Source organism: Dryobates pubescens, chromosome Z (genome assembly GCF_014839835.1).
Source record: "Dryobates pubescens isolate bDryPub1 chromosome Z, bDryPub1.pri, whole genome shotgun sequence".
Classification (NCBI taxonomy): Eukaryota; Metazoa; Chordata; class Aves; order Piciformes; family Picidae; genus Dryobates; species Dryobates pubescens.
The window spans coordinates 11,619,872-11,681,138 of NC_071657.1; the positions used below are offsets into that span (position 1 = coordinate 11,619,872).

Sequence of the window (61,267 nt, forward strand, 5' to 3'; positions counted from 1 at the left end):
GTGTCTTTTATACGATACCAGAAGTAGTGAATTCACCCTTTTGCCTTATCGCACATCATTTGGTTCACATCATGATCTCATTTTCTACTGTGTTTCATCCACCAATAGCAATCTAAAACAAAGGCCACTTTGTGTTAGGTCTTCCCAGCAGAAGGGGAACACAGGTTTCCCACAAAATGTGTACATCAGGACCAATCAGTCTTTGGTCAGAGAGTGAGGTGACACTCTGATGTAAGAATCTGTTTGTTTAGCAACCTCTGTCTTGTGCTGCTGCAGTTCTAGAGCAAACATTTGCAGAAAGTGTGCAAGATATTTAAAAATAATTGGAAAGGGCTTAAAACTAACTAATAATGCAGTTTCCAAGAACTAAAAATCTACCTATAGTGATGATATTAGCCTGCTAAGGAGAGCTTTCTTCACCTGTCAAGGATCTTCAACTACTTAAGCATTTGGTTTCTTTAGGTCTGTTCCAAGCACAACGTGTTAATTACCATTTGAAGTTGGAAATGCTTGGGTGGTGCTTGGATTCCTGCATATTGAAACCACTGTCATTGCCTTCTTTTTTAGTCAGGGGACAATATTCATTTTTCAGCAATCTAAATATGCAGTTTTCAGGTGAAAAAAAATGAACTTACTATACTTAAGACAGCAGTATCTATGAAGCCTCCCTACCTCAAAAACTAGTGAAGGCACCTAAACTTTGGTTCACTTTCGTTCATGTCCTCCACCTGCCCCACTATAAAACCTTGAAGATAAATCCCTGTGAAACTTTTCACTCTTTCGTGAAATAAATCAGTTTCTAACTGCTAGGATTGGCTTTGAAAACAGCAAACAGTTTTGTATAGAGCAAATAAATCCTGTGCAATTTGAATGGTGTCCTTTCAGCACAACACTTAACAGTACCGAGCCTGGTAGTTCTGTTCCAGTCAATGCTGTAAGCAGTTGACCTCTCATTTGAAAAACAGCAATAGAAGTTAACAGTATGTAATGACAAGTAGTAGGCCTAAATCCCTCATAAAAAAAAAAAGAAAGAATCACTTTTCTACTGCCCTGAGTAGGAGGAGAGCAAGACATTCCATCACATAAACCACACTGGCAGTATTATCAACAAAGGTGTATACTGTGCTTGGCATGCAAAACCAGGTTTGCAATCTGTAGCCAGGAGGTCTCATAGAAAGGCAAGTCTCCTCCTCAGATACGTGGAATATTTTAGGCATAAAAGGAACAACTGACAGGATCAGCGGAAAAGGCAAGACGTGCAAAGACATCTGAGTAGTTCAAGGAAGCAGAAGTTTTAACATTGCATGACAAACCGCAGGTCATTTGAAAAGGCACTGATCTGCTCCTGGATTGTTAAAGCCCTTGCTAAACATTGATCTAAATATGCAGCCACCAAAATTCAGAGTACTACTTAATGGGGAAAAACACAACCACCACCATTTTTTGAAGTATTAAGAATTTCGAAAAAGACCAAGGAAAGAATTTTCACAAAGCCTGCAATACCTTTTCCAAGATAGTCCAGATAAAACTGTTCAGCTGTGTTACAATAGGCACACAGTAAGGCACATACCAAGCAAACATACAATTCTTTATTAGATATTACAGTGGTAGAGAACACTCTTGAGGTTTCATTTTTGGGGCCCCAAAGATGCCCTTGAGAAAAAAAAAAACATTTTTTTAAAACATTTTTTTTTTCTTTAAAGAAATGCTAAACATTCTTTGAAATTAGGTCTATTTTCTGGTACTGCTTTCTCTGAAATGCTATTCTAGTCACTTCACATAAAAAATAAGACATCAATCTTCCATTCCAGGGTTAAGTCGAATGAAGTCACTGATGCCGCATCTTGTAGAATCTCATGAAGTATCTTTCACTCCAGAAAGAAGGCACTGATTTTTCTCTCTTTATTTTTAATCCATATGAATAGACCAGACTTTATGTTCTTAAGAAAAGTTATTTTTAAGGTTTTTCCAAATTATGAATAGACACATCCTGGTAACAAATACCATTCAGAGAACACTCACAGTAAATGCTTGCTTTTCTTCAAGAAACTCAAATAGTATTTCACATTAAAGTTAGTGTTTAATCTGTGTAGAGTAAGCCTACCATATTTTAAGAAATACTCTGGTATATTGTGAAATCACTCTGAAATATTTTGTAAGGCTGAATTCACATAAAAGTGAAAAGGATGGTATCAAAATACAATTTTAAGTAGGAATTTTGGTGACAGATATTGTTGCTAAAGTAATTTCACAGAAGGATCTTTCTGTGTATGAATATGCAACTTTGATCACATATTGGCAACTAAAACCAGAAAGGATCACTACTTTGTATATGAATGAGCTTTTTCTTGAAAGAGACAGAGGTGGTCAGAGACATTTCAGCCTCTGAGGATTTTACTAAAACCATGCTGCAGTTTTGAAAGGAAAGTTGACAGAAATGTTAGATTTTCATTTTCGAGAAGGAAATCCGTAGATGACAATCATCTCCGAAGTCATGACCGTGAAGCTCAATGAGACTTTGAATTGCTTCTTCCATAGAGCCCAGCCGGATAAGAGCCATTTTGCAATCTCTCCTAAGTAGAATAAAAACCATTATTAATCCTAACCACATTTTCATTGTGCTAGCCAGCACAGAAATGTTATTCTTGCAAGTATTTAGCAGCTGCATCACACACAGCGGACCTGTGTATGGAATTAGAATTATTTATGCACTGCTAAAATGAGGAAATAGGAAAACTATACAGATTTTGCAGGTGGATAGCAAACAGTCATGCCATTCTGCCACTGCAATGCACTTCAAGCCTTACTTCAACCCTGTTTTTTGAAGACCTCTAAGAAAGACTCATGTTGTCTATATGCATGGGATTATTCTAGCAGGTATGGTCATGCTAATATGACATTGCCAAGCAATCCTAATGAATGTTAAGGCAGATTCATCGTAATCTTTTGGATGCTATTTTACTTACATACAGCTTGCATTTCTTCTTAAATCGGCAGATACATACTGTCCTTAAACTTTGAACACATGGACTTTGTCATTTAATTATGCTAACATACTATCCCATTTGAAATTTTAATATTTGAGTGATCATAAAAAACCTTCATAGCTATACAGCTTTTGCCTACAGATGTACACACATGCCTGTAGTTATGGCATTTCCCAAAAAGGCAGTTAGCTACCTTTCAGGATGAAATCTTGCATGGTACCTTATCAGGAAAACTTTCCGGGACTTTAAGAATCTGAAGGCTTTCACAGTATATCCTCTTGTTGAAAAAAGTTTCTTCAGCTCACCTTCAGTAGCGCAATACCTACATATTAAACAAGCAAAACAGAGAAACAAACCAAACAAAACCAAAACAAAACTCCTGAAAAAATCACAGTATCAAAATCTCAATTCTGGCTTCTAAACTAAATTTGAACAGCAAAAGTTATCTCTACCACCACAAGCCATGTCAATGGTTCAGGCCAAAGATCTGGGGCTTGACATTAAAACTTACCACTACAGTGTGCCACAAAAATATTTCGGACACATTCTACTGCTGTTAATCCTAACTCCTCCCTCAGGTAAATTCAGATTGCATAAAAGCCACTTAAGATCTTAACCATTATGTTCAGAAATACCTCTCATACTGAAGTTATTTTAAGTATGCTTCACACTGACATTGAAAATGTTCTGGTTTACTCACAAAACAGCCCAAAACCTTCTGTTTGGGTGTCACTACACAGATTAATGACAACATTCTAGATAGGAAACATGGTCATTTCAAAGAGTATGCATCTTCACACTTTTTTTTTTGTTTTAATCTTTCCCTCTATGTGAGAGGGCCGAATTCTGTAGAAATATTTAATTTTTTTTAGGTGTTAGAAAGATTAGAACTTCATCTATAGTCAATAACAATGCCAGTGATGACTTTGATGTAATGTAACCCCAGTACATTATCTCAAAAATCACGTCTTTAATCTTTGCAGAAGTTTATCACACAGGACTTAATACATGAGAAACAAAAGCATATTCTCAATTAAATAGAAACTGTATTAAAACTCATCAAGAAGAGCTTTCTGTCAGTTATCCTCTTTGGTAACAGCAAGAAAAGTGACAGTTAAAGGATTCACTTATTGCTAATTCCATGGTAGAATGACCTACATTCTCAGGAAACTGTAAAAGGCCAAGGAAACTTAAAGGCTATGTCAGACTGTAACTTAAGAACAAAACTTGAGAAACATCTTCCCAAGAAGATCACAGACGTAGATACTCACGGAATGCCGCAGAGATGCAGGGTGTCAGATGGAGCAGAGAGATTCTGGGAGTTCTTAGAGCCAGGCCTCTTAAAGCGATGTAAAGGGCTATTGTAATAGTCCACAAACTCCTCTTGGTCCTCTTGTCCCCATTGAGGGTAATGAATTGTCTGACATTCTGAAAGACGAACCTGGAGGACCCGTCCATAAATCTGCTGCCCATTTAAGTGGATGATAGCTAATGAGTGGAAATAAAATTTGAACAAGAACAGTGAAAGAGGAAGTAAAAAGGATTCTTTAAATACTAATTTTGCATTCTATTTACTGTCAGAATCTACATCTGTTGTATTTAGGCTGCAACTTCCATGTCTACCAGGTGGGCTATGTCATAGTGTTGTATTTAAAACAAGTATAAGGATGTAATATGACCTCCAGGCTAAAAGCAAGCAAAAATGGAAAGCAGTAGTTCAGTAACAAGCAGCTGATTATCCTTATTTAGTTAGATATAGGATAAACTACATGAAAATCGTATGATGTTTTAATTCTAACATTTACTAGACTGCAATTCAAAGGATTAATTTTTTTTAAACCACTATAGAAAAAATAATTTGCTTACATGGAAGCAAACAGATTATTACCAACATATACAAGGAAAGCTTTGTACGTAGTAAAGTATCACAATGATGGATTTGGAACATCTCCCTTATGAGGAAAGGGTGAGGGAGCTGGGAGGAGACTGAGGAGCGACCTTATTAATGTTTATAAATATGTGAAGGGCAAGGGTCAGGAGGACAGAGCCAGGCTCTTCTCAGTGATGTCAAATGACAGGACAAAGGCAATTGGGTAAAAGCTGGAGCACAGGAGGGCCTACACAAATACAAGGGAAAACTTGTGGGGGTCACAGAGCACAGGAACAGGCTGCCCAGAGAGATTGTGCAGTCTCCTTTTCTGGAGACATTCAAAACCCATTTGGATGCATTCCTCTGTGAGCTACTCTAGGTGATTCTGCTCTGGCAGGGGAGGTTGGACTAGATGATCTTTCAAGGTCCTTTTCAACCCCTAGACTTCTCCGATTCTGTGTCATTTGTTCATGCTTGTCATTGACACATGGCAAATTACTCATCTGTATGACACTAATGCCAGTTTGAAGCACAACTGTGCCTTAAAAATCAGTACCTAGGTGAGCCTGGGCTTCATCCATCATCTGAATCAAAGCAGTTTCCCTCTTCTTCATGACCTTCACACAAAGCACATTACCATACACACCTAGGGAAATCCAGAAAGGAAATGTGTCCAGTGCATTGCTATGAACAGCATAAGGGCAAGTCTGCTTCTTTTGACCAACATTCATGTTACAAAGAATAATCATCTCACTAAACAGATTGGTTAGAATATTAGTGCAAAGGAGAGCTTTTAAGTTCATTTATTATGTTCTGAGGGTAAACAGCAAAGGATCCTGTCATAATTCTGTGTGCTTATGCTCAGCTTCTAAACAGTGCAACAGATCCATAAAATCCTCTTTACACAGGCTTATTAAAATACCACTTGATAACACTGTCCTCTGCAACTGATGTACATGCTGATTCTCTACTCCATTTCCTCTGATGAAAACTTTGGGTTTTCTTCTTACTTTGCTTTCTCATACTTTTGTGGTATATTTCAGGACACTAAAATTCTTCTGACACTGTAACCGTTTTGTCTTTTTGGTACCTGTGGCCTACAGCTACTGACTCAAATTACTGTTGTTTTTAAAACAGCATGTTCTTTTGTGCATTTTCTGGACAAAGACAGAACAATGGAACTTGCATTAACCAGCATGTGTCAGATCAATAGTTTCTGAAAATATATTTAGTGTATCTTACCAAATAGGATGAAAAGTCCATGTACTCTGAGGACCTGTTTAAATGATAAAATGAATATATTACTTTTAACTTCATGGAAATAAAGAAATATATTCCATAAGCACACTGATACTGAAATCTGTCCCTCCAAAAGCCATTCCCTGCAATAATTACAGCGTCTTGCATTCTTGTCAATATGTATTTGCTATGCACATGTAAAATATGTTTTAAAACTAGCACTTCAGCTCATGCATTTTCAGCACTCAAGACTCAAACTGTCAGGCTGAATAAGTTCCTATATATTAAGTGGCTTAATTATTTTAATTTATTCTTTCCAAGATAGCAGTTCATTCCCTGGAAAATAAAAGATATATACTAGAAATGGATAAGAACATTCAGGAGCTCCTATGTATTTTCCCAAACAGCAGACACCACCTTCAAAACTAAAAACATTTGCTTCAAAATGTGCTTGCCTGTGTCCCCAACCATATATGTGACCATGACATGCTGAAGTAATACACATACCATTTAATTGTTTATATATGAAACATTCTATACAGAAAGCGGCATTTATTTGTGCTAAATTAGAACCTGTGAACAGAAAGCTAAACATTGAAAGAAATAATCTTCTTTTAATTTTTAACTAAATCTTTGTGTACCAATCGTCTAAAGCACCAAAGGAGGTAATTCACACCCCAGTACCACCAAATTTTATTCAGCTGAGGCAAAAGTTTTGAGAGCAATGAGTATTAAAAATATCTGGGTGTCAGAAACACTACTCTCGCCCTCTAGACCTATTGCTTCTCAACTCACTGGCCCATGGCCTTTTATTATCAGCATTCAGTAACATGGAACATTTCCTATAAAGGTACCATTTGAATGCTTCTACAGTTTATTCTTCTGGCCCTAATATTTAACTTCAGCACAGAGTTTATTTAAAGACATTTCCTAACCAAGTGAGACTGCAATATTTCTACTGAAAAGCAGTTTTTGGAAGACAAACCCAGCTAATTTAAAAGTCACGAGGAAATGTTCAAATGTACACTGAAACCCTGCAACAGAGGAGACAAATTTAAATACATTCAGCCAGATTTTTCTGTACACCAAAAGAAAAAGTGACAATGCTCAGATAACCACCACTGAAGAACAAGTGTTGTCCAGCGGCCAAGAAATGTATTTACAACAATTCACATTTCCAACAATTAATGTTGCTGTACATTCTTATTTGTTACCCTATAAAAAACTGATCATTATTTAATACATTTACCTGCTGTATTGCACACTGCAGCACAAAGCTCTGCATGACAGATATTAGAATTAAGGAGCTATGCCCTAAATATAGCTTTGACCTATGCTTCACATATACTTACTTCTGAAAAAAACACACTCTTCTAAGTCTCAGAGAATCACCTTTAATAAGCAGCTGCAGAAAGCACATCCACAGCAATCATCAGAAATTAACTGATAAGATATATTGGCAAATCGGGGGGGGGGGGGTGTGGGAAATTACTTGTTTTGCAAGTCCTAATCTGCAGCTGTGGAATTCAGCTATTAGTACAAAAGTGGAAACAGAGCAGTTACTTAGAGATGAAAGGAACTGGTCAACAGAGTTTTAAATTTCTAATGTCCATCTAGCCAAAAACTCCTAATTTTGTAACTTTTACAGTTAAGAGAATCTAGCAAGTGTGTAAACCACACAAATAATAGAACTGCTTACCAGACCAACCAGTAGAATTGTGTTTTAAATTACAGTCTTGGTAAAGCATGATTTATTTATTTTTAAGAGATGTACATTGCTTGTAATGAAGCATGGATCAATGTGCAATATTTGAGTAACAGGAGTATGCTTATAAAACAGTTGATGTCATTTCCACTATAAAATTAGCTACTCAAGTTGTACTTGGCAATTTTACTTCCAACCTATGAAAAAAGATCTGTGTGATGCTATGAAAAGTGAACATATGCATTTATTAGCATTTTAAAATGGATTTGCAACAATGTCAGTAGTGATGTGCACCTCCGTTCTTTTCCAACCTGGGAGATGCTGCAAAGCTAGGAGAATTAGTGCTTTGATTTCACATGCTTTTACCTCCTTTCCTCTTCCCTCCTGTTTTTCTAACTCCTCATGTTTTGCAACAAATGAAAGGGTCTTTGGTTTCTCTGAAGTCACACACAGAGGAGTGATACTTACAGAGATATGTGAAAGTTTAGTTCCAACATGTGTTGTTTACCTTTTCCAATGTTGTGTGTCTGACCCTAGGCTTGCCCCTAATAGCATTGTCCTGGTATTTATATTACCAGCACAGAGATTTCCTCTCTTATTCCTTCATCTAAAGTTAATTTCCAAGACGGATTGTGGTAATCGGTACAAGTGCATACTTACACCAGTTCCACCACTCAAACTTACTTCAAAGTTGAAGTTTCTCACTTGTAGAACAGAACCTTCTAAAATACCAGGAACATTCTGAACAGCCCTCAGCCCAGGTACTGCTGCTGGGGTGACCGGGACAGAATGGATTACTCCAGGAACCACCGGAAATGGAAGACCTGGAAGGGTATTAATAGCATCACTTGACATCTCAAAGTGGAAAAGACATCTCAGAAGACAAAGGCAAGCTATGTTTGGCAGAAACATCAATACTCAATGAAAAATGCTTTTCAGGAATTTAATTACTCCTAGTATCTGATCAATAAAGGAGGAAGCCCTTTCCTCTCAGAGATGAAAAAATATCACTATACTTACAGACCCAAATAAAAGGGGATATAAATTGCAGCCCAAGAATGAAGAAAAGTGATTTAGCACTGAAGTGTATCCTGTACTAGAAAGCAAAAGATCACTGAGCCTAGATGTTGATTTATTTCTCATTTGACAGCCAGAAAAGGGGACACATCCTCCTTTAACTTTGAATACCACTGAAGTCTTTCAATTCTTAGGAAAAAAGATACTTAATTTCTGCTCTCCCTGGGAAACTTTATCATGGCATTCAATTTCTTCACTTATTAGCTGATAAACTACATCTATACATGTTTTTTTGTTACAGAAAGTAATTTCACTGACTAATATGAGAAAGAGAATCAGAATGACTCAAATGAACACTGTTTTCAGACTACTATATCTCAAAACAGTTTGCATTGAACACAAGATAGACCACTAGCCCCCAAAATAGGAACTTACCAGGACCCTGAGTAAAGCCCATACGTTGGAAAAACCCAGCAGCCCCCATGTGTGGTGGAAGGATGGCATTCGGAGGGACTGAAGAGAGGAGACATCTCATTGAAACAAATTTTTAATCTCTTAGCAAAAAACAGAGACTTCAGCAATGAGAATCAGCTTCCAGTGTGCTATTTCTGACTTTGGTCCGTGATTAAAAAAAATCTCATTGAGATCCAAGCCTCTATGTCTTACAAAGACAGTGTTCAGCCTCATTTAGAGGCAAATGCAAATATCCCAGTCAGCCTCAATGTGCTTCTCTAAAGTGAAGTCAGAGCAAAACATAATTCAGACAAACTTGAATAGGAAAGCACAGCATAGGTAAAATTAAGATGCCTGTGGTGCAGTGTTCCACACTTGTTATTCACACAACAGAAGCACATTATAGAAATTTTCTGGAAGTAAACACACTCAAAGACATTTTGCAATGGTGAGCTACAGCTCTTTCCTAGATATTTCTAACAGCATCATGGGCTAAACAGCACAAACTACAATGAACCTGAGATTCCGAATTTTACTAGCTATTGAGGTACGTAAATCCTACAAATTTGAGGTTTTATGGAGATGCACTTTCCCAGCTTGTATTACTTCATAAACAACCAGCATTGTTTATGGCTCTTCAGGCAATCACAAGCATTAAACATAAATGCAATATCAACATATGGAGAGTCCCAGAATCAAAGCTAGCTAAGTGATCTTCCCATTAGTAGGTGGAGTTCAGTGCAACCCAGGGTGTCATACAAAACCGTATTCTAAGAGGCAGTTAGACTCAAGCTTGAGTTGTGGATATTTTTTGTGTGCTAAGACACAAGACTTTTCAAAATGGGGCAAGTATAATTGTCAAATATGTCCTGCAAGCCTGGCAATATGTCTGTTTAATTACTCTAACCTCCACCATTGACTGAAATAGCTACATTCACTAACTGAAATAGCTACATTCACTAACAGATGGTTATTGACAGGGTTGGGACAATACTAAAAAGCATCTGCTTGAATTACAAAATCAACAAATGAAACAGACACCACAGACCAAGTGAGTGAGTGTTTTACAGATAAACTACAAGCACAGTGACAAAGGAGATCCCAAAGCATACCCAGAAGCCTCCCAGCACTCCCCTCTCCCTAGCTGAGGGTATAGCCAAAACCCCCAGGGCTCTTTCTTCTCCCCCCTCCACTGTTACGCTAATCTCAGCTGGCCAGATCTGAGATTGCCCTTCCCCCTTCTCCTCTTGGCATTAGGCCTAGCCAGGCCTAAGAGGCCTTGAGATAACTCCCCTTCCAATACCAGATAGGGAGCATCTCCCACGGTAGCAGCGAGGGAAGAAAGAAGAAGTGTGAGACCTTGCAGAATGGATTTACAGGGAGCAGGAACATGATGGTTAAGAAACACACTATTTCCTGTGTCCACCCACAGGGCTGAACACCCAGGGCACCAGAGGTGCACCCTGTATGGCAGCAGCAGGAGTCACTCAGCCGAAACTGCCACAGTCACACACAAAATTTACCTTTCTATGAACCTGTTACGATGCCAAAGCTACGTGCATAATGATCTTATTGTGTGTTTATCCCTAGAAGTGAAGGTATCTTACCAAAGCCAGAGGGTAGCAGTGGTGACTCCAAGTATTCCTGGATATTACCAGGAGGAAGGTCAAGGCGGGTGAAATCTCTGCTTTTCTCATTGTTGTACTTTATCGTAAGCTTAGGTAACCTGGAGAATTCAATATGCAGCACGGAGCATGTATTGAAGAGATTTTGGCCATTCAGAAACTAAAGAAAAATAATTACATTTTCAGAGACAAAACAACAGTAGCTCCCAGTACTTTAGTTTATTTCTGCCCTACTCTTGTATCCAAAGAGAAATTAGAGAATCACAGAACATTAGGGGTTAGAAAGGACTTCAGAAAATCAAGTCCAACCTCCCTGTAAGAACAGGATCACCTAGAGCAGGTCACACAGGAACATGTCCAGGCAGGTTTTGAATATCTGCAGTGAAGGAGACTCCACAACCTCTCTGGGCAGCCCATTCCAGTGTTTTGACACCCCTACAGTGAGAAAGCTTTTTTCTTGTATAGGATGGACATGGAATGTCCTATGCTCCAGCTTGCACCCACTGCCCCTTGTACTTTCCTGGCTCTGTCCTCCTGACATTCACCCTTCACATCTTTATAAACATTAATGGGGTCACCTCTCAGTCTTCTTTTCTCCAAGCTAAAGAGCCCCAGCTCCTTCAGCCTTTCCTCATAAGGGAGATGTTCCACTCCCTTAATCGCATTTGTGGCTCAGTGCTGGATTCTTTCAAGCAGTTCCCTGTACTTCTTGCACTGAGGGGTCCAGAACTGGACACAATATGCCAAATATGGCCTCATGAGGGCACAGTAGAGGGGGAGAAGAACCTCTCTTGACCAACTAGCCACACCCCTTCTAATACACCCCATGGTCACCCTATTTTCCACCAGGTCTTTCTCTTCAGAGCTGCTCTCCAACAGGTCAGTCCCCAACCTATACTGATACACTGGGTAGTTCTTACCCAGGTGCAAGACTCCACACTTATTGTATATCAGTAAATTTCTCCCTGCCCAACTCTCCAGCTTACCTAGGTCTCACTGAAATGCAGTGCAGACTTCAAGTGTGTCAGCAACTCCTCCCAGTTTTGTGTCACCAGCAAACTGGCTAACAGGGCACTGTTCCCTCATCCAGGACACCAATGGATCTATTTCATAGTACTAGCCCCAGTACTGACCCCTGAGGGACTCCACTAGACACAGGCCTCAAACTAGACTCTGTCCCATCGACCACAACTCTTGACTTCTTTCCTTCAACCAGTTCACAATCCACCTCATTAGCCGATCATCCAGACCACACTTCTTCAGTTTAGCTGCAAGAATGCTGTGGAAAACAGTGTCAAATACTTTCCTGAGATTAAAATAAACCACATCCACTGCACTGCTCTCATCTATCCACCTGGTTATGTCCTCAGAAAAGGTTATCAGATTGGTTAAACATGACTTCCCCTTGGTAAAAACATGTTGATTGCTTGTGGTGGTAGGGCAAAACATGCCCAACACAATCCCAGAACAAGTCCTGGGCATGTCCAAGCATGATCCCTCTCTCCCCTTCCCTCCTGCAGGCATCTGGGAAATGAAGGAAAAAGACAAAGAACCCAGGCATCAGAGAATCTGGTAAATAAGGGATATATCCTCCCTTTGTGGTAAACAGGCATGTGCACTGCCTAGACTAGGTTTATGCCTTTGCCTAATATGGTCACAACCTGGTGAAATCCCTTTCTATTGGTTGCCAATTGGCCAAATGATCCTTGGACAAATGATAAAAGCAAAGCCAAACTGTAAACAAGGTGCCTTGCCTTACCTTGCTTAAGATCTGGGAAAAGAAGCCATAAGCCTTGCAACTCAGAATTATTGCCATGCCTCAGTTTACCTGGAAGGGTGCAAACCCCTTTGCATAAGCTGCACTGAAAACACTGTCAGCCTCTTTGCATCGTAAGTGCCCAGGAGCAGACAGAAGTGTCTTGCTGGCCAGAAGGGACAAAGCCCAGGTGAGCCAAGACCCCGGGAACCGTCTCCTTGCAGCAGTAAGTCACTTCCATCTTAAGCGCCCACTTCTTGAACCCAGACCTCGCAGCAAAGTGCCGAGAGAAACAGGATGTTCTCAAGAGCCTGAAACCCTGGGACAGCCTGTGAACCCTGGGAAGCATCGAGAGCCGCCTGCCACCTTGCCTCAGTCAGCCCGGTCATTGGGACAGTGAGACAACCAACCCTGCCGGCAGCTAGCGCCCAAGAGCACCCCAAAAGCCGTTAGTGGCTAATGTACAGCAGCAGCACCTCTACATGTGGTAGAACTCCCATTGCTTTCTGTAACCTGGAGTATACTGCAGCCCCGGAGAGTATAACAGAGAAATAATAGTGTGAGTAATTGGTTATCTCCATAAAGCCTCTTTGTAAAAGGTTCCTATGAAGTCTACCCCTAGTGGACAAGCGGCATAATGCCACAGCACATTCTCTTTCCCAATGTTACTTCCCCCCCCCCCCCCACCCCCCCCCCCCCCCCGTTTGCTTAACACTGTTTAAATTGTTAATATTGCCTGTACACTGTACATATCCATTGCAAATATACTACAGCTGTACACTGAACTTATTAGTAAGTTCTTATCATTTTTTCTTATTAATAAATACTAATTAATGTTTCCAGTAATATAATATTTGTCTAATAAATCATAATTCATATTCATAACTCTGCTCGCAAGTCAGCTTCTGATTTTAAGGGGTTTCTTTCAAACACCAAGTAGATAATTATACTGCCATTATCCTTACCTAAGCATCCTCTGTAGAGCACCAGTGTAGTTCATTAATTAGTAGTATTATGTCATCTTGTGTCAATGGACAAAGCATAGTTTTAGCCTGACTTATATTTCTATCTGTGCTTCTAATCTTGTCTCCCACTCAACACACGGTATCAGAGTAGTGGTATTAATTTGGAGATTTTTATTGCAATGAAACTTTCCCTAACATAAACTGGGGCAGGGCCTAGAGGATAAGTATTATGAGGACTAGCTGAAGGAACTGGAGATGTTTAGTCTGGAGGAAAAGAGGCTAAGGTATATTTTATAATAGTCTGCAACTACCTGAAAGGAGGATTTAGCAAGGTGTTAATCTCTTTTTTCCAAGTAACAACTGATAGAACAAGAGGAAACAGCCCCAAGCTGTGCCAGGGGAGGTTTAGTTTTAATATTAGGAAGATTTTGTTACTGAGAGGGTTGTCAAGCCCTGGAACTGGCTGCCCAGGGAAGTGGTGGAGTCACAATCTCGGGAAGTATTTGAAAGATGTGTAGACAGGGCATTTAGGGACATGGTTTAGTGGTGGACTTGAGCGTGCTGGGTTAATGGCTGGAGACAGTGATCTGAAAGGTTTTTTCCAATCTAAATGATTTTATAATAATTTATCATCTCTCTTTAAAAGCAGCTATGCTCAGAAAGATCACTGAAGGAAACATGAAAAATACGAGTTGAATACACTGCACTTACCCTTTTGGCATAAGATGCACTGACTGGACTAGAATACTCAAGCAAAACCTGGAATCTATTGTGCCTCGTGAAGATGAGTATCCTCAAGATGTATCCATACTTAGAAAAAAACTAGAAAAGGAAAAATATGGACTTTCAGAAACAACAATTCATGCATATTAAAACCTATCATTTAGAACTCCATATAAATTTCTGAAAAGTATTCCTTTTGTAAGAGATTAATGGAAATTGAGTGAACTGGGAATTTTGTTTCAGATAAGCAAGTAATTACTTGAGAGAGGCTACAAAATATGGGGGAAAAGACAAATTCTGTTTAAAGATTCAGCAAAGACTGTTCAACTAAGACCAGGAAAGGCCAGGCCAGACAGACATTTGTCCAGTGTCATTTGTGAGTAATTAAAGCTGAGATTTGAGACATGCATTCTGAATATCAAACCTGTTCTGCAAATTTGATGATCAAAATAGTTGATGTTCCTATGAATTAATCATGCAGACCCAGTGCCCAAACTAGAAGACACAAAAAAAAAGAAAGCAGCAAAACAAAGACCAAAAGTAGGATCTATCCCTCTGATTTACAACTGAATGGTATTTGATTTATTGCAAATGCAAGGTTGAAATGAAATCTATACATACACCCAAAAATAAGAGTGTGCTCTACATGAAGCTGTCTACACAAAAGCAAAGCCAAAAAGAGTGAGGACAAAATCACAGCTAGGACAATCTTGGAAGTGCAGAAAAAGTACATCCAAAATAGCAGTGAAAGAGGAAAGGTTTGATTTGGGGAAATACTAGCAAACAGCACTACTAGAATCAGTGCAAAGTCAGGAAAGCAGAATCCCCCAGACAAGTACTAAGCCTGGGGTAGAAAGAAAGGCCAGACATAAGGGTAAGCATCTCTTATCAGCCTGTTAGGTACAGTCACAGATACAAGACACACTGTCCTAACACTTAGTGCCTAGCTTTTCATTCTCTTAAAACCAAAGTTTATATGTTGCAGTCATCTTTTGGTGGTAGGAGACAAAACAGAAACCTTTTTTCACAGCATTTTAAAATTAGTCACTGAGTTCCTGTTCATAAAGCACTTCCCCTTAACAAAGGCCTGAATACAGCTTCTGAACAAATACTACTTTATGTTCAGTAAGAAGACTAAATAGGATCTTTTTATGAGAATGAAGTAGTAGTATTCCAATTTGGTTTTAAACCTAAACCCCACTGTATGTATATACATCGATTTTGTTTCTGCAAAGATAACCTTGAGTATTCTGTTTCTTATAATAAATATTTTAAAGTGAATTGGGGGGCTGGAGGGGGGAAGTAAAGAAAAAAGTTAGTTTAAGAAGAAAGGGACTGTTTAGAAAGACGTGCAGTGATAGGAGGAGGGGCAATGGTTTTAAATTAGAGAAGAGTAGATTTTGTTTGGACACTAGGGTGGTGTAACACTGGACCAGGGTGCCCAGAGAGGTAGTTGAGGCTCCATCCTTGGAGATATTCAAGGTCAGTCTCAGCAGGGCTCTGGGCAGCCTGATCTTGTGGAGAATGTCCCTGCTCACGGCAGGGAAGTTGGACTAGATGACCTTTGGAGGTCTCTTCCAGCCCAAACCATTCTAGGATTCTATGAAGTTTTGGACAACAGCCTGTGTACTAGCTTTCCCTGCAATGCTACACTTAACAGTGAAAGTCTCAATTTCTGTTACCCTTACCACACTTATAAAGTGAAGTTATTTTGTAGCTATCAGGCACAAAGTGCTGCTCTGATTAGAGACAACTGTCCTCTTATAAGAAATCCAAATAAGTTCCCTTTTCAAATATTGCTTCATTTTATAGACCTATTGCACAAGTAGTCGAGTGAGAGTCATTGGGCAATTCAAAGACTGCAAGCAGAATTCTGCTACACTGAAGTAAAAATTTACATTAATTGGGTTAATGAACACAAATGTCTTCTTCCACTGCCTGCTTACCAGAAAAAAAAAAAAGGGGGGGGTGGGGGTGGGAAGGGGAGAGGCAAAACCACACAAAAGCTCAGGGAAAAAACCCGAACAAAACCCCCACAGGAACTGATCCAGGAATTGCTGTTGCACTGTCAGACTATTAGAGCTCTCACTGCCACAGAAGGTTTGTTCTCAGATTATTCTAAGTATACTAACAATCTTAAACAGTTGACCTAGTACATTGTATGAGCTCAAAGACTGAACAGAACTCAGGGATACAACCAAAATTTTAGATGAGGCAAATTGTTACATCAATGGCAGACAGTATACTAGTCAATCAGTATCGTGGTGGAGGGAAATACAGAGAAAGAGGAAACACTGTAAGTAAAGAGGCAAAATACAGTATTAGTAACAATCAACTATTGTTTGAGATGCCAGTAGAGAGCAAAAATCTTCCAGGACTGCAGACTCTTGTGAAAACATTCCAATTATTTTCTATCAGATGAGTTCAAGAAAATTCTATTTGGAGAATGGCTTTCATTGCACAAATTCACTACTAATTACAAAAGTTTCAAGTGCAAAACCTTTTGCAATATCTGAAAACAAAGAAACAAACCAACCAACAGATCCTTCAGGCACACAGAGATTTGTAAATTTGCTGGATTTAGAAGTTATCATCACAGCATAACTCTTAGCAGGAGCTATGGTCATGTCTTTCATAGCTACAGCCCATCACTGTTCCATGCCTTCAGAGACAGTTAAAAGTAAATGGCATTGTAAGAGTAGTTGAACAACCAAAAACATTTGTCCAAGCAACCCCACTGCTTGCATCAAATTACAGAAGCGAATATAAAACCCCAAAATACACTTCAAACTACAAAAGTTACTTGGTACAATGAGTTCTAAAATATTGGTCCACGAATTCATTAACAATCAATATTTCACTTGTTCATTGTGTGGACATAAATTAGAAATAACACCTCAGGCTGCCACAGACACCCAGGAACTAAACCAAATTAAAGACAGCATGAAAAGCTCAGTACAGCAGCCCTGTTTACTCAGATTTTTTTTTTTTTTTTATATTATTATTTTCTTTTTTAACTGATTTAAGCCTAGATCCTTAAATTGCATCAAATAATTGTAAAGTGACAGTCATTGATTAAATTTCAACAGGTACTTTTTTCACATGGCAACATTTGAACAGATTTTAACTATTCCTGATTATTTTATATTATTTTGTTAGCAATCCTCATTACCTGGTACAGCATTTCCAAAGTAATTGGGTAGAAAGCGTTTTCCACAATGATTCGAATGACAGGAGTTCGAGTTGGATTGCGCCCACCTCCAGCAGCACCAGCGCCTGCAGCAGCCCAGTTTCTAGACCTCGCAGCTCTCGAGCCATATCTGGCTTTCTAAAACCACAATGCAGCAGAGACCACAATTAACCTACATACACACACACTACTCTTATCTAAGCAGAGTTCTCTCACAAACAAAAGGATATAAAATGCATTTAAAATGCAACTTTGAAAATATATATATTCCTTTTATCTGATTATTAATGCAAATGTCATGTTACCTAATAGGTAAATTGTATCTTTCTCTTCCCTTTGCCCTCCCCTGAAAGATGGCAGATCATCACAGTATCACTAAGGTTGGAAGAGACCTCAAAGATCATCGAGTCCAACCTGTCACGACAGACCTCATGACTAGACCATGGCACCAAGTGCCACGTCCAATCCTCTCTTGAACACCTCCAGGGATGGTGACTCCACCACCTCCCTGGGCAGCCCATTCCAATGGTGAATGACTCTCTCAGTGAAGAACTTTCTCCTCACCTCCAGCCTAAACTTCCCCTGGTGCAGCTTGAGACTGTGTCCCCTTGTTCTGGTGCTGGTTGCCTGGGAGAAGAGACCAACCCCTTCTTGGCTACAACCACCTTTCAGGTAGTTGTAGAGAGCAATGAGGTCACCCCTGAGCCTCCTCTTCTCCAGGCTAAACAACCCCAGCTCCCTCAGCCTCTCCTCATAGGGCTTGTGCTCAAGGCTCCTCACCAGCCTCATTGCCCTTCTCTGGACACGTTCTATCCTTTCACAGAAATGTGACTTTCTTCTTTAATTAAACTGTTACCACTTTGTAATGCCTCATAGACCAAATTTTTCACAATTCACTGAGTTTTTGTCATTCTAGTGATTTTTCAGCAAGTCAATATGATGACAACTAGTCTGTGCATGAAAAGGTATTTTCTCTGCTTTATTAGAATTTTGTTCTCTTCCAGAACTATGTTTTGCTGGGGATAACCTTAAAGATTCACACCTTGCTCTTTTTTTCTAAGCTAACCTAGCACCCACAAAAAAACACCTCTAAATCTCAGTCCTCTAACTGCCTCACTGGGACTTTGGAAGACTATACACGTCTTTGGATGGGCTTTCTTCATAAAGGTTCAGGCTGCCTCTGAGAGCGCTATGGAGAATTGACCCCTTCCAAACGTAGTGGTGCAACTGGAAGTCATCTGGCAGTAACCTTGTTTCCTTGAAAGATGGACTAAACATGACACACAGTAAGATGTTACTCTGTTTCAGAAACAGATACCCCTGCACAATAATCTGTAGTTCAGGCCTGAGCCTAGACTCCAGCTCTGAGAATGCAGTGTTTAGCTGCTCTGCTAAGGTCTCTAAAATTCAGATAAGTGAAAATGTCAGAGTCCTAAGTGGGAAAAAAGGTTATTTTAAGTACACAATGTTGGGTTTACAGAAAATGAAAACTAGTGTAATGCACTGAGTTGAAAAAATACTCTGAGAAACGGATACAAGTCTTGTTTGCAACTATGAGTATAGTTTTCCTGAGGCTGTTGAATATACCTTCTTGTTATTTTATTTGGTTTTGCAGATTAAAACAAACAGCAATCCAGCAATCTTGGCTAAGGAAAAGACAAGGAGAACAGCAGGCAATGGCAGCAAGTTTCTGCCCTGTGCAACAGCCACTGCCAGGAGTCTCCCCAGTAACTTCCCAGGTGCCTTTGCAGAACAGGCAGAATGCTCTGCAAGCGGAAGCAGATGATGACGAGGATGGTGGTTCACCCAGACTGGAGGAGTTGCTGAGGTTTAGTCAGTCTACACTCCATATCAAAAACTCTTCAGTAATGAATACTGAGATGAGTTATCGCCACAGGCGACTCACTTCTGAAGGGAGCAAAAAGCCTGGTAGGCAGGCCAGACCCATGACTTCAGGAAGCCTGCTGCCTGCCAGGGACATGGGTTAGTGATGTGAAGAGAAAACTTCCTTCCCTAGCTCAGCCCTCAGACCACTACCCACTGCTGATCTTTCAAGTAGGCATTGATGAATAGTAAGAAGTCCAAGGGCAATGAAGAGAGATTTCAGGGCCTTGGAACAACTAGTTTAGAGACTAGGAGTGTAAGCAGTGTTCTTCTCCATTCCCCCAGTTGCAGGGACTGATGAGGGAAAACAGGAGGAGCCAGCAGATCAATGACTGGCTCCAAGTCTGTTGTCTCAAACAAGATTTGGGGTTCTTTAATCATTGATTGATTTACAGGACACCAGGCCTGCTGGCAATGAATGGGATACACCTGTGGCAAAGTGAAAGTATCCTAGCACAGGAGCTATCAGGGCTCAGTGAATAAGCTTTAAACTAGATTGGAAAAGGGCAGGACTGCTACAAATACAACCAAGGACAGCACAGCAATATTTGAGGGACGATGTTCTAGTGAGGTCTGTCAGTCTGTCCATATCAGTGGAGGTAGGGAATGGAAACCTATAAGGCAGTAAAGACACTATGGTTACTGATGAATTAGCAATGATAGTAGTACCTGAGAACAGACAGGTAGGAATTAGAAGCTGTCCCTGCAAAAATGTGTCAAGACCTTTAGACCAACTGAAGTGTTTCAACACTAATGGACACAGCATGGCAAACAAACAGGTGAAGCTGGAAGCCATTGTGCATCAAAACTATGATATAGTGGCCATCAAGGAAAGGCCATGGCTACAAACTTTTCAGAAGAGTCAAGCAAAGAAGGAGAAGTGGTGACATGTCCTTGTATGTGAAGGAGTGTTTTGATTATATTGAAGTTAATGATAATGACAATAGGGTTGAGTGTTTCTGGGTAAGAAGCAGGGGGAAGGCCAACAGATCATCCAACCAGGATGAAGACACATGAAATATTCTTTAAGTATCTAGAAGAAGCCTCATGATCATTAGCCCTTGCTCTCATAGAGGACTTTAACTTCCCTAATGTCTGCTGGAAGTTTAACACAGCAGAGAGCAGTCACAGAGGTTTCTGGAGTGTGCAGAGGCTATGTTCCTGACAGAGCTGGTGAGGAACCAGCTAGGGAGGGCACCCTGCTGGACCTGCTGTTTGTGAATAGAGAAGGACATGGGGTTGACACAATGCTTGGGGGCCATCTTGGGCAGAGTGATCATGAAATGCCAGTTCTCCATTGTTGAAGTGAAGAGGGGGCGGGGGGGGTCAGTGGAACTGCAACCTGGGACTTCCATTGGGCAGGCTTTGGCCAGTTTCAGAGACTGGTGGACCCAGTCCTGTGGGAGACAGTCATGAAGGGCCAAGGAATCCAGGAAGGAGGGACAGTGCTCAAGAGGAAAGTCTTAAAGGTGCAGGAATAGAGCATGCCCACGTGCTGAAAGACAAGTTGGTGGGGAAGACGACCAGCCTGGCTGAATAGAGAGCTTTGGTTGCAGCTTAGGGAGAAAAGGAGATTCTGCAGTCATTGGAAGAAGGGACAGGGCACTCAGGACAACTACAATGTTGTCATGGAGCCAGAAAATTAGAAGAGTCAAAGCCCAAGTGGAAAATAATTTGGCTTGAGCTGTTAAAGAGAACAGGATATGCTTCTACAAAAACATTAGCAGCAAAAGGAGGACTAAGGAGAATTTCTGACCTTTTTTGGATGCAGGGGGAGAACAGCGGTCAAGGATGAGGAGAAGGCTGAGGTGCTCAATGCCTTCTTTGCACCAGTCTATAGTAGTAAGAAAAATTGTTCTCTAGATACCCAGCCCCCTGAGCTGGAAGATGTGATGGTGAGCAGAATGAAACCCGCATAATCCAAGGAGGTGAACCACAATCACATACACAAGTCTATGAGACTGGATGGCAGACACCACAGGGGTACTGAGGGAGCTGAGGCTAGTGCTGGTCTCTTTTCACAGGTAATTAGTGATAGAAAAGAGGGAATGGCCTCAACCTGCAACTGGGTCGATTTAGACTGGATATTGGGGGGAAAAAATTCATGGAAAGAGTGGGCAGGCATTGGAAAGGGCTGCCCAGGGAGGTGGTTGAGTCACCAACCCTGGATGTGTTTAAAGGTGGTTTGGATGTGGTGTTTGGGGATATGGTTTAGGGATGAACCTTGTAGAGTAGGGTTATTGGCTGGACTTGGAGATCCAACCTGAATGTTTCTGTGATTCTGTGGACTGTGATTGTTTAGTATGGCTTCTCCCTTCAGCCTCATTTCCATACTAAACAATCACAGTCCACAAATGAGGCTGAGGGGAGAAGTCATTGCTTTCTACAACTTGCTGAAAGGTTGTAGATAACTCCTTTGTGAAGCAAATGTGCCAGCAGACAGAGACACGAATGGTGCATCTCACATCTGACCAATGAAATTTGTTTAGAACAATCTTTGGTTTTACACCCAATTGCAGATTTGATGGAAAACTTTTTTAAAGGCACAGCCTAAACTGTCACACCCACCTTCCTTCCACCCCCAGCTCTTACTGCTGAGCACATCATATGTTGTGGGATACCCCTTCTCTCAGTCAGGATTCCACACTCACACAGGGAGGGCAGTATGAGAAGCAGAAAAGGCCTTGATGTGATGTCAGTGTCAAAAGCTACTATGAAGGAAGTTAATTCCACCCAAGCCAAACCCAGTACACAACTCATGTGCAACTCTATCTTACAAAATGGAAATAATATACTTACAAATAGATAGCTAGTCTGGAGTTCTTTGTGATTAGAAAGCTGAATATGAACAGGCTGACCGCCAAGGACAGGCATAACAGAAGTGTAGTATTGCATCATATTAACAGCAGCTTCTCCAGAAGCCATTTCCAGAAATGCCTACAAACAATACATAGCAGTTTTCAGTGTTATTTTGTTTACAGGAAAGAAGAAATCCTCAAAGCACCATTTCTGCCAAATTCTACTCACTGAAAAAAGACCATGTGGAAGTACAGTACTGAATTGCTCAGCATTAAAATTTGTGTATGTATGTTTATGAGGATATTTGATCTTATTGTACTCACAATGTAAAAATGTTATTAAAAAATAATCATAGAATCATAGAATCAATAAGGCTAGAAAAGACCTCAAAGATCATTAAGTCCAACCTGTCACCCAAGACTTCATGACTACTAACCCATGGCACCAAGTGCCACGTCCAATCCCCTCTTGAATAACTACCTCCAGGGATGGTGACTCCACCACCTCCCTGGGCAGCACATTCCAATGGCTAACAACTCCCTCTGTGAAGAACTTTCTCCTCACCTTGAGTCTAAACCTCCCCTGGCATAGTTTGAGACTGTGTCCTCTTGTTCCGGAGCTGACTGCCTGGGAAAAGAGACCTACCCCTCCTGGCTACAACCTCCCTTCAGGCAGTTGTAGACAGCAATAAGGTCTTCCCTGAGCCTCCTCTCATCCAGGCTAAACAATCCCATCTCCCTCAGCCTCATAAGGCTTGTGCTTGAGGCCTCTTCCCAGCCTCATTTCCCTTCTCTGGACATGTTCAAGAGTCTCAATGTCCTTCTTAAAAAGAGTGACATATTGGAAGCAATGCTGTTAACAATACCACACTGCTAATGAACTGATTAGATTCCTGAACCTAAACGCTATTAGCTAGGCAGTAGGTACAAACACTGATTGGAAAAGTAGGAACAGGAGAATAAATGTCAGTCAGCTTGGGCATGATGTTAGCCCATCTCAGTGTTCTCAACAATTTTTGAATACCTACTATTTTTAGGATTTCAGTGTTTACTGATGGTGTGAACTACCTTATCACATCTAGAAGGATTAGCAAAAAAAAACTAAGTGATTTGTTTTGCATTAAAAATGAACATGCATGTTAATTATTTAATCGGGCAGGTCATTTCAAGACCTGTGTTGATGTCTGCCTCCCTCACTACAGGAAGGATACTGAGATGCTGGAGCATATCCAGAGAAGGGCAATGAAACTCGTGGTGAAGGGCCTGGAGGACAGGGCCTGCAAGCAGTGTCTGAGGGAGCTGGGGTTGTTCAGTCTGGAGAAGAGGAGGCTGAGGGGAGACCTCATCACTCTCTACAACTACATGGAGGGAGGCTGGAGCTAGGAGGGGCAGTTTCTTCTCCTTGGTGTCAAGCGACAGAACTAAAGGAAACGGTTTCAATAGGCAACAGGGGAGGTTCAGGCTAGATGTTAGAAGATATTTCATCACTGAAAGGGTTCTCAAATGCTGCAATGGTCTGCCTAAGGCAGTGGTGGAGTCATCATCCCTGGAGGTGTTTAAGCAGTGTGTGGACCTGACGCTTGGGGACATGGTTTAATGTCAACCCTTCAGTGCTGGGTTGAGGGTTGGACTCGATCTCTGAAGTCTGTTCCCAGAGGATGTATTCTGTGATCAACAGGGACAACATAGTTCTTTATCATCTATATTTTCTTTCATGAGACAGATACAATGTTCAACAAGTTACAGGCTATCATTTAATCCAGAAACATACTAAGAATTTCAATATCAAGACATCCTTTCACATTCACACTTGAGCTCTGAATGAAATATTTATACATTGCTGCAGTCATTTCATCCAAATGCAACACCAAAAGGGTCACAGCATGAACCACATCTTCAGCTCTGCACTTACAACTGAAGCACTGAAAATGACATACCTGATGCCTCCCTTTTAGCAACATGACATTGGTTACTCTGCCAAAAGGGAGGCCTAACGAAATGATTTCTGCATCAGTAACATGATTTGGAATATGGCAAAGATAAAGGACACGTGAAACCTCCTTGCTGTCTGTTTCCTCCATTTCAGACTGCTGATTCCCATCATCTGAAACATTTTAATGAGAGGAATGGATAAGCAAACAAGACAAACTTATTGAGCAGTATAGATACCAAAACCTAAACCACAAACTACTATCTTAGCACTGACATCAGCTTAACTGTAGCTGTGTGAATCCTAAGGTCAGTTCATATATAACCAAAGGACAGTTTAAGAACCACCCTTCAGATGTTCCAAATCTCCAATATATATACACCTCAAATATATTTTTCAGATTTTATTAAAGAAAGACTACTGTCCCACAAAGCCTGTGAAAAGGACAGACAACAGTGAGGCACAAAATCTGTAGAGGTTCTAGAGTCTTCCACTTCAGTAAACTGCCTGGTTTTTTAACATATGCCTCTTAGGATCCAGTAACAGCTAAGTGGCCAACAGTTTTGTATCAAGGAGACGACTCAAGAGCTCTTGAGAGCACTTTTAAGCAGAACACCACACCTGGAACAGGCATTTAATTCAAGAAGCTATCACAAAGGTGATTTCATTTTTACTACTTTAAGTTGTAAGTCAAACTATGTATCCCAGTAAGAGATTCTGCTAAAATAAACTACACAATCTTATGAAACTTGATGAAAAAAAAATATCCTGAACTGAGGGTAAAGCATATTGGACAGAAATTATGTATAATTCTAATGACATATCACAGAAAAGGGGAAAAATGTTATTTTTTTGTTTTGTTTTTTACTTATATGCTATAACAGCTTCACTCTCACAAGAGAAATAGCCTTAACACCTCATGTGTTGCATTCAGCCTTCTAAAGAGATTAGGAATTAATATTTGTAGGAGCTTAGTAAGTAATAGAAGATTTTGCTGTAGGTTCACACAAGTCATTTGGTATAGGAGTCTTTAGAGAGGGTGCTTTTCCTAGGAGGAAGTCAGTAAAACCCCAAGTTACATTATCTAATTCCCAGTCATGGCACATTCATAACACAAAATAGCTAATTCCTTCATCTGCAAAAAAAATGTATTGGTCTTTGCATCACACATTTTAAATGGCATCATGTGCTCTTGTGGGCATTCTGAAAAATGTGACCATGTGTCACACTTGCTGGGGACAAGACTTTCATACATGCAGAAATACTGTGAACATGTATCAGTACTAATCCATGACAGGATATGCATTGCTATTAAAGCCTAACATCCCCTCCTATTTTGTTGAATCTACTTTTCAGATTCAAAATGCAGAGGACGTCCTTTACTTTACTAAGTCAAGGACAGCTTGACTAAAGAAAGCAGGAGATGAAACCTAGCAGGAACCGTGCCTTTAAAATAAGAGTTTCTCACAGAAGCAATACCTTTTAGGTTCTGACTCATTCTCAGTGGAGATGAGACATAGCTAAGAGGCAAGCACAGCATTTTCTTTCTACATCCTCACTGAGTGTTACAGATTTCAGGTCAGGGATTCAGCCAAAAAAGACTGTGCTTGGCAGAACAGTTTCAGCCTGTGTACATACAAGGTGCATCCCCTGTTTCACTACCCACCCATTAGCAAGTACATGTTAGCTCTAGCTGATCGGGCTCCTGCAGAAGAAAAAGGCTTTCAAAGAAGAGAAGCCTTACAAACAAAGTGAATTTAAGGGCCTAGTGCTAAAAAGTTCATTACAATCATGATTCATGACTGACACAAAAATATCAAGAAATCCCAAAACATATTTTAGAGGGGGAAAAAAAAACAAAACCCAAAAAGTTGCAGGTGAAGCAGTTGTACTAGGTAAATCTAGGTGAAGAGATGAATCTCAATATGGAGTACATCAACACAAAATTAAGTATACATTATCAATGAGAATTAGAGGGAGGGTTTGGATTTCTCAGAAAACAAACACATTCATCTTATTTTACAGTTTAATATCACTTAGACACTCTTTACATCACTATGAAGGATCAGTGGTTGAACTGGTAATTCACAACAGTCACTTGAACCCAGCATAAATTTATATGCCTTGCCAGCTGGTTACTTCTCAAACTATACCATCTATCCATCTCTGAAATATATTTCAGCTGTCAGGTTACTGAGTTATAAGCTAACACTGCTTCAGGTCAAGCAGAGGCCCCTGGACATCACACTGAACTGATCAGAAGAAGTATGAACAACCTGACATGAGCAAGTCAAAGAAATAATAATAATTTAAAAAACCCTTCAAGTAAGTTCCTCAGACTCTTCCTGCCCCTTATTCCCTATCAGAAATATAGCAAGGAAGTGTTAGGATGCTTAGCAAGATGTTGTTTGATTTGTCCCTTTCCTTATTATAAATTCAACTATTTCAAAAACACTGCTGGCAGGCAATTGTCTCTCTTACAAGTTAGTTAATCTGCTTTACCTTGTTAACTTACACAGGTATGTGTCATTAATACTTCAAGCCCACCTAAGCTGAAAGTAACTCCTAAAGGAAGCAGTCCCAGCTTTCTTTCACTTAGAACTTATTTTCTGGTCTAAAACTACAGCTAACCAACTGCACTTTCTCAATATGAGGAGTGAGGAGGAGCGAGGAGGAGCATAAATGTCTTTGGACAGTAGTGCTAGTTTCACAGGTTGAAGAAAAAGGTAGCTGTGGTTTCATGCTGAGCAGTCACACTGCTTGAATATACCCAGTTCCTTGCATCTGTCTATCCAGTATTTTCTGTTTATCCAATCTATTACCACATCTCCCCCCCCCCAAAAAAAGAGTTTGCTGAATCAAAATGTGTGCAGAATGACATCAAGAAAGCATCTAATTCTGGGGAAGAAAAGAAACACACTGCCCGCAACAAAACACCGAAGCAAAGCACAAAAACCACCAAAACCACACATCTTTCCTACTGCTTGCCTTCCGAAAAACCCTACCATTCATCTCAACCCATGGAGAGACTGCTTGGAGACAAGAACAGGTAGGAAACCAAATCACAGGACTGTTTTGTGTTTGTGTTGCTGTTGAGAAAGTTCTGGAAGCAGGGTAGAAAGCAGCAACAAGAACACTCAAGGCAATCAGCTTAACTCTTTACTATGTATCCACATAATGTGCCCTATTGATACAGAAGTTTCAGCTTCTGTCTCTAATCCTGAAAGCTTCAAAAACAAATTTCTTTCAAATGCACAGCTAAAGGAAAATTAAGCAGGCACTTCAGAATATGTACAGAAGGCTATTTGCTTGATGATAATTATAAAAACCAGAATATTTTTCTCTTTGCTCATTTCAACTGATCAGTTTTATAGCTCCTCAATCCTGTCATTGAATTGGAAAGACTCCAGTGGCTGTACTGTTGCAGTCAGATTATAGTTCAGGCATGTTAAGTGTGCTCACAGTGACAATAAATAATACAAAAAAATACATTTACAGATAAAATATACTCTGTTGAAGAACTGTGATAACTATCTTTATGTATGTATACCTGTAGCTACAGTGTTGCTGCTCATGGTGAAAGGCCTGGGAGTGACACCAGAAGAAGCAAGCTCGTCAGGTCCACCCTAAAAAAGAAAAGACAAGATTGTAGTTAAAAGCTCTTACAGAGGAATATAAAATGATGTAAATGAGCAAAAGTTCCTCTGATTTACTCTTCCCAAGAACACATTATCCACTAGTGCTGTGAACTTAATTTTTAGGGAAAAAAACCCCACACCAATCACACCACTTTTCCTTCCTTTCAAGATGTTACCAAATTCTGATGTGGTACACTTCCCATTTGTTTTATTATTTCTCCTACTAAAGTTTACATCTCAAAAGATCAAGAATAATAATGAATGCTTATGAAATCAGCTCGCTGCAGGCTATGGTTCTGCAATACAAAATTACTTCCAGGTATGAGTAAAGGCAGTCACACAGAGTTGGTCCAGGCCAGAAGAGACCTCCAAAGGTCATCTAGTCCAACCTTCCTGCAGTCAGCAGGGACACAATGGACCCTGAACAGAACTGATTCAAGACATATTTAAACATGGCACTTATTTTTAAACCTAATCTTACTCATCCCAGTGAGTAAGAAATCAAGTAAGAGAGCAGTAGGCTGAGTTAGCTGGGCAGGGTGCTACTGAATAAAATCAACTGGAATAAGGAAGTTTACAGAACATGGGGCAAGGGGCTGAGCACTATGGAAGAATACAAGAATGTTATCACAGTATGTAGGGATTCAAAGAGGAAAGCTAAGGCTTCCTAGAAATAAACCTGGCAAGGGAAGTAAAAAACTGCAAGAAAGGCTGGACACTGGAGGCAAAAAGATGACTAGAGGAAATGTGAGCCCACTGCTGAATGAGGTGGGCATCCTGGTGACAGAGGTTACAGAGAAGGCAGAGCTACAGAATGCCTTCATTGCCTCAGTCTTTACTGCTAAGGCCAGTCCCCTAGAGAGTTGAGTGGGGAGAGTCATAGTGGTTAGAAAAGTCCTCTGGAGATCATTGAGTCCCTATCAAAGCAGGATCACCTAGGGGAGATCACACAGGAACACACTCAGAAGGGGTTTGAAAGTCCCTAAAGCAGGAGTCTCCACAACTTCTCTGGGCAACCTGATCCAGTGCTCTCTCACTCTCTCTGTAAAGAAGATTTTTCTCAGGTTGAGGTAGGACTTCCCATGTCTATTGTCCCTTGTCCTGTCACAGAGCACCACTGAAAAGAGACTGGCTCCTTTTAGTTGACATCCACCCCTCAGATATTTGTAAACATTAGTAAGATCCCCTCAGTCTTCCCATCTCCAGACTAAACAGTCCCAGATGTCTCAGCCTCTCCTCATAAAGCATCCAGGAATTGAACACTTAAGGAGCATATTCTGATTGTAATTAGAAGTATGTGCAGCCATTATGTGATAGAAAGTATTAAGGATGGTCTTTTACTAAGCCGATTCACAAATTTACAGAAGATAATTAAAAACCCAACACACTACTGTTTTAACTCCAGTTGTGAAGGCTCTTAGCTTGTTTTTTAACTTATCCTTGATACTACAGAAGAAAACTCTGCATTTTTCAAAGAGTCTGTGAAAACACTTGGTATTTTAGTACAAATTTCGGTGGCAGGTGCCTTTTTTTAAGCAACCTGTAGCTATTTGGAGGTTTCACTAAGTACCCTGTCCCCAAATACTTCTATTCTTTTGACAGATAAGCTAATTTCAAGGCCTTAACATGTATTTTCACAGTCTTGCATTTAATTTTATATGCACTGATACAAACCCCACAACTTTTATCTTTATTTTCAGAAAAGAAAAAAATAAATTTGCCAAATTCTTCTGGGATTAAATGTTGTTTTAGTTGACTGAAGACTCAGGTAAGTTATCTTGGTGCGAAAGCCAGAATATACCTTTTGGACAAGCTATGTAATGACTATTTTTGCAGAAGCTATAAAGTCTGTAATTGCAAGAGTTTTTCAGATAAGTATAAGCTGTCTAGGAATTAGTCTACAAGTGAGAAAAACCAATAAATTATTAACTGTAAGACATACACACATTTCATGGAATTTACAGTTGCCAACAAGAAGTTATTTGTTTCCACCTTACATTTTACCGTCTGCCTCAGTAGCTTACAGCATTAGACACTTGGTAGCTTTGCCACATGAAACTGCAAGTGATAAATTTGATGCTGATTTCTGGGCAAAATTCAAAACATGAGTGATCAATTTGACACTGAATTCCAGGCAAAATACTGCAGCAAATGCTATTTAACTGTGAGGATTTGTAACAGAATACCCTGATGATCAGAGAGAACTCTTAAAAACAAAGTGCAAAGACCAGAATTTACTACCACAGATAATACAGAAAACCTGTAGGGCAGTCATAATCTGAAAGGTAATTTAGCTCTCTTGGAACAGGTTTTAGCATATTCTCAGGAAGTATTCATAATTTCTAGGACACCCACAGTTTCACGCAGTAATAAATCACTTGTGGGATTGTGCTGTAAAGCAGTGAAGCAACTCCAGGATAAAAAGAATCACAGGAAGAAGATTCAGGTGGCTGCAGCAGTCTACATTCCAACTCTCTGAAGAGCTGCCCTTATATCGATTACTGGGGCACATAATGAACTGCTTCAGGATGGGGGAACTGAACCATCTTCAGCAGGGGAAAAAGTGACACCACAAAATTACAACCTTCAGTCAAACCTCGTGCCTATACCTATCCTGATCCATCATTCAATCACCATATCCTAAGACAGCTCCCTAGATTTTGCTTTCCAACTGACAACTATTAACCCAGTACTACAGCAGCCAAAACACCATGAAAGCTCTTTTAAACCCCAAGCTCATCACCTAGACAGCTGTTTTACTTGGTCTAATAAAAGACTAGTCTCTTTGAGCCACAGGTACATTTAAACAGGAAACCATCACTACAAATGTATAACTTTCTTCATATCTTCAATTTGATACAAGGAGGCTTTTTAAATGAATGCACTTTTAAGTCTGCTTATGTTTTAAAAAACCTAACCCAACCAATAAAATATGAATTCAAGACACCACAGAATAATTGGCATGACACAGTCATGCTAAGCCTAGAGTTCATCAGTGACGTAGGAGGATTCAACATTGTGGTAGGTTGAGAGAGGGCTTAGCTCTCCCTCCTCCACAGAGTAAGAAACCACAGCTAACTCAGTCGAAGAGCAAAAGCTATATATTTACAAGCATATATGGAAAGCAGATTATATATAACACAATATATACAGGTATTTACAATATATACACAGAAATACACAGCAAAGACAAATAACACAACAAAAATCCCTCCCTCAGGGAGGGATCCCCTCTTTGGAACCCCCTCTCTCCCCCCCTTACCTCCCTTTTTCCCCAAAAAGGGGTTAGAGAGAGAGAAAGGCAAGTTACTAAGGAAAAGAGTTGTTAGCAAGCTTCAAAAGCCCATGCAGGATTAGTGTTTGCTTATCTGAAGGCCAAGTCCAGCAGTTCGCAGAAGAAGCAGGCAGGGAGAACAGGCTGAAACACCCAACTCCCCCAACTCCCAAACCCAACTGCACTGAGGAAAAAATTTTCCAACCGCTTCACAATCTAAAGCTGAATTTTTGTTTATCAACCAATGAAATTCGTTTAGAATATCAGAATGTTTTGGTTCTAGTACCAAAAACATTAGCCAGTGTGTTCCAGCAGTGTTTGTTCTTAAAGGCACAGCCTCAAACGACCACAAACATGCCCTCAGCAAGTATGCAGACGACACCAAGATGAGTGGTGCAGCTGGCACACCTGAGAGATGAGACACCATCCAGAGAGATCTGGACAAGCTTGAAGGTAGGCCCATGTGAACTTCATGAGGTTGCTGGGACAAGAGCTGGCTTGAACTGGAAATGTGAGCTCACAGTCCACAAGGTGAACTGTACCCTGGGCTCCATAAAAAAAATTACCAAACCAGTATGGCTAGCAGGTCAAGAGATATGTTTCTGCTCCTCTGCTCCACTCTGGAGACCCCACCTGGAGTAGTGTGTCCAGCTCTGGAGTATTCAGTACAGGAATGACATGGACCTGTTGGAGCAGTTCCAGAAAGGCCACAAACACAATCAGAGGGCTGAAGCATGTCTCCTATGAGGACAGGGAGTGGGAAAACATGCAGTTCTAACAATTAAAGTCATGAGTTTTATTACTACCAGTTTATATTCATGATCATCCCTCACTACAGTAGCAGAAATTAGAAACCCAGGTACTTGTTATTTAAAGAATTCAGGTTATATCTAACTGAACATTGAACTGACCCTCAACCCCATCCCATAAATTTGATCTCAGCATTCCTTCTCCACTTTCCACACATTCTAAGAGTTTTATTCTTCACTGCTTTCTAAAACAGTAAGGTAATTGAATATCACAGAAACATTCAGGTTGGAAAAGACCCTCAGGATAACCAAGTCCAACCATTAACCCTACTTGACAAAGTTCACCCCCACACAATATCCCCAAGCACCACATCCAAAACACCTTTAAACACATCTGGGGTTGGTGATTCCACCACCTCCACCCTGGGCAGCTCATTCCAATGCCTGACAACTCTAGCTGTGAAAAAAAATTTTCCTCATGTCCACATAGTGCCAGGTACAAATATAATGAGTTTTCATTCAGCAATAATGTGGGGCATGGGCACCAAAATAGCAATGCTCAAGCCACTAAGTCCAGCTGGAGAATCAGAGCAGTAACAAAAAGTTCCTTAGCTACCTGCCATGATGAGAATCAGAAGGGCTTCCACCTGTCTAGGATGAAAATTGTGTGCTCAGCTTACTCTCTAAAATGCCTGTACACCGACAAACACAGTGTGGGGAATAAACAGGAGGACTTAAAGATCTGCGTGCATTCAAAGAGCTGTGATCTGTTTGCAGTTACTGAGACATTGTGGGACAGCTCACATGGCCAGAATGCTATCATGGATGGCTATGTGCTTTTTAGGAATGAATGGGCAGCAAGGTGAGGTGGCAGGTGTGGCCGTTTGACGCTGTGCCTTTAAGAAAGGGGTACACTGGCTAAATGTTTGTAAAATATTTTGGTATTCTAAACGAATTTCATTGGCCAAGGATTGTGGGAGGTCAGATTGGACCCGGGGGAGCTGGGAACTTTCTCTCAGTCTTCCTTCCTTCGCTGTCCCTTTCAGCTGGATCTGCTTCTGGGCTTCTTGCCAAGAGATAAGAACTAACTCCCTCCCTGTAACAGGCCTGTCCGCTTCTTCCCCTGTCCTGCTAACCATCCTCGTCTCTTCTTCTACCTCTCTGGGGGAGAAGGGAGGTGGGGGGTGAAGAGGCCACAGGGGGAAGCCCCCTCTGTGGGGGGTCTGGTTTCTGGTTGAGTTTATTTGCTGTATGTTCCTGTATATATTGTAAAATACCTGTATTTGTTGTGTTACATCTAATCTGTTTCCTTGTAAAATATACTCTCATTTCTCCGACTGGGTTTAGCCGTGGTCTCTTTCTCAGTGGGGGAGGGAAAGCAGAGCCTTTCCTTTCGAACCACTACAGCAGGGTTGCTCTTTACATGAAAGAGCAACTACATGTACTGAGCTCTACACAGGGGCAGATGAGTGAGCAAGCTGAGAGTCTGTGGGTAAGAATTAGGGGGACAGGCTAACACAGGAGACAGAGTTATGTCTTTTCGACAGATGTGGAGAGGACCCAACAAGGAGAGGTATGCTCAACCTTGTGCTAACAAAGAAGGCCTGGTTGGTGATGAGAAGGTTGGAGGCAGCCTTGGATGCATAACCACTAGATGATGGAGTTCAGGATCATGCAAAGAAATAGTTGGGTAGTAAGGGGGATTGCAAGACTGGAGCTCAGGAGAGTCAACTATCACCTCTATAAATATAGCTTGCATTATAAACTATAAACATTTTATAATCAGTTTAGGATTATAAATTGTCAGCAACTACTCTCCCTTATCATTCCACATCTATGAATGCCATTCACAAGTGCCAAATATTACAATGTAAAACCAATTATTACTAATGAATTAAAACTATAGTTTGCCAAACTGGAGGCCAGAGATGCTTCCCAAGGAAAGATACTTCATAGAATCAATAAAGTTGGAAAAGACCTCAAAGATCATCAAGTCCAACCTGTCACCCAACACCTCGTGACTACTAAACCAGGGCACCAATTGCCACGTCCAATCCCCTCTTGAACACCTACAGTGATGGTGACTCCACCACCTCCCTGGGCAGCACACTCCAATAAGCAAACAACTCTGTGATGAACTTTCTCCTCACCTCAAGCCTAAACTTCCCCTGGCACAGTCTAAGACTGTGTCCTCTTGTTCTGGTGCTGGTTGCCTGGGAGAAGAGACCAACGCCCTCCTGGCTACAACCTCCCTTCAGGTAGTTGTAGAGAGCAAATCAGTTTAACTGATTTCCTTAGTCACTTGGACAATAACACTGTCACTTCTCCCTAGGACTCTCTCACCAAGACAAGACTACTCATAAAGGGAGACTCAAACACAATGCTGCTAATTTAAAAGACTGCCTGTCTTGGGAAAGTACAAAGACACTGAAAATAAAAATCCTATTTTAAATCCCATTCTTTAAACACTTTAAAGCATTTCCATAAAATGCTATACATAGGTAAATCTCACATTTCACTGATTTAGGCTGGGTTACCATGCTGGTCCCAATAATCCAATTATTACAATGGGTTTCTCAGAAATGTGAAACGAGGCAATTTCAAGTACTCCACAATCTCCCAGACCATCCTGCCCTTCCCCACATCTTCTCTCATGATGATGATATCCTGCAAGACAACCTGGAGGACTTCAACATGGCATAGAAGGCTCTATACAGAAACTAAATTCTGCTTTTTCCACCTTCACTGATACACACAAGGCTTATACACACCAGAAAGTGTATGGGTATCCCAGATTAATCCTTTCTCCTCTTCTCCTGGAAGTTACACCACAAATGTCTTTACAAATTTAAGAGTGATGCTCAATGGATTTCACATCCAAGAGTACTTAAAAGGGCTTGAAATACAAACTTAGGGTAGGTTTTGGCTTTTGGGGAGTTTTGGTTGGTTGGTTTGTGTTTGTTTTTATTTGTTTTTTTTTTTAATTATTAAAGGTTAAAAATTGATAAATAAAAACAGCCAAGAGAAACAGAACAAAACCATGAGGCTTATGACTACAAATGTGGTATCAACAAACCCCAAGAAAGATTGTAATAAAGGAAGCAAGAAGTTTATGTGAAAGGCTAGGAAGAGCTTTTTACCTTCCAAGAGATCTATAACAAAACTGTATGAATGAAACAGAGAGAAATATACAATGCTTACAAATTGCTGCAAAGGTAATGGTAAACAGGTCAAAGGAAGAAAGAAAAACAGTATTATAAAAGTAAAAATGTGGTGAGCTGTGGAATTTTTTTTCTGTCTTTCAAAGGAAATAGTTTAATAGCATGGAGGAGAAAAAAAGAAGAAAAAAGAAAACAGCAGGCAGGTTCACAACACTTTCCTGCAGAAAGTATGTTATGGAACACTGCAGATAAGATTTAGCAATGAAGAACTGCTTTTGAGTTACTTTTACATTTTTTAAGCACTTCATTTTAATTCTTTACACTTGTTTTCTGTTTTGGAAGGCAAAGCCATTGTACATACACAAGCTCTGTTTCAATGCATTGAAAGTCATGTATTAGTGGATAAAGCAAGGTTGTACAGAGTAAAAGGAACCTATATATAAACAAGTCTTTTTCAGTGACAGAGTTAGTAACACTTGCAGACTAATAACTACTTCAGAAAACTCAGTTTCTGAAGCAACACATGGCTGCTTTTATTCTAGGGGAATAAAATATGTAGAATTTCATAGCATTATAGACACCAATTTGTTTTGTTCATCAGTACGAGATGCCTATACTCACTGACCTTTCCTTTAGCTTTAGTTCACACATCTTAATCCTAATTCTTAATAAGGAATTGAATATGTGAACATGACTGTAAATAAACACTATACTAGAGTGTTAGAGGTTGGAAGGGACCTGCAGAGATCATCCAGTCCAAACCCCCTGCCAAAGCAGGATCACCTAGGGCAGACTGCACAAGAATACACCTAGGCAGGTTTTGAAAGTCACCAGAGAAGGAAACTCCACAACCTGCCTGGGAAGCCTGTTCCAGTGCTCCAACACCCTCACAATAAAGAAGTGTTAACCTGAAATCTGGAAAATGTAATTTTTTCCACCCATACCTTCTTTTACATTTTGATACCCTGTCCCAATCAACACTTGGTTGTCTGGAAGAGAAAGACCAAGAGGGGAAAAAACCCAAAAGCAAACACAAACCAACATACACACATCTACAAATTTGAAAGTCCAAGCAGCTCAAGAGACTATGGATGTCTACACTTCATCCTTATCTTCTGAAAGATATCACTACTTTTTTGTTAAGGAGAGCAAGTTTTTCTAATATTTCTGTCTTTACTGAATAGAAACAAGTTTGCTGGCAGTGACAGAAACCAAATTAAAAATTAACAGATTACCTGCTTTTGAGTTAAAAGAAATTTCCTCCACAGAAACTAGGCTTTGCTGCCATCACATGCAAGGTCTTACAATGTGCACTGAATAACTTTACTCAAAAAATTCATCAGAGGTTTAAAACTGACAGAGTTTAAAACTGGAAAAAGATAAGTAACCAAAACAAGGAAGGCACAGATGTGAAGCTCAATTTTCCTAGAATCATAGAATGTTTTTGCTTGGAAGGAACATTTAAAGGTTTGTTCACCTCTGCAGTGAGCATGGACATCTTCAACTAGATGCCTCTAAACACGCAGGGCTCGCAAGAAGCAGTTCAGTGCCGGGAAGCCACCTCAGGTGTCCCCAGGGAATCTGTTACATCCCTATAGGACTACAGGAGAGAATGGTCTGGGGCAAGGCTGGCATCCTGTGCCTGATCACATGGGAACAGAAGACTCTTGGAAGCTTGACACCCCTGCTGTCGAGTCCACCCTGAACCAGTCTCTGTTTCGGGAGACTTTGTACAATGATCCTCTCCACAGGCTACAGAGCTTTGCTCTGGGCTGGCAGAAGCAGGGAAGGACCATTACAAGGTGCTGCCAGAGGGTAAACAAGCAGCCAAAGGAGCCTGCCAGCCCCAGGAGGGTGTATGGCAAAGTGGCAGCAGGCTGATGCCAACAGGAGTTCAGGCCAACAATTTCCTCCCCAAACCTGTGAACCCAGGCTCCCAGGGCTGGGGGCAGGAGGGCTGCATGCTGCACAAGAGGGGCTGTGAGCTGAGTGCTTGGAAACAGCAGCTGGAGAAAGTGAGGCTGCAGCTGGAGCAGATGCAGTTACAAAATGGAGCTGCCTGCCACCATACACCCATGTGTCCTCCTTCACTGCCTGCACCTGATCCAGCCCAGTGGATCAGCATCCTGAACTCCAATGAAAACCTGTGAGGCTGCTCAGAGCCCCATCCAACCTGACCTGGCATGTTTCCAGGGATGGGGTATCTACTACCTCTCCAGACAACCTTTGTAGTGTTTCACCATCCTCATTGTAAAAATCTGCACCCTTAAGACATGATGAGACAAATAGCTTATCTGTATACATGGAGCAAGACAAAGAAATTAAGAGACTAGAAAACAGAAACAGATGAAGTGACAAGTAAAAAGAGAGTTAAGAAAACAAACAGTCTCTAGTGGGAAGTAAAGTAAGAAAATTAACAACAAAAAGACCCACAGAAATGGAACTGGAAAGAAAATCCTGATCAAGCTATGCAAAGCTAACAAAACCCAAGAGGGGTTATCTGCAATTTATAAATTAAATTAAGTCACTTGGCAATGTTACAATTCAATAAAATACTCGATGCTATAGTCTAATTTGCAGCAGCCTTTAGTGTCACTGTGGCAGCATGCATTTTGTGCTGACTGACAAACATAATTGCTTCTAGCCTAGAAAATATTATGGTTAAAACATGTTGAAGGCATATAGAAGCATAGAATAATTTAAGTTGGAAATACCTTTAAGGTTTGTATCTCATAAAAAGTTGGACCATAGTTTACACACTAAAGAGCAGCTACTGAAGTATGCTGTTGCTCTGGACAACTGAAAAAATGTGCTTTATCCTACCTTTAAAAATGTTGATGGCCTCTTCCAAGAGGCAGTCCAGGTGTTATCTAGTAAGCAAAGAATCAGAAGTTGGAGCAATACTTGTAACAAAATCAGTGCAATGTGCAGTAGAACAGAACTGCCCTGGCTTCTCTTCATTACATGTAGAAGTTAGTTCACATCCTTCTCAAGGATGCACAGGGTGCAATTAAGCAGACAGTATTTTGATTCCTTTGCTTCTGGTATTCACTATTGGGAAAGAATTTTCTGTCTTCACCTTGACTTTAGGTGCCACTGTAATACACCACCAGCTTTAATAAATAGTTACAGCAGCAAGCAAAAGTAGTTGTAGCACACCACAATTAAGAAAGCCAGATGAAAAATTATTAGATTGAATCACAAGAATTAATTTCATTGGTTTTCACAGACAACTTAAGAGTGCAGTTTCCCGGACAGTTTACGCTGACCTAAGGCTGCCCTGAACCGAGGCAGTCAAGTCATTTTCCCACTCTTGTGTTTTCACAGCTCCCCCTGCAGTGACTAACAATAGGACAGGTACCAGAGCAATGTACTACGCAATTGTGTAGCAATTGCGTAGTACATTGCTCTGGTACCTGTCTAATTGCTACACAATTGCGTGAGTCAAAGATGCTGCCTCTTCCTCTCGATGACCTGAAAATGTAGCCTCTATTATCACATACTGAAATTAGAAGAAAATAAGTCTCTCACATGTAGTCTTCCATAGCGATTATACAGCACAAAATAAAGTTAAAAGTACAAATGATGTCCAACAGTCAGAAGCACAAAAAGCAAATGCAAAGTGCAATTACGTGCAATGGAACACAGAATATCACAATTTGAGATGTTAGATTGGTACAGTTTAAGAACTCTCAGATTTTGCTTACAGTGTTTTTACTCAAATTAACAAATACCATGCTTAAGTTATCCTTAAAATTAGTATTTCAGGGCAGTATACACCAACTATTGCATGCCCCTTTCCCCCCCCCCTTCCTTTCGCATATAAAATAACAAAACCTTTATGAAAAAGTAATTTTAAAAACCAAATGAACAAACAAAACCCAGACAACCTCTCCCCAGTTCAAAAGAAAATTGCACTAGTTGAAAGAGAATAGATGAGAACCTAGGTGAGAACCACACTCACAGCTCGGACGGCAATTCCACAAAGCACAAGGAAAAAAAAAATAAAACCAAACCAACACAAAAGCAACATAAAAACAAACAAACAAACAAAAAACAAACAAAAAACCACACCAAAATAAAACCCCACATAAATTGAATTAATAGAAAAATAAAATTACATGTTCCTCACAGGCACACTCAACAGATTAAATAAGCAGATTCTCCCTCCAGCGAGAGCTGCCTTAATTTTCTTTTGAAATTTTAAGAAAAAGTAGCTTCAAAACAGAAGTGGGAAAAAAAAAAAACAAAACACCAAACGCTGATCGTAACAAAATCACTCATTACGTTTTTCAACTGAGTTGTCCAAAAAGATACTTTCTAACATTATTTCCTTCTTGATTAATCACTACTTATACATGCTCTTCTCAGTCTGCTTCCACCACCACACAGAACTCAGAAAAGTTCTGGCTGTGCCACTCCACATTACCAGACAGAAAGGGAGGGGAGAAATCTGAATTCCTAGATTTCAAGAGCAGCTAAAATTTTACAGGTCACCAAGGTACAGAATACACTTTAAGTTAACAATTCTTACGTCTTTGTATGAATTTAGAAGCACTGACTTTAGTGATTATTTCCATTTTCGTTTGTGTGAACTGTTGTGTTTTCGGGGCCGGGGGGTGGGGGAACTGGGAAAAGTACTTTACTGAGATTAGGCACAATTAGTTTCCCGCGTCAACTGAATTTCCCACCCCGGACAAACTTCGCAGGCTCTGGGTTTTGAAATACCAACAGGCAAAGCTGGGTGGGGGGGAGCGAAATCCAGCAGTCACGTTTGCACTTAAAAAGCTGTGAGGGAAGTTGGTAGCACACATACGAACCTGGACTTACTACTTAGTTTTCAGTGAAGCAACTTTACCGAGAGGTGTAACAGTAGTCCGTGCACACACCACACTACCGCACCAACCAACGCACAATACTTCAAACTTGCTAGAAATAATTTTATCTTTCGAGGACCACAGCAGCATGCCACGTTCTAAAGGCCTTCACTGAGGTCTATAAAGCTGCATTTAGGACTACATGAATAGTCTGATTATTAATTAACCCTCCAGAAGACAGACTTCCACTTACGAGCTTCTGTCAGGCAGCGGCGACACGGCAGGGCATCAGCCACGCGGTTTTATCCTGCTACAGACTAACAACCGGCTGGGCTTAAGCGACACAGAACTTCGGTTACCGCACGAAACCGCAATCTCCGAAAAATCTGGTCAGGGCACATACTCACCGTCAATAAAGAGACACCGAAAGGCTTTTCAACACTCCGCGGCACTACGGAAGGTCAGCCTGAGCCCAGCGGGATGTTAGCAGCGGCTCGTCAGCGCCCGAAACGGGCACGGGCTCCGCGCCCCGCCTGCACCTCGGCGGTGGGAGAATGCCCTCGCTGCCGGGAAAACCGCGACCCTAACAGAGAGGAGAAAATAAGAAAAAGTAAGAAAAAGTAAGAAAAAGTAAGAAAAAGTAAGAAAAAGTAAGAAAAAGTAAGAAAAAGTAAGAAAAAGTAAGAAAAAGTAAGAAAAAGTAAGAAAAAGTAAGAAAAAGTAAGAAAAAGTAAGAAAAAGTAAGAAAAAGTAAGAAAAAGTAAGAAAAAGTAAGAAAAAGTAAAAAGAAGACCTACTCGCGCTCTCCGGATCCCACAGAGATACCTGCTCAAAAGCCTGGTCCCTCAGCTTACAAGTCAGCGGCAGCTCCTGGATCCTGCTTCCAGAAGTACCTGTTGGAGCGGCCGGCCCTATATTCCCTCCCTGAGCCCAGCCCCCTCCGAAGCCCACCTTTCCCCTCGCTTCGCTCTCCAGAGCGGGGCGGAAGGTACCGCCCTCGGTCTCCTCTGTCCAGCCCCGGCGCAGCAGTCCGGCTGCTCCGAGAATGGAGCCGGGCCGGACCCCGCCCTCAGAGGCCCCGCCCTCAGAGGCCCCGCCCCAGGCGGTGGCAGGTGAAACCCTCAGGTGGCTGCCGATCCCAACGGCAGCCGGTGCCCTCCCCTCCGTGCGATGCCGGAGGCGGGGCACCGACAGCAAGTGCATGGCCCAGACAAGCGACGCAGGACAGCGGGCCCTAGTGAGGCGGGCGCGGGGCGCGGGTAGCCGGGGACAGCTGTGGGAGGGGCCGCAGCCCCCGCCCCTCCCCTCGCGTTCCCCGCCTCCAGCAGCAGCGCAGGCGCACTGAGGGGCGCGTGCCGGACCCGGCGTTACCAGCCTCTGGCCGGGGGTGTCCCTACCGCCCCCACCTGCAGAAACCCCGAGCATGAGCATTGCCGAAGGCGCGCCGGGGTCGGGTAGAAGCGGGTGCGGGGTCGTTCCCACAGTCTTACTCCCCTACCTTCGTCTCACCCTTTACTCCCTTCCCTGGTGGGGCGGCGGTTCCGCGGGTCTCCAGCACCCACAGTCCCTCAGGTGTCACCCAGTGCCCTCCTGCCAGTGGGTCATGGACTAGAAAATAAGAATATATTCTGCGAGTGAACGGCAAACACTTACTGAGAGATAATACTTATCGTCTGGAGGGTATTTGCACTAAATGTGTCAGGGCATCTTTGGAGTCCTGCCACAGGGACATCAAGTGCAATGACTGGAGAAAAAAAAGGTAGCAGGTTCACTAAGACTGCCCCACTTGCAGCCTGCATCAATCTGCACCTAGGAAAGATTTGTGCTTTGGAGTACATGAATCATACATAACCAAAATGAGCCAGGGCTGTACAGGCTGGAGTAGCTTCATAGGATCATGAGACCAGTCATAAAACTAGCACTGCCAAGTCCCCACTAAACCATGTCCCAAAGCATCACATCTACACCTGTTTAAATACCTCCAGGTGTGATGACTCCATCACTTCCCTGGGCAGCCTGTTCCAGAGCGTGGCTGCACTTTCAGCGGCAAAACTTTTCTTAATGCCCAAATTAATGTTTCCCTGGCACAACTTGAGGCCATTTCCTCTTGTCCTAGCAGGTCTTACTTGGGCAAAGAGATCAACCACCACTTCTCTACAGCCTCCTTTCAGAGAGCATCATAAGGTCCCCTCCTGAGCCTGGAGGCTTTAAAAGCAAGTTCACCAATAACACCAAGCTGTGTGGTGTGGCTCACACACTGGAGGGAAGGGATCCCATCAAGTGGGACCTTGATGGGCTGGAGAGGTGGGCCCAAGCCAACTTCATGAGGTTCAATAAGTGCAGGGTCCTGCATCTGGGTCAGGGTAATGCCAGGCACAAATATAGAATAGAATAGAATAGAATAGAATAGAATAGAATAGAATAGAATAGAATAGAATAGAATAGACCAGGTTGGAAGAGATCTTCAAGATTATCGTGCCCAACCTATCATCCAACACCACCTAATCAACTAAACCATGCAACCAAGCATCCTGTCAAGCCTCATCCTGAACACTCCAAGCAATGGCGACCCCACCACCTCCTCGGGCAGCCCATTCCAATGGGCAATCACTCTCTCTGTGTAAAAATTCCTCCTAACCTCCAGCCTAAACCTCCCCTGGCACAGCCTGAGACTGTGTCCTCTTGTTCTGGTACTGGTTGCCTGGGAGAAGAGGCTAACCTCTGCCTGACTACAACCCCCCTTCAGGTAGTTGTGGACAGCAAGAAGGTCACCCCTGAGTCTCCTCCTCTCCAGGCTAAGCAACCCCAGCTTCCTCAGCCTCTCCTCATAGGGCTTATGTTCCAAACCCCTCACCAATTTTGTTACCCTTCTCTGGACATATTCCAGCAAGTCAACATCTTTCCTAAACTGAGGGGCCCAGAACTGGACACAGTACTCAAGGTGTGGCCTAACCAGTGCAGCGTACAGGGGCAGAATGACCTCCCTGCTCCTGCTGGCCACACTGTTCCTGATGCAGGCCAGGATGCCATTGGCCCTCTTAGCTGCCTGGGCACACTGCAGGCTCATGTTCAGCCTACCATCAACCAGCACCCCCAGGTCCCTCTCTGCCTGGCTGCTCTCCAGCCACTCTGACCCCAGCCTGTAGCACTGCATGGGGTTGTTGTGGCCAATGTGCAGAACCCGGCACTTGGATGTGTTCAATCTCATGCTGTTGGACTCTGCCCATCTGCCCAGCCTGTCGAGGTCCCTCTGCAGAGCCTCTCTACCCTCCAGCAGATCAACTCCTGCCCCCAGCTTGGTGTCGTCAGCAAATTTACTGATGATGGACTCGATGCCCTCATCCAGATCATCAATAAAGATGTTAAAGAGCACAGGGCCCAGCACTGATCCCTGGGGCACACCACTAGTGACTGGCCACCAGCTGGATCTGGCACCATTCACCACCACTCTCTGGCCTCAGCCCTCCAGCCAGTCCCTAACCCATCGCAGTGTGCTCCCATCCAAGCCATGGGCTGACAGCTTGGCCAGGAGTTTGCTGTGGGGGATGGTGTCAAAGGCCTTGCTGAGGTCCAGGTAGACTACATCCACAGGCCTCCCTACATCCACCAGGCAGGTCACCTGGTCATAGAAAGAGATCAGGTTGGTCAGGCAGCACCTGCCCTTCCTAAACCCTTGCTGGCTGGGCCTGATCCCTTGACCATCCTGTAAGTGCTGGGCAGTGACTGGCTTGAGAGTACTCCTGAAGAAAAAGACTTGGGGGTGCTGGTGGATGAGAAGCTCAACATGAGCCACCAGTCTGCACTTGCAGCCCAGAAAGCCAGCCACATCCTGGGCTGCAATGAGAGAAGCATAGCTAGCAGGTTGAGGGAGGTATTTCTCCCCCTCTACTCAGCTCTGGTGAGACCCCACCTGGAGTACTGTGTCCAGTTCTGGAGCCCATATTATAAGAAGGATCTGGATGTGCTGGATCATGTCCAGAGAAGGGCCACAAGGATGATCAGAGGGCTGGAGCACCTCTCCTATGAGGACAGACTAAGGGATTTGAGGGAGTTGGGGCTACGCAGTCTGGAGAAGAGAAGGCTCCAATGAGACCTAATTGTGGCCTTCCAGTATCTGAAGGGGGCTACAAGAAAGTTGGTGAGGGACTTTTTAGGGTGTCATGTAGTGGTAGGCCTAGGGGGAATGGATCTAAGCTAGAGGAGGATCCCTATTATCCCTGCCCATGGCGGGGGATTTGGAACTAGATGATCCTTGATATCCCTTCCAACCCTGACAATTCTGTGATTCTGTAAAAAGTTTTATTTTCTGTTCCTTTGTGAAACACAGGAGCAAGACAAATCACCATGATGGGATTGTTTAGCCTGGAGAAGGGGAGGCTCAGGGGAGACCTTATTGCTGTCTACAACTACCTGAAGGGTGGTTGTAGCCAGGAGGGGGTTGGTCTCTTCTCCCAGGCAACCAGCACTGGAACAAGAGGACACCGTCTCAAGCTGTGCCAGGGGAGGCTTAGGCTCGAGGTGAGGAGAAAGTTCTTCACTGAGGGAGTTGTTAGCCATTGGAATGTGCTGCCCAGGGAAGTGGTGGAGTCACCATCCCTGGAAGTGTTCAAGAGGGGATTGGACGTGGCACTTGGTGCCATGGTTTAGTCATGAGGTCTGTGGTGACAGGTTGGACTCAGTATTGCAGTATCACTAAGGTTGGAAGAGACCTCGAGGATCATCGAGTCCAACCTGTCTCCGCAGATCTCGTGACTAGACCATGGCACCAAGTGCCACATCCAATCTCCTTTTGAACACTTCCAGGGATGGTGACTCCACCACCTACCTGGGCAGCCCATCTCCTTTTGACTCGATGATCTTTGCGGTCTCTTCCAGCCTTGGTGATTCTGTGATTCTGTGTGATCAAAAAAAACCTCACCCAGCATGTTGATGTCTGAGGCAAGATTAAGAGTATACTTTGTTTAGAGTTAAATCTAAATAGTTAATTTTGTTTGTAACACCTTACTCCAAACTGATAGTATATGAATCAGTTATGATGAGGAAAGGAGGGGAATACGCATGTTAGAATATACATAGACACATAAGAATATACTAATATATTAAATATTTTCATTATATTAGAATAGATATAGATATAATATATAATAGATATATATCTAGAAATTATATACATTTATGTAAATACAACATTGAGAATTTTTGAATCCGGTCAAAGATCTTTTCTTTAGAGATCAGATTGTGAAAAATGCCTTGCGGTTTCATTGCCTGGTACATGTTCCTTGCTAGAAGTTACATGTAGAATGTAACTTTTAAATTCTATGAAGCTTCTCCTGTAATTCCTCTCTACACTAAAGCAGAAGTGTGTTTCAGATTGTGCTGCCTTGGAAGATTGCTTTTAAATTAATTTGCCACGGTGATTCACAAAGCAATACAAATTTTCACAGACTGCTTTACTTAAACAAGAAGATAAATCCTCTGTGATAGGGGCTGCAAGGTAGTTGTTAACACAAGCAGGGAACAGAAAGGAAGAAAAATTTAAACATTCCCTTCCTGGGAGGGAAGGAACAAACCGAGAGAGATAATGCTGTAGAAAACATGTCTGCAAAGCAGATTTGGCCTTCAGGACTTAGAGTCCTGCTTTCCATGTGAAACTTTTTGTGTGAGGGTTATTTTTCAGTTGGTCCACTTATTTCACTCATTCTTTTCTGCTTGCTTTCCTCATTCATTGTATTTGTTTCTTTCCCCCCATTATCCAGTTTATATAAATCACATTCTTCCTGTTGCATGTCAAATTGCTGTTTCTTGCAACTTTAGGGAGCTGTGCTATCTATAAACCAGTTGTGATTTTGTTGGTTTGGTGTTGTGCTTCGCTGCTTCTTTTGTAAGGGCATAGTATCATAGTATCAGTCAAGGTTGGAAGGGACCACAAGGGATCACAAGGGATCATCTAGTTCCAACCCCCCTGCTATGGGCAAGGACACCCCACACTAGGTCAGGCTGGCCAGAGCCTCATCCAGCCTGGTCTTAAACACCTCCAGGGACGGCACCCCAACCACCTCCCTGGACAACCCATTCCAGGGCTTCACCACTCTCATGGTGAAGAACTTCCTCCTCACATCCAGCCTGAATCTCCCCACCTCCAGCTTCATTCCATTCCCCCTAGTCCTATCACTACCTGAGATCCTGAGAAGTCCCTCCCCAGCCTTCTTGTAGGCCCCCTTCAGATACTGGAAGGCCACAAGAAGGTCACCTCAGAGCCTTCTCTTCTCCAGACTGAACAGCCCCAACTCCTTCAGTCTGTCCTCATAGGAGAGGTGCTCCAGCCCTCTGATCACCCTCGAGGCCCTTCTCTGGACATGTTCCAGCACATCCATATCCCTCTAGTAATAGGGTCTCCAGAACTGGATGCAGTACTCCAGGTGGGGTCTCAGCAGAGCTGAGTAGAGGGGGAGAATCACCTCCCTTGACCTGCTGGCCACACTTCTCTTGATGCAGCCCAGGATCTGATTTGCTTTCTGGGCTGCAAGTGCACACTGAGAGCTCTTGTTGAGATTCTCGTCCACCAGCACCCCCAAGTTCCTCTCCTCAGGGCTGCTTTCCATCCAGTCACTGCCCACCCTGGGTTTGTGCCCGGGATTGCCTCGACCCAGATGCAGGACCCTGCACTTGGTCTTGTTGAACCTCATGAGGTTGGCTTGTGCCCACCTCTCCAGCCTGTCAAGGCCCCTCTGGATGGCATCCCTTCCTTCCAGCGTGTCTGCTGCACCACACAGCTTGGTGTCATCAGCAAACTCGCTGAGGGTGCACTCAATGCCACTGCCCATGTCACTGACAAAGATGCTGAACAAGACTGGTCCCAGGGCTGATCCCTGAGGGACTCCGCTTGTCACTGGCCTCCACTGGGACATGGACCCATTGACAGCCACTCTTTGGGTGCAGCAATCAAGCCAGTTCTTTATCCATCTAGTGGTCCACCCATCAAACCCATGTGTCACCAGTTTGGAGACCAGGATGTGGTGCGGGACAGTGTCAAAGGCTTTGCTCAGGTCCAGGTGAACGACATCAGTTGCTCGCCCCTCATCTATTAATGTTGTGACCTTTTCATAGAATGCCACCAGGTTTGTCAGGCAGGATTTGCCCTTGGTGAAGCCATGCTGAGTGTGCCAAATCACCTCTTCACTATTCTTCTGTGTCAGTAGTGCCTCCAGGAGGATCTGCTCCATGATCTTTCATGATCTTTCATGTTAACTGAACTGTGATCTTGTTAAAGATGTAATGTTGTAATTTGATTAGAAGAACTTCAAGCAAGAATGGCACTCTTTATGCACAGATGGAATTATAGCAACAAGTTCTGGGTTCACAATAATAAGCTTGCTCAGCACAAAAATGTGACTGTGCAGCCAGAAGTCAAGGTGATCTATTCTAAACAAATTCTCTATTTTCTGCAGCACAGCGTTTTACTGAAAACTGCTTGTCTTTGAGATTATTCCTATCACGCTTCAAGAATTTAACATCTGCTGGTGTTTTCTCATTCATACATTGTTGATGTTCCTACTGTCAATATTACTAATACTTTCTTGCACTGTGAAAAGAATCATAGAACCACAGACTCATAGAATGGTAGAGGTTGGAAGAAACCTTCAGAGATTATCCAGTCCAAACCCCCTGCCAAAGCAGGATCACCTGGAGCAGGCCACACAGGGACACATCCAGGTTGGCTTTGAAAGTCTCCAGAGAAGGAGACTCCACAACCTCTCTGGGCAGCCTGTTCCAGTGCTCCATCACTCTCACAATAAAGAAGTTTCTCCTCATGTTGTGGTGGAACCTCCTGTGTTCTACCTTATATCCATTATTCCTTGTCCTGTTACCAGAAGCCACTGAAAAGAGCCTGTCCCTTTGCTCTTGACACCCACCCCTCAGATATTTATGGACATTGATAAGATTCCCTCTCAGCCTTCTCCAGACTAAACAGCCTCAGTTCTTTCAGTCTTTCTTCATTGGAGAGATGTTCAAGTCCTTTAATCATCCTCACAGCTCTTCACTGGACCCTCTCCAGTAGATCCCTGTCTGTCTTGAATTAGGGAGCCCCAAACTGGATATGCTATTCTAGGTGTGGTCTCACCAGGGCAGAGTAGAGAGGGAGGAGAACCTCCCTAGATCTGCTGGACACACTTTTACTAACGCACCCCAGGATACCGTTGGCTGCCTCAGCCATAATGACACTGCTGTCTCATGGACAACTTGCTGTCCACTAGAACTCCAAGGTCTTTCTCCATAGAGCTTCTTTCCAGCAGGACAACCCCTAGTCTAGTGTTATTCCTCCCTAGGTGCAGGAGGCTGCACTTGTCCTTAGTGATCTTCATGAGGTTTGCCTTTGCAGCGTGCAGCGTGTCCAGATCTCACTTAATAGCAGCACAGCCTTCAGGTGTGTCAGCCACCCCTCTTAGTTTTGTATCATCAGCAAACTTGCTGAGGGTACACTTTATCCCCTCATCATTAATGAAGATATTGAACAAAACTGGACCCAGTACTGATCCCTGGGGAACACCACTGGCCACAGACCTCCACCTTGAATCTGTGCCTCTGATCACAACCCTCTGAACTCTGTTGAGACAGTTTTCAATCTACCTCACAGTCCAATCGTCTATCCCACATTTTTTTGCATTTTCTTATGAGAATGTTATGAGAGACTGTTTCAAATGCCTTACTGAAGTCAAGGTATATGACATCCACTGCTCTTCCTTTATCTACCCATTCAGCTGCATCTTCATAGAAGGGTATCAGATTAGTCAAGCAAGATTTCTCCATAGTATATCCATGTTGGCTACTCCTGATAACCTTTTATTTCATGTCATTAGATGTGGTCTCCAGGATGAGCTGCTCCATCATCTTTCCAGGGATGGAGGTGAGGCTGACTAGTCTGTAGTTGCCTGAGTCTTCCTTCTTGTCCCCTTTGAAGACTGGAGTGATATTTGCTTTCTTCCAGTCATCAGGCACCCTTCCTGTTCTCCATGACTTTTCAAAAATGATGGAGAGAGGCTCAGCAACGTCAGCCAGCTCACTCAGCACTCCTGGATGTACCCCAAGGGAATATACCTGTCCTGAGCTTGGAGGAGGTAGTGTTTGAATATTATCTGGCTTTCTCTTGGCCACCCCCCACCCCCCAACCTTCCAGAGCCCTAGCCCATGGGATACTTCTATGTAGGTTTTTTAAGAGGACAAAGCTAGCCCTCTTAAAGTCCATGGTAGAAATTTTGCTTATTGCACTGCTTCTTTCACAAACAATACTAAACTCTGACATGTCATGGTCTCTATAGCTGAGACTGCTTGGGTAAAAGTCATCTTGTGAATAGAATAGAATAGAATAGAATAGAATAGAATAGAATAGAATAGAATAGAATAGAATAGAATAGAATAGAATAGAATAGAATAGAATAGAATAGAATAGAATAGGAGTAGTTCTAACTGGAAGGGACGTAAAGCAATCATCAACTGCCTGATAGTTTCAGGTATGAGTAAAGCTTAAAGCATCTTATTAAGGGCATTGTCCAAATGCTTCTTAAACACTGACAGGCATGGGGCATCAATCACCCTTCTAGGAAGGCTGTTCCATGTTTTGACCACCCTCTCATTGGATGATAGGTTGGACGCGATGATCTTGAAGGTCTCTTCCAACCTGGTCTATTCTATTCTATTCTATTCTATTCTATTCTATTCTATTCTATTCTATTCTATTCTATTCTATTAATGCCCACTATAAGCCTCCACCAAGTGCGGTTTTGAACCTCTGCCATACCACTGGATACCAACTGCTTATAAAATACAATAGTGAAACAATCTGCTATTCTCCTTGAAGACTTACATTTCTGCTTCTTCCAGAGAACCATATGAAAGCTTGAGGAACTTAATCAAGTGCTTGCAGTAAACAGACTCTTCTTTATATGCTTCTTTTAGCATTTCTTGATGTTCTTCTTGGCATCTCAGAGTAGGACTGTCTGGTAAGTATGTGACATTGCTTTCAAGTAGAGATACCAGTCTGACCATGGTCTGAAGGCTTTAGTTCAGGAGGATGATCTGTACCTAGCTTCAGTTATCACAGCATCACAGATGGTACTGATTGGAAGGGACCTCTGAAGATCTTCTAGTCCAATCCCATTGCTAGAGCAGACACTTGGCTTACACATTTTTTTCTTGCCATCTGCACTTAGGTGTTCTGATATAATCAATATTTTCCTTTTCTCAACTTATGCTGAGATATGGTATTATGAAGACTACAGGCTAGCTGTTGCCTTTTATGTTATTTCCTTAGTTTTCCATATGATACATACACTTGCTTAAATAGTCCAGATGTGGGGAAATGGCCTCAAGTTGCACCAGGGGTGGTTTAGATTGAATATTAGAAGAAACTTCTTCTCTGAAAGGGCTTTCAAATGCTGGAACAGTCTCCCCAGGGAGGTGGTTGAATCCACATGTTTAAAAGATGCATAGATGTGGCGCTAAGAGACAGCTGTTTTGTTGTAATAGTGGCCACTGGAGCCAGTGGATACAGGCTCCCTGTGGTTTAATGAGGAGTAGTATTTTATAAACCTGTGGTATCTCCTATGTAACAAATAAAACTCTTTTAGTACATTCTACTGGGTGTTGGGGTCTGTTGTGATCTTTCCCCTTTCTTTTAAGTGAGTTTTAACACTCCATTACCTGTGTTTGCAGACTGATTTTTTTTTCAAGCTGTTCATGTGCAGAAACACCATAATAGTATTTCAAAGCTTCCATTTTGTCAATTCCTTATGGGATAAGGTTTGGGTTTTATTTTAATGAAGTTAATTACTAATATTGTATAATGTTGTCCTGCTCAGCTCTGATCCTGTCCATCTGACAATGCTTGTCTTTTAAATTTATTTCTTGTGCTCTAGTAAATATTTCTCCATAACAAATATTCATAGACTTAAGTCCTTGCTCCAAGCATTAGCATCAGAGCTATGGTTTCTTTGCTGTGTTTTATTGTGACTTGTTATTAACTTACTATATTTTTCATAACATAAATTATTTTGGTCTATATTTGACACAGTCCTGCTGCTATTTATGTCGTCGTTTCATTGTGCTAAAGCTGCCTTTATGTTTATTCTGCTAAACTAAGTTTCTTACCTTCTCTTGAATTTCTCTTCTTCTGAATTTCTAATCAGATCTTATTCCAGCTTGCTTTGTAGTCCTGTTTTGGAAAGCTTTATTTTGGAGGTTTTTGTTAGTTTGTGTTTGTTGGTTGGTTGGTTTGAAAAAACAGTGTTCAGAGAACTGTTGGAATTAGCTTAAGACAAATTTTCACATTTTTTTTGTTGGTCTGTTTATTAGAATGCCACAGAACTCAGCAAACAGTTGACTATTCTGATTACTGGCACCTTTCCCTTGTTTCCCTTAAGTGCTCTCTAAGCTGACCTCTCAGGCAATTCCTTGTAAATGAAATGTGTCGTTCTTCAGTGCAGTTCCTACATGGAGCTGGAGCTGTTATCCTTGCCTAGTTGTGGTGGTTTGAAAGGAAAGGCTCTGCTTTCCCTCCCCCACTGAGAAAGAGACCACGGCTAAACCCAGTCGGAGAAATGAGATTATATTTTACAAGGAAACAGATTCTATGTAACACAACAAACACAGGTATTTTACAATATATACAGGAATATACAGCAACTGAACTCAACCAGAAACCAGAACCCCCACAGAGGGGGCTTCCCCCTGTGCCCCCTTCACCCCCCTACCTCCCTTCTCCCCCAAAAGAGGTAGAAGAAGAGACGAGAAGGGAGTTAGTACAGCAAGCGGAGGCCTATGCACAGGGAGTTAGTTCTTATCTTTTGGCAAGAAGCCCAGAAGCAGATCCAGCCGAGAGGGACAGTGAAGGAAGGAAGACTGAGAGAAAGTTCCCAGCTCCCCCGGGTCCAATCTGACCTCCCACAATCCTTGGCCAATGAAATTCGTTTAGAATACCAAAATATTTTACAAACATTTAGCCAGTGTGCCCCTTCCTTAAAGGCACAGCGTCAAACGGCCACACTAGTGTAAGTGTTCCCAGCCTGCATTTTCTGTAACTGTGTAGCTGGAAGAGCTATGTGTGTGTGCAGCAGAAAAAACAGCCATCAGATCTAGCAGCATTTTGCCTTTGGAGAGCTCTGCTATTGATTGGAAGCCCACAGTATTGGTGATCCATTGTTCAGCATCCTGCACGGTCCTTTTTGGATGTGGGCACTTCATACTCAGCAGTGTGTCTCAGTGTGTGTGGAAAGGGGCATTTTTCTTTGCTGTTTCTTGTTCTCTCACTTCTGGAACTGGTACAACCCCTGCTTCAACTTCTCTGCCAGATGCCTTATTATGAAATGATAATGACCTTTATTAGCTTCACCTTTGCATTCATTCTCAGAATGAAATGAGTTGAGTTATTTCAGTGGCAAATGGGCAAATGTCAGGATAAATCCTATACTGACCTGTACTTTTTTGAGTGCAGTCACTAAAGAAGTCTCTGGTTGATAAACACAACTGTAGGACTACTTAGGATTCCTTTTCAGGATGGAGTATTGCCCAAAAAATTTATAGTAAATAAAAAGAAAGTGTTTGATGATGAAACAAAATAAGAAAGATCTAATTGTCTCAAGCTGCACCAGGGGAGGTTTAGGCTGGAGGTTAGGAGGAAGTTCTACACAGAGAGAGTGATTGTCCATTGGAATGGGCTGCCTGGGGAGGTGGTGGAGTCACCATCATTGGAGGTGCTCAGGAGGAGACTTGATGGGGTGCTTGGTGCCGTGGTTTAGTTGATTAGGTGGGTTGGATAATAGGTTGGACACAATGATCTTGAAAGTCTCTTCCAACCTGGTCTATTCTATTCTATTCTATTCTGAAGCTGCAGCAATGCTACAAAGGAGTGCTACCATGTCTTTTAAAAGGGGAAAAAAAAAAAAAAAAGAAGAGATTGACTCTTTTACTGATTCTGCATCTTTACTTACACCTTTGCTTTTGTTCTCAGTCTCATGATTTGGAAGCCTAACATTAACACATACATACATATAGCACAGCACCAAGCCAAAGCTAGCTTTTTTCCCTGCTGAGTTTGATGGCTGGTTGAGGTTTGCGGTGGACTTTGTCCTGCAAAGTTCTGCCTTTCACTTTCAGTGAGGGATTCTCAAAGGCTTCCAGGACTGGATCTCATCTGAGCTGAATGGTTTTGTAGCTAGCAAAAAGGACCCTTCCTTTTGCAATGTTCCATTTGAAACTGTATAAACAATACTGAATTCCATTAATGTAATGGTTACCTGATCCCTGTGAGTGTATGCTGGAGTGATAAGGCTTTGAAAAATATGCATCACTGAATCAAGTCCTGCAGAATGAGAACTTTTTGCAACAGCATCCTGATGGAAATAGAAGAAATAACCTGCATTTTGCTTTTTGAACAGTGAATCTGGCATCATCAGTGTAAACCTGCAGAAATACAAGGAGACATGAGAAAGAACAGAACAATAAATACTGGGTTACTATAGAAGCTAAGCTTCAGCAACAAGGGTTCTCGTTCATGGACAACTGATTTGGTGTTCCTCTGTATGACTATTTACATTTATTTCAAGCATGACTCAGTATCTAGTATTAAACTGTAGAGTATTGGCCTTTCCTCCACTTCTCAAGGGTTTAAGAGCTACAGGGAAACTTCCAGCCCATTTGATGCCTGTGGCAACTTGTTCAGTTTTCAGTGGGTGTTAATTCAAGTCACATTGACAGAGACAGACAGGAGCAGTCAGAATGTGAAGGTGCTGGATGGTGCTGTATTTCTCTTTGTGTATTGCTTCAGTGTATGGCTCACAGAAATGTCCTGTGTTGAGGTGATTCTTGTGTGGTGTTTTCCCAGTTAACTGTAGAGATTGTTTTTGAAGGCCAGTGTCTGTCATCTAGGAAATACAGAGAATAAGTGATAGAGCAGTTCAGCCTGCAGGTCACCTGCCTGAACACTAGCACTTGCATTTACATTCCCAGTGGTGAAAGGGCCAAAATTCCCAGTGACATTCAGGAAATGGAATGGAACACGGGCTGTGGGCAGCTCCCAAAAGAGACATCTGTGATTTACCTGAAACATTGCATGTAGTCATTTGCATCCATGTTGGAATGAAGTTGTGTCAGCTAATGTGCAGCTGCTGCAGAATGGAGTGTGGCATACTGAAGGTAAACTGGCTGGGTTCAGCAGCTGCAATGCAAGGAGCACAACTGAAGTTCCCAAACCCTTCACAGAAAAAGTGGTACAGGTAACTTGGATTGGGACTCCTCTCAACCATCCAGGCTGAGGAAGTAGAACTTACAGGTTGTTAGAAAATATTGGAATATGTTTGAAAGTTGAAATTATTTATTTCTTGTCAGACAGAAGTGATCGCAAGGAAGATATTTCTTTTAATATATCAGTAAGTTCAAATGCATGTAACTGAACACAGCTCATGGAAGCATCCTCCTTAAGGTGATAACTGCCTTTACTCTCAGCAGAATGTGTCTGCACAAACTCTCAGGACCTTTTGGGGGGAGGGTTTTGATATTTCAGTGGAATCAACCCTTTTGTGCACCTCTGGTAGCAATGCCTGTTCTTTGCTCTCTCTTGTCCCATAAGGCAATGTTGTTGCCTTTCTTGCTTGCTCAATTAGGGTGCTCATGGCAGAGATCCTAGACTCTGCTGCCACCTGAACATGTGGAGGTACCCATGTCTCCAGCCACAAACCTACTGTGGTGGGTTGAAGTTTCCCCCCCAACATAAACTTTGCCAGACCAACTCAGTTAGAAGCAAATGAAGCTGTATTTACAAGTAAAATCCACATTCTACAGTGGAATGCTATGAATATGTACCAAATATACAGTATTTACAATATTATACAGATATTTACAATTTTATACAGATATTTACAATATTTACTCCAGAAACCAAGTGGATGTCCCCATGTCTCACCTGGAGCTCTTTGCATAAGCACCAGGTTGGACCATTGTCATTTGCTGTTCTGTATAGAATGTTCTTAATGTCTGGACCCATTTGGATAGGTCCCAGACCCACTGCTTGAACTACTTCTTGCTTTATCTGGTCAAAGGCTGCTTGTTGTTCAGGTCCCCAGTGGAAACTGTTCCTCTTTTGAGTCACATCATACAGAGATTTCACAATCTGATGTATCCAGGAATGTGCAGTCTCCAGAATCCCACTATCCCCAAGAAACGTAGAGTTTCTTGCTTGTTCGTGGGATTTGCCATGGTAGAGACTCTATTTACCACATCCACTGGAATGTGTCGGTGTCCATCCTGCCACTGCACTCCCAGAAACTGGATCTCTGTGGTAGGTCCTTCCACCTTGTCTCGCTTGATGGCGAAACCTGCATTCAGAAGAATGTCATTGACTTTGTTACCTTTCTTGAAGGCTTCTTCAGCAGTTTTACCCCAGATGATGATATCATTGATGAACTGGATGTGTTCTGGAGCACCACCTTTCTCCAGAGCATCATGGATCACTGCATGACAGATACTTGAACTGTTAACCCAGCCTTGAGGCAATCTGTTAAAAGTGTACCAGACTCTTCTCCAGGTGAAGGCTAACTGAGGCATGCATTCCTCTGCTATGGGAATAGAGAAGAAATCATTAGCTATGTCTGTGGCAGCATACCATGTGGCCTTTTTGGATTCCAGCTCATACTGGAGTTCCATCATGTCTGGTACTGCTGCACTCATAGGTGGAGTTACTTCATTCAGGGCACAGAATTCGACAGCCAGAGACCAAAAGAGAAGAGAAAAAGGGGAAGAATTGTTATGGTACAGCTCGTCTTATTCCAGATATTTACCCAATGAATTTGTTTAGAACAAGCTTTTGTTTTCCTTTTTACACCCGATAGTGTTTTATTTACATTTTTCTACTTTTCTGCTTGAAATCTGTAACTTGATTTTAAAGCCTGAACCCACCCCACCCATGCCTGTGTGTCAACAAAGGGTGAGATTTCTTCCTATGCTAAGAGTAAGGCTGATGAGAGATTGCCTGAGCTCAAGAGGCCTGTGGGTTCAAATCAGATTAAATGTACTGCTGATGAGAGACCACTCAATCCCATTGTTGCCTTTTGTGAACACCTGTAGTAACAGAAGAGGGGACACCCAGTTAGTCATGGATGGTGACTCCAGTGTCAGGCATACTTAGAAAGACTGGAAAAGCAGCTCTACTGTCTAGAAGCCCCTTAAAGTGCCTCTTCAGGGGCTCATTCCTTTTCTGACACACAGCAGTGAGATTATCCATAGTTTAGTGTTTGGTTGGTTGGGTTGTTTTGGGGATGTTTTTGTGGGTGGGGTTTTTTGGGGTGTGTTTGTTGTTGTTTTGTTTTTAAGAAGTGTGACAGAATAATGGCAATAAATATCTCCTACTATCATCAATATTTGTTCCCCAGAAGGGCTTCTTAGGTGAAGCTTTAGCTTGATTTCTGACTCTTCATATAATGTTGCCTATAGTTTCCTTTCAGGGTTATAATCACAGTATCACAGTATCACAGCAACTAAGGTTGGAAGAGACCCCAAGGATCATCAAGTCCAACCTGTTCCAACAGACCTCACAACTAGATCATAGCACCAAGCGCCACGTCCAATCTCCCCTTGAACACCTCCAGGGACGGCGACTCCACCACCTCCCCAGGCAGCCCATTCCAATGATGAATGGCTCGCTCAGTGAAGAACTTTTTCCTCACCTCGAGTCTAAACCTCCCCTGACACAACTTGAGACTGTGTCCCCTTGTTCTGGTGCTGGTTGCCTGGGAGAAGAGACCAACCCCCTCCTGTCTACAACCACCTTTCAGGTAGTTGTAGAGGGCAATGAGGTCGCCTCTGATCCTTCTCTTCTCCAGGCTAAACAATCCCAGCTCCCTCAGCCTCTCCTCATAGGGCTTGTGCTCAAGGCCTCTCACCAGCCTTGTTGCCCTTCTCTGGACACGTTCAAGTGTCTCGATGTCCTTCCTAAACTGACGGGCCCAGAACTGGACACAGTACTCAAGGTGTGGCCTAACCAATGCAGAGTCCAGGGGCACAATGACCTCCCTGCTCCTGCTGGCCACACTATTCCTAATACAGGCCAGGATGCCGTTGGCCTTCTTGGCCACCTGGGCACACTGCTGGCTCATGTTTAGGCGGGTGTCAATCAGCACCCCCAGGTCCCTCTCCGTTTGGCAGCTCTCCAGCCACTCTGACCCCAGCCTGTAGCTCTGCATGGGGTTGCCGTGGCCAAAGTGCAGCACCCGGCACTTAGACTTATTAAATGCCATCCCATTGGACTCTGCCCATCTGTCCAGTCGGTCAAGGTCCCTCTGCAGAGCCTTTCAACCCTCTAACTGACTAACATCTGTTCCCAACTTGGTGTCATCTGCAAACTTGCTGATGACTGACTCAACCCCCTCATCCAGATCATCAATAATATGAAACCAGAACATAATTCTCAGTCAACCTTCAAAGACAGTGTGACATATGATATCAGTAAGACAAATAGTGAATATAGACAGAAAATGCCATAAATAGCATTACTGAAAGTTTGATAGTTTTGAAAACAATTGGTAAATCCAGCAATATTTCTTGTACATGGCATTTCACAGATTATTTTCACTGCTCCTTTTAAAGCCCATGACTAAACCAATCTGCTAACCATAAATTCTGAATGAGTTTTCTTAAGGAGATGAGCTAAAGTTTTAAGGCAGTAAGGAGGTGGTATCCTGGGGGTTGGTGATGGAAATCCTGCACAGACAGGACTTTACTTTCAGTATCCCTGCTTAATAGCTTGAAACTTGCCACAGCATCACTTCAGAAACAAACCACCTTATAGCAAAAGGAAACAGCAGTTAACATATACAGTTCCTCTTTGGTTCTAGCTTTTAACTTGATCTTGTCTTGAGTATATGAGTTGTAATGTCTCTCTTTCAAAAACTTGGTGCTTCATAATACATGTACGTTCTAAGTGTGGCTCTTAATCCTTAAGTTGGCTATGTTGGCCCACATGTAATAGTGAATTCTGTACCCTGCTGCCTATCTTCTGTACTGCTGTGAAATACACACTGTTGAATTTTTTGATGTTGTCAGTTCCTAAAGAATGAGAGAAAGAGAAAAACCACAGACAGAAGCTTTAATGAATCCAAATATTTATTTGCTGCCTGTGATGAGGATGCATAGTGAGAATGCATTATAATTTGCCTCTCAACATTTCCACACAGAGGTCAGATAGGCTTAATCCTTTTGCAAAGGAATGAGGAAGGGAAGCATTGTATCCTCCTCTATACATACCTGCCTGAAGGCTAAGGACACAGCAACCATGATAACATTATGACTGTTCATTTGAAGATATCAGCAAAGGATTTATTTTTAATAGGCTCCAATTTTAAAATGTCAGTGGGATGTTCTGAAGTGAGAAAGTACCTTTCCCTCACCCTCTCATTCCTTCACTTGTATTTTCATTCTGGCTACACTTTGTATCAAAGATAAGGAACAGACAAGGTAAAGTAGAACTCTGTGTTCAAGTGTTAGAGCAATCTGCTGTAGCACCACACTTGTAAGATTCACCTTTTTATTACAGCAGCATGAACCTGAGATTGGGCTGTATATGCTGTATCTGCACCAGAGGCTCCAGGGAAGAGCAGTGGGACAAGTTGTACTGTGCCTGTTGTCATGAGTAAATGGCCTTGCAGCAACCAGTGCAAAGATAGTTGTGGCCAGTTGCCAGCTTTAGCAACTCATTTCTATTTCACAGAGATTTCTTGCTATGCATTTAAATCAAAACCATCTCTCACAGCATCCTCACAGCAGAGCTTAAGAAATGTGGATAAGGTGATTACAGTGAGATGGATTGACACCTGGCTGAAGGGCAGAGCTCAGAGAGTTGCAGTCAGTGGGGCAGAGTCTTGTTGGAGGCCTAGGGGTAGTGGTGCTCCCCAGGGATTCGGACTGACTCCAGTCCTGTTCAACATCAGCAGCAACCAGAACGAAGGGACAGACACTCAGCAAGTTTGCTGATGACACAAAACTGGGGGGAGTGCCTGATACACGACAAGGATGTGCTGCTGCTCAGTGAGACCTGGACCGGCTGGACAGCTGGGTAGACATGAACCTCAAGAAGTTCAACAAGGCCAAATGTAGACTCCTGCACATGGGGACGAATAACCCCATGTATCAGTACAGGTTAGGGGTTGACTAACTGGAAAGTAGCTCTGGGGAAATGGATCTTGGAGTCTTGGTGGAAAACAGAACGACCTTGAGCCAAAAATATGTCCCTGTGGCCAAAATGGTATCCTGGGATGCATTAAGATTGTGGCTAGTAGGTCAAGGGAGGTTCTCTTCCCATTCTACTCTGCCATGGGGAGGCCTCATCAGGAATACTGTGCCCACTTCTGAGCTCCTCAGTTCAAGAAGGATGAGAAACTACTGGAGAAAGTCCAGCAGAGAGCCACTAAGATGATTAGGGGACTGAAACATCTACCTTAGGAGAAAAGGCTGAGAGGGATTGGGCTATTTAACCTAGAGGAGTGAAGACCAAGGCGATGTCTCATTAATACAGAGAAAGGGTGAGTATTGGGAGGATGGAGCCAGACTCCTCAGGGGTGTTCGGTGACAAGACAAGATGCAGTGGGCACATACTGGAACACAGGAGGTTCCACATAAACATATGGAAAAAACCCTTGCCTTTGAGGGTGGCAGAGCACTGGAGAGGCTGTGGCATCTCCATTTCTGGAGGCATTCAAAATATACTTGGTCAGGTTCCTGTGTGATTTATTCTGGGTGATCCTGCTCTGGCATGGGGGTTGGACTCAATGATCTTCAGAGGTCCCTTCCAATTCATACCATCCCATACCATCCTGTAACTGAAATACTGCTATGAAATTGCCTGATGGAGTTGCATAGGAAATAGCAACTGTCAATCCATTTTCAAAATGTAACCAAAGAATATCATACCTATGAATTCCTAAAACCTGTAGGACATACAGTTGTCAAATCTCTGAGTTTTAAGTCTGATGGCAGTACAATCTGATCTCAGTACAACTCCTAAGAACTAAACAGTTAGAAATATATGACAAGTGTTTCTTTCCTCCTGTTACTCAAATGCTAAATGCTTAACTTCATAAATCCTTCCACTGTCTGTGATATATTTCAAAACATTAGAAGCAAAAATACGCTTAAGTGCTTGTGTTATTAGACACCACGGATGTAGTCTTCAGCAATTTGTACTACCTGGACTGTCCTTATTTACTCCGTCGAAACAGGCACAAATCCAGGGTGGGCAGTGACTGGATGGAAAGCAGCCCTGAGGAGAGAGACTTGGGGGTGCTGGTAGATGAGAAGCTCAACATGAGCTCTCAGTGTGCACTTGCAGCCCAGAAAGCAAATCAGATCCTGGGCTGCATCAAGAGAAGTGTGGCCAGCAGGTCAAGGGAGGTGATTCTCCCCCTCTGCTCAGCTCTGGTGAGACCCCACCTGGAGTACTGCGTCCAGTTCTGGAGCCCCTATTACTAGAGGGATATGGAGGTGCTGGAAGGTGTCCAGAGAAGGGCCACGAGGGTGAGCAGAGGGCTGGAGGTCTGTCCTATAAGGACAGACTGAAAGAGTTGGGGCTGTTCAGTCTGGAGAAGAGAAGGCTCTGAGGTGACCTTCTTGTGGCCTTCCAGTATCTGAAGAGGGCCTACAAGAAGGCTGGGGAGGGACTTCTCAGGATCTCAGGTAGTGATAGGACTAGGGGGAGTGGAATGAAGCTGAAGGTGGGGAGATTCAGGCTGGATGTGAGGAGGAAGTTCTTCACCATGAGAGTGGTGAAGCCCTGGAATGGATTGTCCAGGGAGGTGGTCGGGGCGCTGTCCCTGGAGGTGTTTAAGACCAGGCTGGATGAGGCTCTGGCCAGCCTGACCTAGCGTGGGGTGTCCTTGCCTATAGCAGGGGGGGTTGGAACTAGATGATCCTTGTGGTCCCTTCCAACCCTGACTGATACTATGATACTATGCTACTAAAAGAAGCATGGCCATCAGACTGAGAGAAGTGATTCTGCCTCTGCTCTGGTAAGACCTCACCTGGAGTGCTGCGTCCATCTCCATAGCCCTCAATACAGGAAGGATGTGGATCTGATGGAGTGGGTCCAGAGGAGGGACACTTAGAATGACCAGAAAGCTAGAGCACTTCTTCTACAAAGACAGGCTGGGAGAGTTCAGGTATTTCAGCCTGGAGAAGAGAAGGCTCCAGGGAGACCTCATAGCTTCCAGTACCTGAAGGGGGCCTACTGTAAAGGCATTAGAATAAGTTGCCCAGGGAGGTAGTGGAGGTCCCATCTCTGGAGATATTCAGGGTGAGACTTGATGGGGCTCTGAACAACCTGATCTAGTTGGTGATGTCCTTGCTTACTGCAGGGGGGTTAGACTAGATGACCTTTACAGGTCCTTTCCAACCCAATGCATTCTATGATTCAATGTAGTTGAAAGGAACACACAACTTACATATTCATCA

At 42.4% G+C, this 61,267-nt stretch overlaps 1 protein-coding gene across 1 annotated transcript; it reads right to left on the reverse strand.

Annotated features, from left to right (window-relative positions):
* Positions 1 to 2,440: 2,440 nt before the first annotated feature.
* On the reverse strand, positions 2,441 to 40,182 carry PTBP3 (polypyrimidine tract binding protein 3). The gene is made up of 14 exons (XM_054178983.1): positions 40,141 to 40,182; positions 27,693 to 27,768; positions 24,150 to 24,316; positions 22,214 to 22,351; positions 17,513 to 17,668; positions 14,329 to 14,439; positions 10,879 to 11,056; positions 9,254 to 9,331; positions 8,486 to 8,625; positions 6,100 to 6,133; positions 5,414 to 5,503; positions 4,259 to 4,475; positions 3,232 to 3,309; positions 2,441 to 2,573 (listed from the first exon to the last, which is right to left on the reverse strand). Exons 1-14 carry the CDS (start codon positions 40,180 to 40,182, stop codon positions 2,441 to 2,443), a joined length of 1,638 nt encoding a protein of 545 aa, XP_054034958.1.
* Positions 40,183 to 61,267: the final 21,085 nt, after the last annotated feature.

Excerpts from the sequence above, each read along its gene's own strand:
- PTBP3 (XM_054178983.1), bottom strand. The coding sequence starts at position 40,182 with ATGTGCCCTGACCAGATTTTTCGGAGATTGCGGTTTCGTGCG. Across the intron at positions 3,310-4,258 it reads CTGCATCTCTGCGGCATTCC|GTATTGCGCTACTGAAGGTG; the intron begins GTGAGTATCTAC and ends TTTAATATGTAG. Across the intron at positions 2,574-3,231 it reads AAAGCCTTCAGATTCTTAAA|GAGAGATTGCAAAATGGCTC; the intron begins GTCCCGGAAAGT and ends TATTCTACTTAG.